Source organism: Amblyomma maculatum, chromosome 10 (assembly GCF_055883805.1).
Source record: "Amblyomma maculatum isolate TAMU_Amacu chromosome 10, ASM5588380v1, whole genome shotgun sequence".
Lineage (NCBI taxonomy): Eukaryota > Metazoa > Arthropoda > Arachnida > Ixodida > Ixodidae > Amblyomma > Amblyomma maculatum.
This window is the reverse complement of record NC_139353.1, coordinates 65953706-66025794: the sequence shown is the minus strand read 5'-3', so window position 1 is coordinate 66025794 and position 72089 is coordinate 65953706. Positions and strand designations below refer to the sequence as shown.

The window sequence follows — 72089 nt, the reverse complement described above, 5'->3', positions numbered from 1 at the left end:
CCCAAGCTGAAAATTACAAGCAAAGTTTCCCTTCAGAAATATATCATGCGCTCTCAAGAACTTATTAATGCAATCTGCGTGTGTGTCTGAAAAAAAAATATTAAACACTGATCAATATGAAACGTAATGATTTGATTCCGCGGATATATATTTCGCGAAAATTTCTGGCATATTCTAAAGGTTCTGGCTATTACAAGATGAGCAGTAGATCACACTTTTAGCATAGAGATAAATGACTGCTTAATCGATGCAGCTGCTTTCTTCCTAAAATACTCATGACACGGTCGCAAGATGAACTATATTTGTAATGGTACATATGCACTGTTTACCCTTTCCAATGATAACTATACACATAAGACCAAGACGTATTCGCCTATGAGAGGTACCTCATTGTTTGAAATGTGGCTCTAGGTAATTACTAGGGAAAGGGCACTTTTTCCTCTAAGCAAAGGCTGCAACAAACTAGCCTAAATAGGTAGGCGAGTAAATGGAACGTTAGTCGGATAGCAAATATTGACAAAGTTAAAGCTACAAAAATGTTAATCCAATTTTAAGGGTACTATTGCGTGCCCTGTGACAAGATTACGGTGAAATTCACATCAGTTGCATGAGAGAGGATTGTTACAACCTTCAGCAAGGAGCTACTAAGAAACGCGAAAACATTGCTGCGGCTGCATCAGATTACACAGGCTTGCGAAGTATTTCTATGCCTAAGCTGAGCGCATCAGTGGAATATGGTGAAGCAGTTGCTATAGAATACCTGATAAAAAGTCATGCAGGACCACCGAGGGAAATGAGAAATGATATTTATAGGAGAAATTTACATTCCGCAAATCGCAAATCTATGCTCATTTATCCCAAACTCAGGAATGCAAACACAAACGCAATAAAGTTGCATGCTTACAGGTAAAAGTGAAGGCTTGTAAAAAAATTCGTTCTTATTTCAGACAATGCTAAAAGTGTTGGCTCTGTGTTAAAGGTCACAAAAAGCCACAGATGCCTCGCATCACGGATTCTTGCAGGGCGTACGAGGAAACAACGAGTGAAGTCACAACACGTTTGATCACGCACAAGAAAACCATAGTGGCCAAGGAGGCAGGTAAAACGTGAACAAAATAAAGGAAACACTGGAAAGAAGCTGATTAACAAAGAAATTGAAAGGGTCGGAATGTAGAAGACAACAATGTTTAGCACGATGCAGTAGACAGCCGCACGGATCGGTTTCTGGGTGACTCTCCTATCAGAACCTAGGTAAGATAAGCAATCGATGTCACTTGGACAAGCAGGCATGAGTGACCCAGCAGAGCGCAGGAGAGCTGCTGAAGAGCTGCGGAACTACCAGTTAGAATATAAAATCTTTGCATGATATTGTACCAGAAGCTTTTTTCAGGTACACAGCACCTTTGTCGTGGTTATTTGGCTAAGCGAAGCGCACAATGTGACCGCCAAAGTTACAGCCCACAATCCCTGCTCTCGACCACCCAAGTAGACGATGTGGCTCGTCTTAAGCGCTGCCTGCGTCGTACAACCTGACCTGCTCGAAGACTCGGTTCGTCTGTAACACGAGATGGTGAGAGCAATCATCGGCTCTCACCATCTGTGAATAAAGGCACCCTATTGGGAACAATGTCATCAAACAAATACGGAAGCCTTGGGTAAATCCTGCGCTCTAAAAGTAAATACAGTATAAAAATAAAATTTACCGATCATTTGTAAAAATCCGCGATATAAATGAACTTGTCCAATATGAAAAATATCGATATCAAGTTAGCACTGAAATAAAAAAGGCGCAACTTCTTTACTATGAGTAGCTATTTAAACGGGTTTCTAACGACCCAAGGAAAATGTGGAACGAAGTTAGAAGCCTAACGGGAAAGAATATGCAAGCAACAACTTTGACTGTTACATCAAATGAGTGTAGTCTCGGTCTTACGGAATCAGTTGTTGCATTTAATGACCATTTTATAATTTGTTGAATTTGTTCCTGTAGTGATTATCAAGGCACATCTGCACATTTTTTTTAAATATTACTAACGTCGTCAACTCTATAATATTGTCCCAAAATTCACCAGATAAAGTAAAGATAACAATAAATAAACTGAAACAAAATGCGCCGTTGGATTTCACGATAGTAAAGCTGTTCCCGTAAAGCATATATCCGACATTATTTCACTAGATTTAGCTCAGATTATCAATCTTATGGTTGAATCAGGAGTGTTTCCTGATAAACTTGAAATCGCCAGAGTGCGTCCAATCAATAAATGAGAAAGTGATAATTCTCTAAATAACTGCAGATCTATATCTGTGCTTCCAATGTTTTCGAAAGTGTTTGAAACTGTTATAAATGAATGGATCACCAATTTTGTTGATAAATTTATTATTTATTTATTTATTGATTTAGAATACACCTCAAAGGCCCCAGGTGTGAGGCATTACATGAAGGATAGCGGCATAGGATCAAAGTTATACATTAGTTATCAAACAAAAATATTTTCTCTAAAAACTTTTTAAAAGATTGCGGATTAGAGAGGAGCACGGCTTGAGGGGGAAGATGATTCCAGTCTTTCACAGTCTGGATGAAAAACGAAAAAAAAAAGGTTCGCAGTGGTGCGGACAGATGGCGGGTAAACACTTTTGTTGTGGCTGACACGTTGCGAAGTCCGGTGCGAGGGCAGCATGACGGACTTGGATAGCTGTGAAAGATAAAATTTATGAAAAAGGCAAAGTAGAAAAAGTTTACGTCTGTGAACGAGAAGTGGTAGGGTAGCTTGAGCCTTCAGATTGAATACACTAGTGAAGTAGCAGTAGTTAGAATAATTAAAGGAGATGACAACATTTTGTACTGATTCGAGACTATTAGCAAGGTATTATTGGTGCAGGTTTCAAATAGCGAATGCGTATTCTAATTTTGGTCGAATAATGAATGCTACTCAGTGTGGATTTCGAAAAACAAATAGTCTGAGCATGCACTTCTCATTACCAAACATGAAATATTACAAAATATTGAAAAGCGTTTATATTGTTACGTGGCGGCAAGCAATAACAACAAGAGATCAGAGGACAGAAAGAAGATGCTCGATGGTCGTGAGATGACGTTTAATGAATCTGTGTGCGGGCCTAGCATGCACGCTCCTGCCCGCGCCACTGCCCTCTTCTTCCTCCTTCGTCCGTAACAATATACAATAGGTCTATGTATAGATGTGAGGAAAGCTTTCGACTGCGTTGTTCATGACATCCTTCTTTCTAAGCTTTACAGCTATGGAATGCGTGGAAATGCCCACAACCTCTTAAAGAATTATGTGAATAATAGACATCAGTATGTATCTTATAATAATCAGTCATCGCCAAGATTAAAAATAGTAAACGGTGCTCCACAAGGATCAATATTGGAACTTTTAATATTTACCCTTTCTTTTATTTAATCTTCCCTCTATACTTTCTAGACCCCAAATCATTATGTATGCAGACGATACAAACATATTCTTCTCAAGTACATCATTATCAGTCTTAAAAGAAGACATCAACGATTATCAAACCGATCTCTCTCATTGGTTACACACAAATAGGCTTCGCTGCAAAAGATTACAGTGCTAAAAGAGCAAAAATTCTTAAGCGTTTGGTTTCGAAAGGACATGTCATAGAACGCACATGTCCACAAACTAGCTGGAGAATTAAGTAGAGCTGTCAGATGCATATATAGAATTAGTGAACTTATTCCTCTATGTTTGAAGAAAACATTGTATAACATATTTGTCCTTTCTAAACTGTAATACTGTGCACTAGCATGAGGAACAACTACTGCGAGCAATTATAAACTGTTGTTACTATTACAAAAAAAAGATATTAAGAATAATTGAGAACTGTCATGGTAAGCCATGCAATCTTCCTACTGAGCATCTATTTATTAAACATTCAAAACGTCCAGCCACACAGATATACTATCAAAATTATTGCATCTCATAAAGAACAGGAAGCTATACCTTACCACTTCAGGTCAAGCTGCGTCTAAGTACTCACTGCGTAAAGAGCAAAAAAAGAATACCAGTAACTAGAATTAACTATGACCGACATGCCCTAAATTTTAGATGCGAATTTATTAAATATCGTGTCAGGTAAATTCAATTTTCAACACCCCGGATTTAAACATAATGCCAAATTATATTTGATAAACCACCCCATCTTTTTTTCCTTAAACGTGCCATCCGCCATGAGTGTAATGAATTATGTATACCTATATGTATATTTAATATTTTCGGTGCAACATGCGATATCATGCTGTTTATTTTTATATGTATGTACGTATACATATAGATGTTTATTTACTTATTTAATATTTTTGTATGCCATATGTACTTTTGAATGTCTGTGAGCAATATACATGGATCTGTATTTCGATAATTGATCATCCTATACGCAAATTATATGAAAAACGAGCATTTCTAATCCAAGTTCGTACACATTTACTGTAAATGCCCATATTGTAATTTATCATTACTTCGATGATGTATTTAATGCTGAAATTGCTACCTGGGGCCGGAGCATCTGACAGCCTCTGTCAGCTACGTCTCTACTTTCACTGTAGAAAGGAATCGAATAATAAAAGAAACAATCCAAGCAACTTGAACGTAAACGCTTGCGTGCGGTATGTGCTGAAGTGGTTTGCAAGACTGGCATTATGATTAGTTTAGCTTCGAAGAAGCGTATGCTCTGCATTTTCACGCTATTTTTTATCTTTAATGCTTTAAGCCCCTGATGTCTATGCATTGGTGCGGGCTTAGTACAGTTGACAATAGTAATTTTGTGTAAAAGTCATTTTTGGTTAAGGCACCGCAGAAACTTATATCAAAGGCTTCCGACAAGAACTGTTTAAAGCAAATTCGCAAAGGCACGGGTTAAAGGATGGAAAACAATCGGAAGACCCACTATTAGCATGCCGTGTTTGCAATGCGTTCTTGTAAAGGATGTGAATTTCAACATATTTTTTGTGCACTGTACTAATCGTCATTGCTTCTGCCAACGATAAGCACCGCCGTCTTGGTGCACCAGAAGATGAAGTTGGCCACTGCCTTGGTGGTTGGCTACGTCTAGAACTCCTTTGCAGGATTCTCCTGTGCAGCTGAATCCATCTGATCACCTCGAATGAACGCACGACTACAGTTTGTGCAGGTCTCGGGTGCGTTCCAATCAACACTGGAACTGCGAAGCTATACACTGTCCCTGTGTCCGCCATTCAAGACAATACCACTTCGGCATTGCTGCCCATTCAACCCACATTCTTTTGTTCTGGCGTTTTGCGGCCGCGCAAAGCTGGCCTTTAGGGGCATGGCCGATTACGATACCGACGACTGGCTATCGTGATATGAAAGTGTAACCAGTGTAACAAATGGGATGACTCTTAGAAGGTTGGTAACACCACGTTTTATCTTATGGACGTGGCGAATCTTTTGTTTCGCAACACTGAGCCTAACCTGTCGTCTTGGCGTGGATGTAAGAATTTCGTGGAAGTATTCGGCCGCCCGGCAGTGCCGAAGCTTCGTGCCAAACACGCATACGCGATCGTGCCAAGCGTGCCATCAAATCCTGTTAAGCATCGGTGGCGACGCATTTTAGGTGTTGCTAGCGAACATATCTACCATCGTGAATGAACTTGTAAAGCTTTACCACAGCTACGACCAGCTCGATGAGATCCAATCCGCACTGGCGCTGGGCAGTTCTACAGCTTCTGAAGACTGTTGAATAAACACATCGACACTTTTGCTCACGAAGAGGTGCACAACAACTGTCACTTACTCTCCAGTTTCAAGGCTCAGGCAGCTTCGTTTCTCGACTGGCTCCATATTCGGCCGCTATCTTACGCCGCGTCATGCAAGAGCATGCCACTGAGGCCTTGCAGTCAAACTCCGTGATTCCGTCTGTGGCCGAACCTCTTAGGCACATACACAGGTAACCACCAGGCCGCCAGTCTTATCTACAGCTGGTCCCTACATGCATGTCCTGGCCTTCCATGCTCCACCGTAGGCTGATTATTTATTGCAAGCCCGTTCCTCAAGGGTTGGTCGACAGTCTACAAAACCGTTTCATACTGCCGAAAACCATTATATTTGTTATGGCTGTCTTCCACCGGGCCATGTTGCACACCTTTGCCACCACCGCCACCCTTCTTCTTGGCCTGATATGCGATCATGCCCGTATGATACAGATCTACGCTCGCAGAGTGAGCGGGTTAGTGCATAAACTTTATTAAATGCCTAAGCGGGTTTATCTTCGCCTCTTCAGCCGATGACTCCGCCTGGTACTCATTCTGTCCCAAAATCATCACTCCTACCCCACTTGCCGATAACAGTCTCCTAGTTGCCGATCGCCTTCGCATATGCTTCGCCTTCGCCATTAAGAGAAACTGACAGTCGCCGTTCCGGGGCAAGAACTGGTCTTGTTTGGAATTCAAAAGTCCCTTGATTCGTCCCGGTAATGTTACCTAAACGATTGTAAAAGGTGCTACCTTTCTCGTTCTTATTGATGCGGGCGCAGCAGTTTCTGTTATCAGTGAAGCTGCTGGCATTTCAAGGTGACTCACTCCGCTTTCCAGCTTTTCACTCCGCAACGCTACATCTGATCACCTTCAAACCATTGCCTGACTAGACATTTTAACCATACACTTAGTACCATCTGGCCACATATGGGCACGCCAAAAGTTTGAACCGGGGCCCGGGTCTTTCCTTCGTAACCTATGCATATAAACCGCGACGCAAACCACCACTGCATTTTCTCCCTCCTTTCTCCTTTACAAGCGTGAGTCAACCTGCACTATGGACACAGTTATTCCCCACCGGCCTGATGTTTCCTATTCGACGCCACTCCGCGACATCGCCACATGCGAAGAGGTTTTTCAGCTCACTTGCTCGCTTACAATGAAAAAACAGTGGCAACAATAACATCGCCGTGATACCGGCGGGGCTTCGTCATCTCTCCCCAATACTAGTGTAGACTTGGCGCTCCATACCTTCACTTTCAAAGAAACTGCTTGCTCGGTATCACGGTCCATGCTGGATTCCTGAGCAAATATCTTCCATCAATTACCTAGTTGAACCCGTTGCGTCCTCTGGGGCCTTGCGTCACCGTGGCCGCGAAACAGTCAATGTCAACCGACAAATGCCCTACTATGACTCCTCTGTGCATTGCGGTCTTAGTCGCCAGGGTGGTTCCTTTTCTACTAGAGGACCAACTGTTCCGGGTTAACCGTCATCAATTCAGCCAACAACATGCACCAGCGTATTGGTGTGTCCGAAAAAAATGAAGTTCGCTGCTATTTCGGTTTTGGCCATGCATAGCTCTCCGCTTGATGATTCTACTGAGCTCACCAGTTCATCTGATCTCGCTGAATAAACGCAGTACTACACGTGCCAGCTTATGAATCCTAGCTGCGTTTAGATCGGAATAACTTCGTTCTTACTTATAACTGTTGATTCATCTACAGTCGCCCCATAGATCTGACAGCTCACCGTGCTGGTTAATTCAGTTGGAGAAGGATCTATGTCGGAGAGGCGACATGCGGCTTTTAAGATCATATCACTGCAAAGTATTTTATTATGAATTCTCCGTGTAAGCTGTATAGGTTTTGTTCTCATCTACCGGGGTATGATTAGATAGATAACTGAAGGTAAATTAAGTTTTAGAAATTTGTTCCACCTAGAGGCAATATAGCCAGCATTTGATGAACACAGCTGTCGTTTCAAATAAGAAATGAACAGACTCTAGACAAAAGGTGTGACTTACTGCCTGCCCCAATAATCGGACACCTTCGAGAATTTCTACAAGAAAATTCTTGAACTTTACTTTACCTCATCTCATATGAAAGAATAAGATACTATCTTTCTTTGGACGTCTTCCAGTGTTTCGTCAGCTTATTTGCAGAAACATACGCAACTGATTGCGCAAACAATTTTTTTAGAGAACACATAGCAAATTTTAAAGTGGAATTGTACTAGTAACCGGAAACTGAGGCGAATCAATAAATAGGTTCACAGAGGTATTAAAAATATTCGAAACATTCCTTCCGTTTGCACTAAAATGAAGCAGAATGTTTTTTTTTTCTGTTGCATTTTCAATTATATGACGAGAGCTCAGGTAAAACTTTACAGCAGACTCCTGCTGCTCATTCAGAGCTAATATCATTATTAATAATGGGCTCACTACAGTATATTCACTTTGCATATTTCCTGAAAGATATAAAAGGTGAGACAAACAAGACTAGCAGGCCCAGTTGCTGGGCCAACTTGCATGAAATGTGGGGTTTCTGTGATCAAACTCCGTATCAACAGAACATATTAAAAGCTAGAAACATGAAATGCTGGGTTTCTGTGATCGAACTCCGTATCAAGAGAACATGTTAAAAGTTAGAAAACTTGTGAAAAATACGAAACCTTCCCTTTAAACTAAATCGAAGTGGTTGGTAGATATTGAGAATAGTTACTAGTTTGCCTGTTATCAAAAGGGGAATATGATCTATGATGCAAATTTTGAAATGCAAAAACTGTTCTTTTTCTAGACTCAATGAATACTTGTAGCAGTCATAATTGTTGTAGAGTATAATTGATTTTGAATATATTTTTGCCGGATGTTATCTAAGACAGTCACAAGGAAGCTGTCGTTTCATTTCCATTACACCCTGCAGTCATTAGGTGGCTCAAAAGCAAACTGATTGGAGCGTCGCTGCAAAGACACGAACCCGACATTAGAACATTACGGAGGAGTGACAATTCTCAGTAATATCGTGTCGGCTCATACCTATAAAGCGCTGAAAAACGATGAGCTTTTTATTCCCTTAAAGGCCATCACCCAGAAAATATGTGGTAGGCGATATTCTTTTAATAGATTGTGGTTGCCGCATCAAAGATCGGGCACTCAGCAACTATGGGGGCCGATTCGCATCCCTGCCTGGGCCGCAGAATTTTGGCAGAGACGAAAAACTAGGCTTCATACCGAGTGCTCTGCGATATCAATACAGGTTAATGAACCCAATGTGATGAAAATCTCCGCAGACCTCTAGAACCGCGGACTTCGTAGCCTGAGTCACTTAGGCACATTAACAGACATATATCAAACCCCTTTTGAAGCGTTGCATCCGCTAGCTTGTACATCTGAAAGAATTCCTGGTTTTTCAATGCCCCCGAGTTATATTTATCTGATGAAATAATAATCAGATGACCTGCAAGATTCATTTGCAGCTTTAGCTTTTCTGAGCTTTTAACTATTTTTATCCATGTGTTCTCAGCATAATACAATGAAAGACTCGACAGAAATATCCCGGGAAGTTAGGAGTGTGAAGCCCTTTATTTTCTTCTTCAGTTGTCAGAACGTGCCTATGGAGTCAGCATCCGAATAGCTGTCATACACATAAAAGCTTCTACCCTTTCTCCTGTACTGAAGAAAAATAAAAATTAATTCCAAGTCGTTTTGCGCTGCTTCTGAATCTTCTGGTGCAACGCGCATTATTCGAGAACTTGTCACTTTATTTTTAACCACCATGTCGAAAATACAACACCATACCTTTGTACTTAGTGGAATCTGTGTATGCACGGCGTGTTCGCTATTTAATGGAGTGTTTAAATACGATAGCTGAAAGCCCTTCAAAACTGGTCTCTCGAAGAACCACAATGGCTGCTTTTGCATGGCTGATTTTGTTCGCACATGCAATCAGTGCGTTTGGAGCAGAAACTGCCTCTACCTGCATCAAAAAAGAAACGGCTGCTGACTACATAAATGGCTACGAGGCAGCGGTTTTCAGGCTGCATGTGCAACACTGTTTGCACGCATATCATTGGCAGCCCTTATTATTTCGCACACATTTTACTTAGCATTTCACGTTGACAATTCGCCGTGCTCGCGTCTACATAAAGGTTACTTTTAAAAACGACTACAGTAGTTTACACTATATGCCATCAACTGTAAATAACATTCACCGTTTACGTGTAATCTAATAAATTTGTAGACATTATATTTATCTCGCAGATCAAGTAATAATTGTGGCAGGGCTATAGTCCCTACTGCACCGAGCGCCCTAAAAACTGCGGCAAATTGCCAGGCCTATACCTCCACTATTAGCGGTACGAATAAGTTATGTTACTACTGTACGCAAATAAGAAGGGTAGGTTAGCGAGCTAAAATTCGAAAAATAACAGCAATTTCGTTACTCTGGAACGGTTCTGTACATATTAGAAGCCCTGAAGAAACAAGATGAAATCTCATGTCTTTGCACTTTCATAGCCTATGTTGTTTTTGTACTTGAAACACCACACTCAATATCAGTGTTGTGTATAAAAGCTTCCTCTCTCACCCATACAACAAATACAAAATGGGGGAAGCCTGAACAAGAACTTGAGGCATGTTTGATTCGAGACGCATCGCCACCAACAATGGCGTTGAATGGGGAAGTGCGCGGTCCAGGGTATCCATGTGGAATTGCTCACCGAAGTCTCGAACTGTTCGTTCACCCTGCAACTCAATTGTAGGCAAATTATTTTTACTGCCGATTTTAAATTCCCTATGTCAGGATCGAAGACAAAGCCCACATATTATGTAGAAAGTATAAAGTAGTGACCTTCCAGTCCCTTTCATCTCTTCCAGTGCAGTCTACTTCGCAAACGCAAATAAATGTTATAAGCAATGATTAGTGCGGTATTGATCTCCTAATGTTTGTTTGTTAAATTACGCTTGATTCTGTATGTGTGAAAGATCACGCATCACCATTATCGCATGGACTATAGCCGATGCTGGCCGAAGGAAGTTTCCATTTTCCTTCAGTTATCCTGTCTTATCCTAGCTGCATCCACTTGAACTCTGTGAACAATTACAACCTCATCCAGTTCAGTTCAGTCGTTCAGTCGTGTCCGACTCTTGGTGACCCTATTGACCATGTCACGCCACGCTTTCCGGTCTCTCGCTATCTTTCTAACATCACATAACTTCATCTGCAGTGCCTCGAGGATGCCATCTAACCATCGCTCTCGCTGCCTACCCCTTCTCCGGCGACCCTCAACCTTTCCCAACATCAAATCTTTCTCCAGCGACTCCTCTCTTCTCATCAGATGACCAAAGTAGCTGAGCTTTACCATTAGAAGTCGACCCTAAAATGAGCAGTCAGGGTTTATGGTCGACAATATTGACTGATTTGATCTTCTGGCAGTCCAAGGAACTCTAAAGAGTCTTCGCCAGCACCACAATTCAAACGCGTCAATTCTTCGGCGGTCAGCCTTTTTCACAGTCCAACTCTCGCATCCATACATCACAACTGGAAAGACCATAGCACGAGTTATACGGATCTTGGTTGGCAGACTAATGTCTCTGCTCTTTACTAGGCGGTCAAGGCTAACCATTGCTCTCTTTCCCAGAAGCAGGCGTCTCCTAATTTCATGGCTACAGTCTCCTTCCGAGGTAATCTTGGAGCCCAAGAAGAAAAAATCTGTCACAGCTTCCACTTCGTGCCCTTTGATGCTCCAGGACTTGATAGGGCAAGACGCCATGATCCTTGTCTTTTTAATGTTCAGTTTAAGCCCAAACTTCTCACTCTCTTCTTGTACGCGCATCAGACGTCTCTTGAGTTCTACTTCACTTTCTGCCATTAAAGTGGTATCATCCGCATATCTAAGGTTGTTGATACGTTTTCCAGCAATCTTCACTCCAGCTGAAGACTCGTCCAGACCGGCCTTCCTCATGGTGCACTTCGCATATAGGTTAAATCGGCAGGGCGACAGTATGCAGCCTTGCCTCACTCCTATCTCAATCGGAAACCAATCAGTAAGACCATACCCAGTTCTGACTGTGGCCTCTTGTCCTTCATACAGGTTCCTGAGGAGACAGATGAGGTGAATTGGAACTCCCATATCTTGGAGAGCTTGCCACAATCTGCTGTGATCTACGCAGTCAAACGCTTTCGCATAATCAATAAAGCAGAAGTAGATGGATTTCTGAAACTCTCTTGCTTTTGCCATGATCCAGCAAAGGTTGGCAACTTGGTCTCTAGTTCCTCTGCCCTTGCGAAACCCAGCTTGCACGTCCGGAAGCTACCGATCCACATACTGCTGCAGCATACCTTGGAGGATTTTCAACATCACCTTGCTAGCATGCGAAATAAGCGCGATCGTGCGGTAGTTGGAACAATCTTTGGCACTGCCTTTCTTTGGAATGGGGATGTAAACTGACCTCCTCCAATCCTGTGGCCACTGCAGGTTTGTCGAAATCTTCTGACATAATGTATGCAGAATGTTAACAGCGTCATGGTTGAGGTTTTGAAGCAACTCAGCTGAAATGCCATCAATTCCGCTAGCTTTGTTCTTAGCAAGGCTGGCTAAGGCCCATTCAACTTCACCCTTCAGGATGCCCGGCTCGACATCAGTGGTCACAACCGTCTTATGTTGGGTTTGCACATTCAGGTCCTTCTTGTACAGTTCTTCTGTGTATTCCTGCCACCTCTTCTTTATCTCTGCGGCTTCAGTGAGGTCCTTGCCTCGTTTGTCCTTTATCATGCCCAGCTTAGCACAGAAGCTTCCTTTGATATCTTTGATTGTCTTATATGAGCTCTTGTGTTCCTTAATTGGCTGTTGTCCTCAACTGCTTGGCACTGTATGTTCAGGAAGGCATTCTTATCTCTCCTTGCTATTTTCTGAAAATCCGCATTGAGAACCTTGTATCTTTCTCTTTCCCCTATAACTTTTGCCATCCTCCTTTCCTCAGCCATTTGCAAAGCCTCTTCAGATAACCAGTTTGCTTTCTGGCATTTCTTTTGCTTTGGAGCTACCTTAGCAGCAACTTCTTGTATTATATCACGAACATCAGTTCACATCTCTTCGGGCTCCTTGTCTTCTAGATCTAATTCTTGAAATCGATTCCTCACTTCCACAGCATATTCTATTGGAACTTGATCCAGATTATACTTGAAAGGCCTTCTAGTTTTCTGCGTTTTCCTCAATCGAAGCTTAATCTTGGCAACAAGAAACTGATGATCGGTGCCACAATCGGCCCCAGGCCTTGTTTTTACTGCTTGTAAAGAGCTTCTCCATCTCTGCCGGCAAATAATATAATCAATCTGATTCCTGTACAGACCGTCCGGTGAAGTCCATGTGTACAGGCGCCTCTTGTGCTGTTGAAAATGAGTATTCGCTATGGTCAGGTTGTTTTCTTGACAAAACTCTACTAGCCTCTGCCCAGCTTCATTTGGCTCACCAAGACCGAACTTGCCTCTAATTCCGGATATTTCTTCACTCCCTACCTTAGCATTCCAGTCACCTATGAGAAAAACGACGTCTGATGATGGGGTGCGCTCTAAAAGGCATTGTAGGTCCGCATAAAATCTCTCAACGTCAGCTTCTTCAGCAGTAGTGGTCGGTGCATAGACTTGGATAACTGTTATGTTGAAAGGGTGACCTTGGATCCGAAGTGAAATCATTCGGTCGTTTTTGGGGTTGTACCCTAGCACTGCTTTGCCCATTCTTGTGTTTACTATGAGAGCTACCCCATTCCTTCTCTTGGATTCGTGCCCACAATAAAAGACATATTGGTCGCCAGAGTTAAATTCTCCCATTCCGGTCCACTTGAGCTCGCTGATACCCAAGATATCAATGTTCAATCTGTCCATTTCTCGCTTGAAGATATTCAGTTTACCTTGCGTCATAGGTCTTACATTCCATGTTGCTATGTGATACATCTCCTTGCAACATCGGACTTTCCGGTCGCTTCCCGACACATCCACAACTGAGCGTCCTTTTGGCTTTAGCCCAGCCGCTTCATTCGTCCTGGAGCTACTAGGAATCGCCCTTTGTTCATCCCCAGTAACATGTGGGACGCCGTCGAACCTTGGGGGCTCATCTTCCGGTGTCATATCATTCATGGTATTGTGACTGGCCATAGGGTTTTCTTGGCAGGAAATACTGGTGTGGGTTGCAATTACCTTCTCCAGTGAATCACGTTTTGTCAGACCTCTCTGCCGTGACCTGTCTATCTTGGGTGGCCCTACACAGCAGAGCTCACGACTTCATCGAGTTTCGCAAGCACCTCCGCCACGACAAGGCAGTGATCCATGAAGGGGACAACCTCATCCATCCACCTAATTTTCTGCTACCCCCTTACGCTTTCATTCCTCTGGAATCCAATTGGTGACACTAAGGGATATCAGTTATCCTCTATTTGCACCACATGTCTTGCCATGTCCATTCCTTCTTGATGTCGACGAAAATATCAGTACGCGAGTTATTTCCCTCATCCATTGTGCATGCTTCCAATATCGCAACATTACACCAAGCATTTTCCGTTCCATAGCGCTCGGCTTTGTCCTCAACTTGTATAGATCCCTTTTCGTTTGCCTCCATATTTCAGCTCCCTAGCAATACCGGTATACTGGTAGTCAGTACATACAAATATGTTTCAAATGCGCTCCAGCCCATTGATATTCTCCTAATTATTTATCTTTTGTTGTCCGGACCTCCGGTTACTGCTTTTCATTAATTTTTAATTGCACATTTCTCCTTTGCCTGCTAGGTCATAAACAATTATTTGCAAATATTCCCCTGATTTACTTAACGAGACATTGACATCAACTAATCACACATTACTGTGATATTCTCTATCAGCCCTTGTCCCTGACTGCCCCAATCCCCGTCTAGGGATGCATCTTCTAAGCTAGCTGTACGCAGCACTGGGGTGATTGTGTCTGCTTCTTAACATCTTTCTTAATTTGATTTTCAATAATTATTAATGCATACATGGTTGCTGTATCCCCGTTGTAGATACATTCTAGTACATTCGCATACGGCTAAACTACACCCTGATTTCCCAATGCCTGCATGACTGTTGAGGTTTCCACTAAGTCAAATGCATTCTCATAGTCAGTGAATGCTATCTGTAGTGACTGGTTACATTCGGAATACTTTTTTATCCCCTCGTTGATAACATGGATACAATACATAATCAGTCGCTGATCAATGAATGTCATTCGTCAATAACATTCATTGGTGAATATCATGCGGGCACTGCGTTTAGGCCAGCGAACGCCAGTAGCACACAAAGCACTCCATCCAGTTAAAACTGCTTTAGAATAGAAGGCATCATAGCTTTGCCCGAACATCTTTTGTCAAGATAGACGAGTAAACTTTTATTTTTCAAAGGATTTGTCGTGGACTACAGTCGCGAATTTCAGATATTTGGAAATATGTTTACAAATATCCCTTCCTCACTTTTGTTATCTTTGAACCAAATCTACAAAGCTTTTACTAACATCCGGTTATGAGGCATTTGATCGCAAAACACAGCAGCACCAGAAAGGTCACTGATTTACATTCCACATGAACTTTGTGGGCCTCAGCCCTCACTCAGGGGGGTTCGTGAGCCGCCACCCATGCGACAAACGACCGGCAACAACGTGAACAAAAGAAACCGCTTTTATTTGAGCAGTCAAAAATAAACTCTATGATGAAAGGCATGGTGTAACGCATGGTGAATGAAAACAATCTTGCGAGTTGCTGCACAGCACCGTACAAGGAAGCGAGCATCGATAACACGCCACACAACCAGGTGGAAACACAAGAGCCAAGCCGCATGTGGCGAGGCCGGAATGCGCCTACGTTGCCGGACAAAAACACGACGCTTCGAAAACGCACACACTCACGTAGAGCCCCCGGCGAACGCCGCTGCCCGGGCCGTCCAGCGGGAAAAAGGCCCCCAGCGGCTGTTTGCTCGTCGCTTATCTAGACGCTCGGCGAGTCACGTGCAATGTTACGCTTCAGGGTCCAGGGTGCCTGACATGCGCAGTAGCGTCGGCGCCGGCCGAGTGCGGCCGGCTGCGTTGTTGCATTGATATGCTCCAAAACAGAGGGGCCAAGGGCCCCACACTCCCCCCCTCACAAGACGGTACCCCTCCCTGGGGTTAAAAAGAGAACTGTAATATTGTTCATAATTGACAGGGTAACGTTCATGAGATTCAAAAGGCACTGCATGGGTGTTCACGACAAATTAGACATCGTCTAAGTCCAAGGGGTTGTCAGCTGCCACCGCGTCTTGAACTGCAGGTGCTTGGGGCAGGCTTTGGCTGTGGATTAGAGCTGCGGCGAACTCTGTGAGCAGGCGGCGCCTGGCGTCATTTGGAGCACCCGGTTGCAGAGCCTGGCGCAATGTGTCGTGCAGCCGCTGCTGCTCCTGGTGTAGCGCGCTGAGGGAGTGCGCCTCTTGAAAGATTATGCATGTATCGCATAGTGAGCACCAGCCTACGTTCGCTTCCTCGGGGAGGGGCCGGATGGCTTCTCTACGGCGATGCTCCTCCACGGTATGGCCGGTGAATGGCGGCGGTGCCGGTAGACTGCCTCTCTCCGGCCGTACCTGCGTCTCCCAGGCGGAGGCCGATGCAAAGCACGCCACCGTGCCGTTGCCGATGTGGCACCAAGTTCCCACGTGCCGCCAGCGCCCGGGAACCTCGTCCCTTGCGTGCCGACGCCGTGGGGGAGCAAGATAGGCGGGTCGACTGTACGGAGTCTGGACCGTCCTGTGATGACTGCGGCTGCGGTAGGCCGCGGAGCTGCCATCATACCTGGGAAGGCTCTTTTCGTTGCGGTGATCACGTGGCATCCTGTAGAGCAACGGAAAAGGATGGGGACAACAAGGATCGGTCTGCGTAAGGACGCTCCAATTCGGAGTGCAGCGACAACGAGAAAGTGTTGTAAAGTCCAAGACACTGTTACTAGTAGTTTAGACGCTCGTAGTAAGGTCTTAGATCATTAATGTTAACGGGGCCAATTGTCCGACCACCATGTATGTTTCGGACAAGGTAGGCTAGACTGCTGACGCGTTTTATTATTAAGAAAGGGCCCTCCCATCGCGGCACGAGGGAGGCTGCAAACCCCTTTGCAGCATCGCTGAGTGGGTGTGTGCGGCGGAGGACCTTGTCGCCAGCAGTGAATTCCCCGTGTCGCCTCCCTTGTTGTACTGACTGGATTGCTCCAGGCGGGCGATGTCCAGGCTTTCTCTGGCCTCCTTCAGAGTCCCGGCAAGGCGGCTCGATAGATCCTGGGTGAACCTGGAGTAATTGGATGGTGGTAATTCAGAGTTGGAAGCAACGTCGTGCTCGATAGGAAACCGGAGTTCGCGACCAAGAAGAATAGCTGCTGGCGTAAAACCTGTGGATCGGTTCACCGGGGTTCTTGTGGGGAAGGCCATCTCCTGGACTCGAGCGTCCCAGTCCTTGTGGCGTTCTGTAAAAGCCACCAGCATTGTCTTTAGGGTTCTGTTGACCCGCTCTGTAATGTTCGCTTGAGGGTGGTAGGGTGTCGTTTTTTTGTGCTGTACTCCGAGAGCTTTACAAGAGTCAGTAAATGTCCTGCTCGTGAAATAACTTGTGTTGTCAGTTATAAGCTGCGCTGGGAAGCCAAAACGGGTGAACGTTTCTAGCAGCTTATCCCAAATTAGCTTAGAGTCGAGCTTTCGCAGTGCGTATAGTTCTACCCATTTTGAGAAGTGATCATGAGCACTAACAAATAGCGATTCCCTCTCACCGATCGGGGCTAGGGACCCATTACGTCACAGGGCACGATTTCCCATGGGTATCGACTCTCTACGGGTTGCATGAAGCCCGGTGGTTTCCCTCCCCTCGGCTTCGCGATCTGGCAAGTGTGACAAGCGCGAACATACTTGAGGACGTCCTTTCTCATCTGAGGCCATGTCACAATACGACAAAACTTGTCAAACGTTTTCCTACCATCGCTACGACCCGCGAGGCATGTGTCATGGTAGTACTCGAGGAAGGCTTTGCGAACTCTCCTAGGGACAACGACCCGAAAGGGGAACTCACCGCCGTCCGCATCAGCAGTCGGTATATACCGCAAGAGTAGGCCGTCAGCGGCTTCCAGATAGCTGTCGTAGTTGCCGGCTGGTACTGTGCTGGGCCTGCTCAGACACTGGCGTATCTGGATGCACTGGTCATCAGTGTTCTGGGCGTTCAGGAGCTGTTGCCTAGAGACTAACGTTCCCCTGGCGTCTGCGGGCGCTGCTACAGCCAGGACTGCAGGTGTTGGCCCCCTTCTCCTGGAAGTGGAGCTCTGGACAGGGCGTCTGCTACCTTATTGAAGGTTCCCTTGCGGTATTCCACCCTGTAATGGTAATTTTGAAGGGCGAGAGCCCAGCGGGCCAGGCGGCCAGCTGGGTTTTGCAACTTTGAGAGCCATGACAATGCCTGGTGATCTGTTTGAATGGTGAACTCTGCTCCATCCAAATACATGTAAAATTTCTTTAGTGCGAAAACTATCGCGAGACACTCCTTCTCTGTCACGCTATAGTTGCGTTCTGGCCCAGTAAGGGCCAAATGCAACTCGCAAATGCCAAAGGGCAAAGCTTCCCTTGATGCTCCTGAAGCAATACCGCACCTATGCCGTACTCACTTGCGTCTGTTTTCACCGTGATTGGCAGGTTGAGGTCGGGAAGCCGTAGGCGTGCCGTATCCGTGATCGCTGCAGACAACGCTCGAAATGATTCCTCCTCAGTGTCCGTCCAGGACCAACGGGCACCTTTCCGAAGTAGCTGATGGAGGGGTCGTGCTAGGTCGGCGCAGTTCGGAATGAAGTGCCGGTAGAATCTTACCATGCCCAAAAAGCGCTGGAGGCTCTTGACGTCGGTCGGCGGTGGGAACTTCAGTATGGCCTGGAGTTTTTCTTCATCTGGGAGGACTGTGCCTTGCTCCACTACGAAACCAATGAGGTTTATTCTATTTGCCGCCAACTGGAACTTGCTGGGATTAATGGTGATACCTGAATTCTGCATTCGCTGAAGAACGTTGGTTAGGTGATTGAGGTGTTCTTCCAGACTCTCCGAGAACACTACTACATCATCCATGTAGGCCGTAGCGTAGTTAAACTTAGCGTCTCCGAGCACAATATCCATTACTCGCTGAAAGTGGCAGCTGAATTACACAAACCGATGGGTAGCCGTACAAACTCGAACAGTCCTCGATAGCAAGTAAAGGCAGTTTTTTCAATGTCATACTGTCAATCGGGATCTGCAGAAAACCTCTGCTACAGTCAAGAGTAGTAAAAAACTTTGCGAATCCAAGTGAATACATGACCGATTCGACAGATGGAAAGGGGTAGGAATCTCGAACTGATACAGCATTCAGCCGCCGATAATCAACGCACAACCGTGCTGTGCCGTCTTTCTTAGGCGCGAGAACAACAGGGAATCCCCAAGGACTTTTTGAGGGTCTCACCGCACCAGTGGCCAGCATTTCGTTGAGTGCACCATCCAACAGTGCTCGCTTGTGAACGCTCAAGGGCCTTGGACTGAACCGGATCGGATGAGCACTGCTGGTGTCGATTCTGTGAGTCAGAACGTTGACCTTCCCAGGGGCCTCCGTGAACATTGCTGCGAAGGGCCTCAGTGTCCTCTTGATTCTGCATCTTTCGGCTGGTGATCCCCTGAAAGACTTCAAAGCCGTGAGAATACCACTTCCAGTGACGGTGTCCGAATGGCTGTTTGTGGCCAGTAACTGTGAATGCAAAGCACCAGGTTGTGCTGTGAACTTAAATGCCGCAGTATTCATGCCGTACTGGTAAGTTTGGTTTCGAAGGTCTATCACGATTCCCGCCTTGGCTATGAAGTTACGACCCAATATCACTGGACAGGAAAGGCCGGGAAGGTGTAGGAAGCGCTGTCTAATCTTTCGCCCATTGATAGTGACTGTTAAACGGGCTGCCGAGGTGGCAGATGCTACGTGAGTAGACGCCATACGCAGGTTGGTGCTTACACTCCGTAACCGGAGGTGTTTCGCATCACAGGCGTTTTTAACTCTATCGCCGAAAACTGAAACTGTAGAGCCTGTGTCTAAAAGCGCAGGCACTTCTATTCCGGCCACATTCACCGCAACCAGCGGCATATTTTCAAGGTGGGTCTCATTACAACGAGATGCTGACGGAACAGAGCTCACCGTTTGTTCCTGAAGCTTTTTGGGTAATGCCGGAGGCTCCCACGTTGATCTGGGCCGGGTGAGCGGTTCTCGTCTCTGTTTCACCGGCGGTCGTTCGCGGTTGTATTTTGTGGCAGCAGGATGGTGCGACGACCAAAATATCCTGCATCGTGGTGTGGTTCTGGTCCCCCGAACTCCGTCAGCAGGAGGGGGCGAACGACGACTTGCACCCACAACTCCGTCAGCAGGAGGGGGCGAACGACGACTTGCACCCACAACTCCGTCAGCAGGAGGGGGCGAACGACGACTTGCACCCACAACTCCGTCAGCAGGAGGGGCGAACGACGACTTGCACCCACAACTCCGTCAGCAGGAGGGGGGGAACGACGACTTGCACCCACAACTCCGTCAGCAGGAGGGGGCGAACGACGACTTCCACCCACAACTCCGTCTGCAGGAGGGGGCGAACGACGACTTGCATCTGACACCGCGGGGCAGTCGGCAGGTGCTGCAGGTTGTGTACACGGCACGCCTACCGGCACTTCATGGCAGGCTCCAAGGAGGCTGGGCGGCCGCAAGGAGGCGCTCGGGACCGGTAGGTTGCGGGCCGGCAAGTGTTCATAACTGCTTACCACCGCCGGCCGTCGTCGTTTCCCTGCTTACGAGAGCCGCGGGGACTTGGGCACTGGCTTCTGTAGTGGCCTCGACCACCACACTGGAAACAGACCGGAAAGTCAGTGTTTGTGTCGTCCATACCTTGCCGCGTGCTTGGATCCGCAGACCGGCGACGGCCCTGGGTACGCCGTGGGGGTGCTCCCGGGTTCCGGCCTCGGAGTGGGAAGGGACCCGGTGATCCAAGAGCTTAGTAGCTGAACGGGTCCACCGAGCGAGGCAGGGGCGGAGGCAAACGAGGTCCCCCATTTGCAGTGAGCGCACCAGGCCACGCGCATGAGGGCTCCAGGGCGGTTTCTGGAGGGGGCGGAGGCCGATAGGTCAATTCGGTTAATATGGCGGCCTGGACATCAGAAGCCGCTTTTGCGAGATCGTCCAGTGACGAAAAGCTACGCCCCCGCAAATAATCCTGAAAGCGTGGGTGGGCTTGGCGTATCGCTCGTGTGACCTTCTCTGTTTCTGGTGCAGAGGGGTCGGCACGCTCATAAAGTTCCTGAAATGAGCGTATATATTCCAAAAGGCTTTCCTCCTCTGCCTGTGTGCGAGTGTACAATTCATCTTTAATGCGGACGGCATAGTCGGGGGGAAGGAACTCTGCCCTTAGCAACTGCTCGAAATGAGTCCAGTTTTGAAACGTCTGTCGACGCCGCCAGCGTGCGGCGGAGCCTTTCAGGGCCACTGGCAAAACGCGTTGTAAAATAATGTCGTCTGGTAGGGCTTCCGCGTTACGATAGTCAAGCATTTCTTGTAGGAAGTCTGCTACAGATTTTTTGTCCGTGTGCCCTTCATATGTCGGCACTGCGAGCTGCAAACGGAAGGTGGGTGGTTCAGTTTGTGCCTGTCGCTCAAGCAGCGTAGTTATCCGGCTCAAAACGTCGGTCATATCTGCCGCGGCCGCCCCTTTTTCCTCGTTGTCAGACATTCTGTCAGTCGGGTGGTTGGTTGGCTCGTTACGATTAGTAAGTTTACCTGAGCGTAGAAGCATTAGAAATAGAACTGTCCGAGGAGAAATGTTTGGCCCACAGCTTACGTTCCTTGACGCAGTTGTATCCGGCAAGTTACTGGGGCTGGCTCCGGACGGGGGTGGATCTCTTGCATTGGCGGTCCTCGCGGCACGGGTGCGTGCTCAAAGTGGCGGGTAACAACTCCCTGAAAGCTCAGAAAAAATACCGTTGGGCGCCAAATATGGGCCTCAGCCCTCACTCGGGGGGATCGTGAGCCGCCACCCATGCGACAAACGACCGGCAACAACGTGAACAAAAGAAACCGCTTTAATTTGAGCAGTCAAAAATAAACTTTATGATGAAAGGCATGGTGAAACGCATGGTGAAAGAAAACAATCTTGCGAGTTGCTGCACAGCACCGTACAAGGAAGCGAGCATCGATAACACGCCACACAACCAGATGGAAACACTAGATCCAAGCCGCATGTGGCGAGGCCGGAATGCGCCTACGCTGCCGGACAAAAACACGACGCTTCGAAAACGCACACACTCACGTAGAGCCCCCGGCGAACGCCACTGCCCGGGCCGTCCAGCGGGAAAAAAGCTCCCAGCGGCTGTTTGCTCGTCGCTTATCTAGACGCTCGGCGAGTCACGTGCAACGTTACGCGTCAGGGTCCAGGCTGCCTGACATGCGCAGTAGCGTCGGCGCCGGCCGAGTGCGGCCGGCTGCGTTGTTGCATTGATATGCTCCAAAACAGAGGGGCCAAGAGCCCCACAACTTATATATATGCTTCATTTGGTTCTCGCTAACAGCGAGAATCAGTATGTGTTTTTGACACTGAAAAGCTTGGACCTCACATGTCGCTGTGTAAGTGGCGTTATAAAGCCGCTTTGACATCGAAAGGGTGCGTGATTTTATCGCCATCACTTTCCCACCACACCATGTTAGGAAGTGTTACGATGAGTATTAGGGCAAGAAAGCTTGTGTCCGTCGCCTCTGACCACGGCCTTCACTGTTTTAACACTGGAACTCCAACTTATATACGTAGAGTGACTTATGACAGCTGCTTGGATTTTAAATTCGTTTCCGAATTCTTTATCAGCAGCGTCCAGTTGTTTTGGGATATATTTGCCGACTACTTCCAGTACTTCACTACCTAATGTAAACTGCTGTTTCTTCCCGAGGCTGTTGAACATTACCTTACTTAGGACAGGTAGTAACCGCAGATCCGGACCATGAAAAGGAAATAACAAGAAGAATAAGATTGGGATGGAGCGCATTTGGCAAGCACTCGAAGATTATGACTAGTAGCTTGGCAGTATCGCTCAAGAAGAAAGTATACAACAGTTGCATCTTACCTGTACTCCACCTATGGGGCTGAAACATGGAGGCAAACCAAGAGAGTTCTACTTGAGTTGAGGACAACCCAGAGGGCTATAGAACGAAAATTGGTAGGGGTAACATTAAGAGATAGGACTCATACAGAGTGGGTCAGAGAAATAACTCAAGTTACCGGCATTCTAGCGGTAATTAGGAAAACGAAATGGGCGTAGGCAGGACATTTATTGCGAAGAGAGGATAACCGATGGTCGCTTATGGTAACAAACTCGATTCCAAGGGAAGCAAAGCGTAGCAGGGGGCGGCAGAAAGTGAGGTGGGCGGATGAGGTTAAGAAGTTCGCAGGGGTCAAGTGGATGCAGCTAGCACAGAACCGGATTAGGTGGAGAAATAGGGGAGAGGCCTTCGCCCTGCAGTGGGTATAGTCAGGCTGATGATGATGATATCGGCCACTTTGCGCTTATTGATTAGCTTTGATGTCTCTGCCAATTCTATCTGGTCTGTTGGATTCGAAGCTTTCATACTTTGGCGTTTCTTAATCAAATCTTTCGTCTCCTTAGACAGCTTACCGTTATTCTCAATTATCCTACCGCCTACTTCTACAGCGCTCTCAGTAATGATATCTCTGAAATTATTGTTTATTGCTTCTAGGGTAATGCCGCCATTCTCCGTTAGAGCAGAGTATCTAATCTGTAGCGAGATACCGAACTCTTGTGCCCTCCCCCTCAACACTTATTCGTTGATGGACTACTTTCTTACTAACCTGTTGCGTTCCTTCTTCAGATTTAGACTAATTCGGGACCTCATCATCCTGTGGTCACTGCATCGCACTTTCCCAACTACCTCTACATCTTGCATAAGGCGGGGGTTGAACACAGTATGAAGTCAATTTCATTTTTAGTCTCCGCGTTAGGACTTTTCCATGTCCATTTCCGGTTCTTCCGTTTGCTGAAGAAGGTATTCATGATTATTAAGTTATTGCGCTCTGCAAACTCAACTAGTAACTCCCCTCTGCTATTTCTAGAACCAATGCCACAATTACCTACTGTCTGGTCTCCTGCCTGTTTTTCCCTACCTTGGCATTCAAGTGACTCATTAGTACAATATACTGCGTTTTTACTCTCCGCATTGCCGATTCTACATCTTCGTAGAAGCTTTCAATTGCCTGGTCATCATAACTACATTTAGGTGCATAGGCCTGTACAACCTTCAGTATATACCGCTTATAAAACTTCATTACGATACCTGTCCCCTCTCATTGATACTATAGAATCCATCTATATTACCTGCTATATAGTTATTGACAAGGAATCCTAGTCCTAGTTCTCGCCTCTCCGGTAAACCTCGATAGCACAGTACATACCCATCCTTCATTACAATATATGCCTCATTTGGCCTCCTAACCTCACGTAGCCCTATGACATCCCATTTCATGCCCTCTAGTTCCTCCAACAGCAGTGCTAAACTAGCTTGACTAGCTAGGGTTCTAGCGTTAAACGTAGCCAAGGTCTGTTTCCAATGGCGACCTGTCCAGCTGAGCCAGGAATACAAAGCTGTAGCACTTTACGGAATGTAGCTGTTCAAGTGTCTTCTTCAGTATTCATAGAACATTTTAGAAGTTGGATGCTTATATTAGAGAAAAAAATTACCAGAATGACACGTTGCACAAAACGAAAATAAATTGCGAAGTTTTCCGCAACCTTTTAGAGTCGAAGAACACTGCCCCAATTATTTCTTATTCCTTTAAGCTTTTAGAAAATGGAACCACATTCCGTTTGGCGAAGACAACCTTCGCAGATCTCAGTAGCACTACCCTTCGTTGTGTGACTGCAACAACAATTGATAAACATGACAGCAGTCTACAGCTTACCGAAACATGAAATGTGGGGTTTCTGTGATAGAACTCCGTATCAAGAGAACATATTAAAGGTTAGAAAATTTGTGAAAAATAAGAAACCTTCCTTTCAAACTAAATCGGAAGTGCTTGATGGATATTGAGAATAGTTACTAGTTTACCTGTTATCAAAATGGGAGTAAGATCTTGTTGCAAATTTTGAAATGCAAAAACTGTTCTTTTCCTAGACTCAATGAATGCTTGTAGCAGTCCAAATTATTGTAGAGTAGAATTGATTTTGAATATAGTTTTTGTCGGAAGAAATCTAAGAGAGTCACAAGGAAGCTGTCGTGTCATTTCCATTACACCCTGCAGTCATTAGATGGCTCAAACGCAAACTGCTTGGAGCGCCGCTGCAAGAACACGAACCCGACATTTGAACATTACGGAGGAGAGGCAATGCTCAGTAATATCTTGCCGGCTCATACTTATAAAGCGCTGAAAAATGACGAGCTTTCTATTCCCTTAAAGGGCATACCTGAAAATATGTGGTAGGCGATATTCTTTTAATGAATTGTGCTTGCCGCGTCAACGATTGGGCACTCAACAACTATGCGGGCAGATTCGGATCCCTGCCGCGGCCGCAGAATTTCGGCGGAGACGAAAAACTAGGCTTCATACCGAGTGCTCTGCGATATCAATGCAGGTTAATGAACCGAATGTAATGAAAATCTCCGCAGACCTCTAGTACCGCGACCTTCGTAGCCTGAGTCACTTAGGCACAATAACAGACATATATCAAACCCCTTTTGTAGCTTTGCATCCGCTGACATGTACATCTGAAAGCATTCCTGGTTTTTCAATGCTCCCGATTTATATTCATCTGATGAAATAATAATCAGATGGCCTGCAAGATTCGTTCGCAGTTTTAGCTGTTCTGAGCTTTTAACTATTTTTATCCATATGTTCTCAGCACGTTGCAATGAAAGACTCGACAGAAATATCCCGGGAAGTTAGAAGTTTGAATTCCTGTATCTTCTTCTGCTTCATTTGTCAGAACGTGCCTGCGGAGTCAGTAGCCGAATAGCTGTCATACACATAAATGCTTGTACCCTTTTTTTCTGTACTGAAGAAAAATAAATAATAATTCCCTGAAGTCGTCTTGCGCTGCTTCTGAATCTCATGGTGCAACGCGCATTATTCGAAAGCTTGTCATTTTATTTTAACCACCATGTCGAAAATACAACACCATACCTTTGTACTTGCTGGAATCTGTGTATGCGTGGCGTGTTCGCTATTTAAAGGAGTGTTTAAACACGAATGTCGAAAGCCCTTCAAAACCGGTCTCTCGAAGAACCACGATGGCTACTTTTGCATGGCTGATTTTGTTCGCTCATGCAATCAGTGCGTTTGGAGCAGAAACTGCCTCTACCTGCATCAAAAAAGAAACGGCTGCTGACTACATAAATGGCTACAAGGTAAGCGGTTTTCAGCCTGCATGTGTACCACTTTTTGCACGCATATCATTGGTAGCCTTTATTATTTCGCACACATATTACTTAGCATTTGAAGTTGACAATTTTCCGCGCTCGCGTCTACATAAAGGTTACTTTTAAAAATGACTACAGTAGTTTACACTATATGCCATTAACTGTAAATAACATTCACAGTTTACATGTGATCTAATAAATTTGGAGACATTATACTTATCTCGCAGATCAAATAATAATTGTGGCAGGGTTATAGTCCCTACTGCACAGAGCGAGCTAACTACTGCGGCAAATTGGCAGGGCTATACCTCCACTATTAGCGGTACGAATAAGTTATGTTACTACTGTACGCAAATAAGAAGGGCAGGTTAGCGGGCTAAAATTCGGAAAATAACAGCAGTTTCGCAACTCTGGAACCGTTATGTTTATATTAGAAGCACTGAAGAAACAAGATGAAATCTCATGTCTTTGCACCTTTAGAGCCAATGTTGTTTTTGTGCTTGAAAAACCACACTCAATATCAGTGTTGTGCATAAAAGCTTCATCTCTCACCCATACAACAAATACAAAAACAAGAACAAGAACTCGAGGCATGTTTGGTTGGATACGCATCGCCACCGACAATGGCACTGAATAGTGAAGTGCGCGGTCCAGGATGTCCCTGTGGAATCCCTCACCGAAGTCTCAAACTGTTCGTTCACCCCGCAACTCAATTGTAGGCAAATTATTTTTACTGCTGATTTTAAATTCCATATGGCCGGATCCAAGACAAAGCCCACATATTATGTAGAAAGTATAAAGTAGTGACCTTCCATTCCCTTTCATCTCGTCTAGTGTAGTCTCCCCTTCATGGATCACTGCCTTGTCGTGGCGGAGGGGCTTGCGAAACTCGATGAAGTCGTGAGCTCTGCTGTGTAGGGCCACCCAAGATAGACAGGTCACGGCAGAGAGTTCTGACAAAATGTGATTCACTGGAGAAGGTAATGGCAACCCACTCCAGTATTTCCTGCCAAGAAAACCCTATGGCCAGTCACAATACCATTATCGATATGGCGCCGGAAGATGAGCCCCCCAGGTTGGAAGGCGTCCCACATGTTACTGGGGATGAACAAAGGGCGATTCCTAGAAGCTCCAGGACGAATGAAGCGGCTGGGCTAAAGCCAAAAGGACGCTCAGGTGTGGATGTGTCGGGAAGCGACCGGAAAGTCCGATGTTGCAAGGAGATATATCACATAGCAACATGGAATGTAAGATCTATGACGCAAGGTAAACTGGATATCATCAAACGAGAAATGGACAGATTGAACATTGATATCTTGGGTATCAGCGAGCTCAAGTGGACCCGAATGGGAGAATTTAACTCCGGCGACCATTATGTCTTTTATTGTGGGCACGAATCCAAGAGAAGGAATGGGGTCGCTCTCATAGTAAACAGAAGAATGGGCAAAGCAGTGCTAGGGTACAACCCCAAAAACGACCGAATGATTTCACTTCGGATCCAAGGTCCCCCTTTCAACATAACAGTTTTCCAAGTCTATGCACCGACCACTGCTGCTGAAGAAGCTGACGTTGAGAGATTTTATGCGGACCTACAATGCCTTTTAGACCGCACCCCATCATCAGACGTCATTTTATTCATAGGAGACTGGAATGCTAAGGTCGGGAGTGAAGAAATATCCGGAACTACAGGCAAGTTCGGTCTTGGTGAGCCAAATGAAGCTGGGCAGAGGCTAGTAGAGTTCTGTCAAGAAAACAACTTGGCAATAGCGAATTCTCATTTTCAACAGCACAAGAGGCGCCTGTACACATGGAGTTCACCGGACGGTCTGTACAGGAATCAGATCGGTTATATTATTTGCCGGCAGAGATGGAGAAGCGCTATACAAGCAGTAAAAACAAGGCCTGGGGCCGATTGTGGCACCGATCATCGGCTTCTTGTTGCCAAAATTAAGCTTCGATTGAGGAAAACGCAGAAAACTAGAAGGCCTTTCAGGTATGATCTGGATCAGATTCCATTAGAATATGCTGTGGAAGTGAGGAATCGATTTCAAGAATTAGATCTAGAAGACAAAGAGCCCGAAGAGATGTGGACTGATGTTCGTGATATAATACAAGAAGTTGCTACTGAGGTAGTTCCAAAGCAAAAGAAATGCAAAAAAGCAAACTGGTTATCTGAAGAGGCTTTGCCAATAGCTGAGGAAAGGAGGATGGCAAAAGGTATGGGGGAAAGAGAAAGATACAAGGTTCTCAATGCGGATTTTCAGAAAATAGCAAGGAGAGATAAGAATGCCTTCCTGAACATACAGTGTCAAGCAGTTGAGGACAACAGCCAATTAAGGAACACAAGAGCTCTGTATAAGACAATCAAAGATATCAAAGGAAGCTTCTGTGCTAAGCTGGGCGTGATAAAGGACAAACGAGGCAAGGACCTCACTGAAGCCTCAGAGATAAAGAAGAGGTGGCAGGAATACACCGAAGAACTGTACAAGAAGGACCCGGATGTGCAAACCCAACATAGGACGGTTGTGATTACTGATCTCGAGCCGGGCATCCTGAAGAGTGAAGTTGAATGGGCCTTAGCCAGCCTTGCTAAGAACAAAGCTAGCGGAATTGATGGTATTCCAGCTGAGTTGCTTCAAAACCTCAACCACGACGCTGTTAACACACTGCATACACTATGTCAAAAGATTTGGACAACCCTGCAGTGGCCACAGGATTGGAGGAGGTCAGTTTACATCCCCATTCCAAAGAAAGGCAGTGCCAAAGATTGTTCCAACTACCGCACGATCGCGCTTATTTCGCATGCTGGCAAGGTGATGTTAAAAATCCTGCAAGGTAGGCTGCAGCAGTATGTGGATCGGGGGCTTCCGGACGTGCAAGCTGGGTTTCGTAAGGGCAGAGGAACTAGAGACCAAATTGCCAACCTTCGCTGGATCATGGAAAAGGCAAGAGAGTTCCAGAAACCCATTTACTTCTGCTTTATTGATTATGCGAAAGCGTTTGACTGCGTACATCACAGCAGATTGTCGCAAGCTCTCCAAGAGATGGGAGTTCCAATTCACCTCATCTGTCTCCTCAGGAACCTTTATGAAGGGCAAGAGGCCACAGTCAGAACTGAGCATGGTCTTACTGATTGGTTTCCGATTGAGAAAGGGGTGAGGCAAGGCTGCATACTGTCGCCCTGCCTATTTAACCTATATGCAGAGTGCATCATGAGAAAGGCCGGTCTGGACGAGTCTTCAGCTAGAGTGAAGATTGCTGGAAAACGTATCAACAACCTTAGATATGCGGATGATACCACTTTAATGGCAGAAAGTGAAGTGGAACTCAGGAGACTTCTGATGCGCGTACAAGAAGAGAGTAAGAACTTTGGGCTTAAACTGAACATTAAAGAGACGAAGATCATGGCGTCTTGCCCTATCAAGTCCTGGAGCATCAATGGACAAGAAGTGGAAGCTGTGACAGATTTTCTGTTCTTGGGCGCCAAGATTACCTCGGAAGGAGACTGCAGCCATGAAATTAGAAGAAGCCTGCTTCTGGGAAAGAGAGCAATGGTTAACCTTGACCGCCTAGTAAAGAGCAGAGACATTAGTCTGCCAACCATGATCCGTATAACCCGTGCTATGGTCTTTCCAGTTGTGATGTATGGATGCAAGAGTTGGACTGTGAAAAAGGCTGACCGCCGAATAATTGACGCGTTTGAATTGTGGTGCTGGCGAAGACTTTAGAGTTCCTTGGACTGCCAGAAGATCAAATCAGTCGATATTGTCGACCATAAACCCTGACTGCTCATTGGAGGGTCAAATTCTAAAGTTAAAGCTCAGCTACTTTGGTCATCTGATGAGAAGAGAGGAGTCGCTGGAGAAGGATTTGATGTTGGGAAAGGTTGAGGGTCGCCGGAGAAGGGGTAGGCAGCGAACGCGATGGTTAGATGGCATTCTCGAGGCATTGCAGATGAAGCTATGTGATGTTAAGAAGATAGTGAGAGACCGAAGAGCGTGGCGTGACATGGTCCATAGGGTCACGAAGAGTCGGACACGACTGAACGCCTGAACTGAACTGAGTGTAGTCTACTTCGCAAATCCAAATGCATGTTATAAGCAATGATTACTGCGTGATGTATCTCATAATGTTTGTTCGTAAAATTACGCTTGATTCTGAATGTGTGAAAGATCACGCATCACCATTATCGCACGGAATATAGCCTATGCTGGCCGAAGGAATTTTCCATTTTCCTCCAATAATCCTTTCCTATCCTAGCTGCATCGACTTGAACTCTGTGAACATCTACAACCTCATCCATCCACCTAATGTTCTGCCACCCCCTTTTACGCTTTCATTACTCTGGAATCCAATTGATGACACTTAGGGATATCCGTTATCCTCTCTTTGCACCACATGTCTTGCCATGTCCATTCCTTCTTGATGTCGACTAAAATATGAGTACGGGAGTTATTTGCCTCATCCATTGTGCATGCTTCCAACCTCGCAAGATTACACCAAGAATTTTCCGTACCATAGCGCTCGGCTTTGTCCTCAACTTAAGTAGAAGCCCTTTTGTTTGCCTCCATGTTTCAGCCCCCTAGGTTAGTACCGATGTGATGCAACTGTTACATCATTTCGTATTGAGCAGTACCAGTATACGGGTAGTCAATATATATAAATACGTTTCAAATGCGCTCCAGCCCGTTGATATTCCCCTAATTATTTATTTTTCGTTGTCCGGACCTTCGGTTACTGCTGCTTATTAATTTTAATTGCACCTTTCTCCTTTGCCTGCTAGGTCATAAATCATTTTTTGCAATTAATCCCCTGATTTTCTTAACAAAACATTGACATCAACTAATCACAGATTACTGCGATATTCTCTATCAGCCCTTGTCCCTGACTGCCCCAATCCACGTCTAGTGATTCATCTTATAAGCTAGCTGTATGCAGCACTGGGAGATTGTGTCTGCTTCTTAACATCTTTCTTAATTTGACTTTCATTAATTCTTAATGCAGACATGGTTGCTGCATCGCCGTTGTAGGTACATTCTAGTACATTCGCATACGTCTAAACTACACCCTGATTTCCGAATTCCTGCATGACTGTTGAGGTTTCCACTGAGTCAAACGCGTTCTCATAGTCAGTGAATGCTATATGTAGTGACTGGTTGCATTTGGAATATTTTTTATCCCCTCGTTGATAACCTGGATACATTAGATGGCAACCATAATGAGTAGCTGATCAATGAATGTCGTTCGTCAATGACATTCATTGATGAATGTCATGCGTGTACTGCTTTTAGGCCTGCCAACGCCAGCAGCACACAAAGTACTCCATCCAGTTCTTGCGGCTTTAGAATAGAAGGCATCATAGCTTTCCCGTAAATATCTTTTGTAAAAATAGACGAGCAAACCTTTATTTTTCAAATAATTTTTCGTGGACTCCAGTGCGAATTTGAGATATTTGGCAATATGTTTACAAATATCACTTCCTCATTTTTGTTATCTTTGAACCAAATCTAGAAAGCTTTTGCTAACATCCAGTTGTGAGGCATTTCATCGCCAAAATACAGTAGCACCAAAAAGGTCACTGTTTACATCCACGTGAACTTATATATATGCTTCATTTGGTTCCTGCTAACAGCGAAAATCAGTATGTTTTTCTGACAGTGAAAAGCTTGGACCTCACATTTACGCTTGTGGCTGTGTAATTGGCGTCGTAAAGCCGCTTTGACATCGAAAGGGCGCGTGATTTTATCGCCGTCACTTCCCCGCCACACCATGAAGGGAAGTGTTACGATGAATATTAGGTGAAGAAAGCTTGTGTCCTTCGCCTATGACCACGGCCTTCACTGTTTTAACAATGGAACTCCAACTTATATACGTCGAGTGACTTGTGGCAGCTCCTTGGATTTTAAATTCTTTTCCGAATTCTTTATCAGCAGCGTCCAGTTGTTTTGAGACATATTCACCTACTACTTCCAGTAATGCGCTACCTAATGTAAACTGCTGTTCCTTCCTGAGGTTGTTGAACATTACCTTACTTAGGACAGGTATTTACCCCCTACTTCTACAGCACACTCAGTAATGACATCTCTGAAATTATTGCTTATTGCTTCTAGGGTAATGCCGCCATCCTCGGTTAGAGAAGATTTTCTAATCTGTAGCGAGATACCACACTCTTCTGCCGTCTCCTCACCGCTAATTCGTTGATAGACTTCTTTCTTACTAATTTGTTGCGTTCCATCTTCAGATTTAGACTAATGCGGGACCTCATCATCCTGTGGTCACTGCATTGCACTTTCCCAACTACTTCTACATCTTGCATACTGGCGGGGGTGAACACAGCATGAAGTAAATTTCATTTTTAGTCTCCCCGTTTGGACATTTTCTTGTCAATTTCCGGTTCTTCCGTTTGCTGAAGAAGGTATTCATGATTTTTAAGTTATTGCGCTCTGCGAACTCAACAAATACCTCCACCCTGCTATTTCTAGAGCCAATGCCACAATCACGTACTGCCTGGTCTCCTGCCTGCTTTTTCCCTACAGTAAAAATCAGGTTCTTCTCGTTCTTCTTTAAATCTTCCACGCCTCTGCAAGGTGCTTCTCGATTCGGCAGGCGACGTGCAGTTCACACGCAAACACACTGAGACGAAGGCCGACGAGCTTGCAGTAACAAAACGAGAGTTAACTTTATATAACAAGAACACGAAGCACAGGGTACAGAAAACTTATTCACACCAGACAGAGAGGCAACACACTTTACAAAGGAGAGATAGAATAACTAACGGCAAAACGAGCGCATCACTCTTTTTACGACTTCTCAGTCGGGGCCTGCCTGCTACGCTATCTCCATCAATGACTAGTCTCAGCACAAGAACCAGAACCGTCGATGGCTGCGCGGCGCGCTCTTATATAGTCAGCGCCGAACTTTCTAGACGCGGAGGAGGAACGGAAAACAGCTTAGCGCTGCCAAAGCTATGCCTTCCCCCCCCCCCCCCCCCCCCCCCCCTGGCCTTCTGGAGAGGCCTCGAACTTTCTCGAACATGGTTAACACGCGCGGCCCTCCCGCGCGAAGCGAGGAGGAGGGCCGGGACCGTGCGGGGGAATGCACGCTTGTCTCTGCGCATGGCGACGAGGGCGAGGAGGCGCAGCGTGGTGGCCGAGATGACGTAATCGGTCGCGTTGATTTCCGGTAGCTTGGAGAAACTTCCATCGCCGTTTTCTGCGGCGCGCGCGCAGAAACATTAAAGAAAGGGCCACCGCGGCCTTACACGCCCCACCATAGGAGGATTGCTGGGCTTTTTTGCCCAACCAAACCGAAGATATACAAAAGGCCGCGGCCCTTCGTCCGCTGGCACACGGTCTACATGCACACTTTCTGTTCATAGTCGCTTCGCGGCATGCATGATGTTCAAAGAAAGTCGCAGTTCCTGGCGCACAAAGTTCAAAAGCACTCTCTCGCGCACAGTCACTGCACAGCATGGAAAACGTTCACGGCCAGTCCCAGATCCTGGAGTTCCGCGCACATCACATGTGGTCAAGTCCGGCAAGTGTTCTTTGCAGGCTTCGCTTGCCACTCCATGCTCGAGCGCGCACACACTTTCGTGCACAGGCGAGCAGGACCGCTCACGCTCGCCGGCGTAACGCTGTTCAGGCTCAAGTGGAGAATTTCTTTCATCTCGACCCTCTTTAGAGCTAGGGAGGGGCGCGGCATCATGCGGCTCGTGTACGTCTGCAAAAATGCAGCATGCCAAACACTCGCCTTCGAATGGGGGACTCGTCGCTTTACTGAGCGTCTCGGGTTCACGAGTGCTAGTGGCGGCCACTTCCGCGACTGTAGCGGTGCTGACTGATGTTCGCGACAGCTGCTGGGACTTCTGCCCTACAAACAGCATCTGTTGCGGTCAACGCATGATCGCGGATCTCGCCGATCGTATCGCTCGTGACCGCTGTCACTGAACCAACTGTGGCGCCCTGTTCTTGGTAAGCGCTCGCGCCTGTTGTCGCTGTTTTACCCGCATTTGCTGCATTTAACGCGTCAGAATCAGTTTGTAAACACGCGGCAGCTTTACGCTGTTCGATTACCTTGCCTATAGCGTGTTTTAGTTCGGTCTTCTGCTGCCACGCGCCTTCCAGTGCACCTGACGGGACGCTGACGCCCTCGGTAATTTGATCGCACGCGGGCACTTCTATTGGGAAGACTACAGCCGATGTTTTGGCGTTGTTTATTTCGCTGGCCGGCAACGCACCGCCCCCGCCGACAGCATCGCTCGCTCCGGCGAAGGTTGTCTCCGCCGGCGTAGGGCTCGCGGCAGTGTCGGCCGGCAAGGCCGCTTCGTCACCTGACACGCTCCCTACAAGTACTATTCGGGGCCGCTATTTCGAAGGGTTCTTTTTAGTTTCTTCTACTTTACTTGCTTCAATTTGGAAACCACGAGGCATTCGTCTTCTTTCCAATAATTTGACCTCTGCTCATACCTTGCGAGCTTCTGCCTCCGCTATCACTATTTGAGTTTCTAGTTCCTACTTTCTCAATTCTGTCTCCATCTTTCTCAATTCTAACTCCATCTTCCTAATTTCTAATTCAGTCTCTGCTTTCGCCTCTGTCTCTCGACGCTTCGCTAGGTCCTTACTATTCGTCTTTGTTACGCAATTCTTCCGTCTCAGTGAGGCTATGGGGACTCTTACGAACACTCTGGTCCATCCGGAAAACACTGACTTTCTGGTGTTCATGTTTGCTAACCTAACTAACTACACGTCGACACAGCGCACCTCCCGCTCCTTAAGCCTGAGCCACGCACACCAACGGACGCAAGAAATCCGACTCACCTGAGCAATGGTTCCGCCTTTCTCGCCGCGTCGCTCCTCGCTGTGGGGCATTTCCGATCGTCGCTGCCTCTGACCGTCACCGCTGGGGGTCCCAAGGTCCTTGCACGCGTCGATGAAGTTCCTACCCTGAACGACCGGGAGATCTCAGCACCTCAGCAACGGTTGTTCCTTCCTTGCGGCGCCGCTCCTCTCTGGTGGGCACTCCTATTCGCCGCTGCCTCTGACCGTCTCCTCTTGGGGTCCCTAGGTCCTTGCACGCGGAGAAGCTCTTCCACCTTGAACGGCGGGCAGACTTCGGTGAGCGCCGATAACGTTGCGACGGCTCGAGTAACGGGCTGGGCTTGCGGAGTGCTGCAGTTGCCGAATCGTACTGTCGGCTGCGCCAGTAAAACGTCAAAAAGTCTCGTTTTTCTTCAAATCTTTCACACCTCTCCAAGGTGCTGCTCGATTCGGCAGGCGACGTGCAGTTCACATGCAAACACACTGCGACGAAGGCCGACGAGCTTGCAGTAACACAACGAGAATTAACTTTATATAACAAGAACACGAAGCACAGGGTACAGAAAACTTATTCACACCAGACAGAGAGGCGACACACTTTACAAAAGTGACATAGAATAACTAACGGCAAAACGAGCGCATCACTCTTTTTACGACTTCTCAGTCGGGGCCTGCCTGCTACGCTATCTCCATCAACGACTGGCCTCAGCACAAGAACCAGAACCGTCGATGGCTGTGCGGCGCGCTCTTAGTCAGCGCCGAACTTTCTAGACGCGGAGGAGGAACGGAAAACACCTTAGGGCTGCCAAAACTATGCCTCCCCCCCCTGGCCTTCTGGAGAGGCCTCGAACTTTCTCGAACATGGGTAACGCGCGCGGCCCTCCCGCGCGTAGCGAGGAGGAGGGCCGGGACCGTGCGGGGGAATGCACGCTTGTCTCTGCGCATGGCGACGAGGGCGACGAGGCGCAGCGCGGTGGCCGTAATGACGTAATCGGTCGCGTCGATTTCCTGTAGCTTGGAGAACCTTCCATCGCCGTTTTCTGCGGCGCGCGCGCCGAAACATTAAAGGAAGGGCCACCGTGGCCTTACACCTACATTGGCATTCAAGTCACCCATTAGTACAGTATACTGCGTTTTTACTTTCCACATTGCCGATTATACATCTTTGTAGAAGCTTTCAATTGCCTGGTCGTCATAACTACATGTAGGTGCATAGGCCTCTACAACCTTCAGTTTATACTGCTTATTAGGCTTAATTACGGCATCTGCCACCCTCTCATTAATACTATAAAATTTATCTATATTACCTGCTATATACTTATTCACAAGGAATCCTACTCCTAGTTCTCGCCTCTCCGGTAAACCTCGATAACACAGTACGTACCCATCCTTCATTACAATGTATGCCTCATTTGGCCTCCTAACCTCACGTAGCCCTATGACATCTCATTTCATGCCCTCTAGTTCCTCTAACAGCACTGCTAAACTAGCTTCACTAGCTACTATTCTAGCGTTAAACGTTGCCAAGGTCAGTTTTCAATGGCGGCCTGTGCAGCGGAGCCAGGATTACAATGCTGTAGCACATTACGGAATGTAGCTGTTCAAGTGTCTTCTTCAGTTTTCGTAGAACATTTTAGAAGATGAAGGCTTTTATTACATAAAAAATCACCAGAATGACTTGTTGCACAAAACGAACAAAAATTGTTAAGTTTTCCAAAACCTATTCGCGTTGAGCAACACAGCTTCAATTATTTTTTATTCCTTTAAGCTTTTAGAAAATGGAACCACATTCCGTTTGGCGAAGACAACCTTCTCAGATCTCAGTAACACTGCCCTTCGTTGTGTGACTGCCACAACAGTTGAGAAAGATGACAGCACTCTACAGCTTACCGAAGAGGTGCATTACCAGGTGCTGCCAGCCAATGAATGGTAAGTTGGCCTGCAAATATATTTTTCTTAATAAGCGCTTTAATGTAGAGCATTTTTGTTAAACAAATGGAACTGCAGCGCAATTATTTGACAAGGATTGCATTCGCTCCCTGATTTACCGGATGCATGCAAACACAGCATCACTACACTCTGTTATTCTTGATAGCATTGTCTTCATGCTTAGTTGCATATTTGAATGACACGTTAAAATGCAGCAGCAGAAGAAAGAAGCGAGGAGGAGTTATCGTTCCTGATTTCAGGTTTTTCCACAACACACCCTGTCAAGCAGTCTCAATCTAATTTTCTTAATAAAGAAATTTTCTCTAAATGTATCGGCTATAAAAGATAAGAAAAAAGTTTTAAGCTCCACAAACAGTTTAGTAGAAAAAATAGTGTAGCAAAAAAAAAAATTCCAAGCATATAATAAAAGCGAGATCCCCTTTGCCTATAGCCGCTTGGCTTTGCGTTATTCTACCCTGCACTGAGCCATGTCTTCTTACCTGATCGTGTTGTAACCAAAGATGCCAACTCATTTGCCAAGTACGCTCAATGGCCCTTTATTCACACGCCTTTTTCTAGCGAATTCGTACTATACTCTTTAGTACTTGGTTACTAGGGGACGAGATGGAAAGGAATGAAACCTAAATCTAGGTGTCAGTCAGCCAGATAACACGGCCGAACCGGCTCAGACGAAAAAGCTCGACAAATACATCCTCGCCCTTCTTCCATGAGTCATCGATGTATGGCGAAATATAGATGTCATTTGTCTATTTGTTCAATTTTCGGTTGCCCACAGAGAACCGCAGGGTGCCGTCGTTCTTTGTAAGGACAACTGGGGGAGACCCCAAAATTTGGGAAAGTTACACAACACTATCATCAAGTATCTCCGGAACTTGCCTTTGGATTACTTTCTGTTTGATAGACAAGATAAGATATCTGTCCGATACAACGAGCGTCATGATAGGTGAGGATACGATCTTGGTAATGAGCGTTTGATGAACCTTCTATGAAGCATCAAATTAGTATTCGAAATCTAAAACATTTCTTCTCAGGCTTGCTGCTTTTGCTGAGAGACGTGGCAGTGGCTGTTAACGTTGCCAAGTGTTGGTACATAAGTTTCAACTGACGCAGATGCCAAACAGACGGGACAGCTGGCTACAGCGTCAGTAGAAGTAGTAGCAGCTCCTAGGAACAAGTTCTGGTGGTCATTAGAAAAGCTGTGAAGAAGGAGTACAGCCCTGCTGTTGTGAGGCTGCAGCAAGCAGTAAACTATATTGACCTAGCAGAAGTTAATGCTGCCCTTCTACTTCTGCGTAGCCGGCGCGCAAGTCATCACAGGTAACTGCAGCTGGGACACTACTTCCTGATGCAAAAAGACCGTCTTCACAGAAACGGTGAATGCGGCATTGCGGAAAGTGCTGGTTCAAGGTCGCCCGATAGTGTACAGTACGCCAGAAGAAAATCAATCCCGAGGACAAGATCATGAAAATAGTCACCCAGAAACACGCAACTGACACCGAAAATGTATTTGTCCTGCGTGCGAACTATGCTCATCCTCTTTGTGGTAATTCGATTACTGCCGGAGGTTCAGAGTTGAACGCAGCTTCAAGCAGTAGGCAGGGCTCTTAGTAGCCATACGGCCACTGAAACTCGAAAACAGGGCGCTGTGTCCTCTAATTCACTGATGGTGGTGTTACGGTCTACAATAACATGGATTTCTAAAAACGCGGTTGCCTTTCCTAAACGACAGTACCAGCAGTTGTTGATCGGATACTATGGCGGTGACGATGGGAGGTTTTCAACGCAGTGACGACCGGCGGCCTCACCTCACATCACGCTTGTGTTTAGTCTTCACGGCAGTGGCTAGACAAACAGCCCTTCTACGCTCCCGAGGATCCTTGAGAGATGACGAAAGGCGCCTTGGCTAATGGGATTGGCACAGAAACTCAGAAGGAGAGGAGAAAGCTTCTTCTTCAGATACATTTCAATAACTCGGGTTGTAGGCCAGACAGCGGGGGAGAGCAGTCGATGCAGGAGCCCCGAAGAAAGATGTGTTCACTCGAGTGATTACTGTAAAGATGGCTAATGGTGACATAGTTTTACACAGCGTAATTACAGAAAACGGTGGTCAGGGCAGTGCCAAACATCGCATTTGAATCTGGATTTGAAGCTTTCGTAATACTGCACTTATTGCACCGAGGTCACCAGGAATATTAGCGGCGGACAAATAGGCGGCGGTAAAGGAAGCGACGGATGCTGCAGAACTTACACATATATGGGATGGCTATAGGCTTTCGGCAGCGGTGATCGGTGCACGTCGACTGGCGAAAAAGGGTTTATGAAGATCACCTGTTGCAACTCACCTCACAAGCATTAGTATACGTAGAAGCTGGAGGCAGCTGCGATGGGGCTGCAAGAGCGTGCTAAGTTCTTAACGCACTATATGCAGCTAATCACCTGATGCGAACAGTCAGCATGCCACTCGAAATACGAATATGATCGATTGGTGAAAAGGTATGTTGTGAATCATGGCCCGTTGTTGCAGTGCCCTTTCCTCTTAGAGTCCTCGGCAAGCTATCCAAATTCCTCCCAAAATTCTCACAAGCATCTGGCAAATGAAAACGCTGGGATGCGCACAAGGTTGACGGACAGCTACCCTTTCAGGCCGGTTTCTGCGTTGGGGTATACCTCGAGTAGTGAAAAACGAAATTTTCATCATCATTATGTGGAAATTTACTCGCGGTTCTCAAACTATGTACGAGTGACATACTTGAGACTTGAGACGCAAGAAGTCGCAGGGCGCCGAAGCTCTGGACCAGGATGAGAGGGTGATGTTGAAGTCCCCCTAACCTCCACCTCGTGTTACGAAGCAGCAAGCGGATGAAAACAGGAGACCAGAGGACAGAAAGAAGATGTTTGATGACCGTGAGATGACGTTTAATGATTATATTAGAAGGGCCTAGCGTGCGCGCTCCTGCCCGCGCCACTGCCTGTGCTTCTTCCTTGCTCGTCCGTAACAATATAATCACCTAGAGAAGAATGGTTAAGTGGAAAGGGATTTTTCGGTGACATCACAAAGTCGAAGTTCTTGTTGCGCAATGTATAGTCTAAACAGCGGCCATACAGTTTGTCGGAAGATACTACGGTAAACCTGGCAGAGCGCGCATAGCAAAGTGATGCGGTAATGGTGTGAAATGCAGTTGTCACGTCATATTCTTCATTACGACCTAGATATCACGTGAATTATAAAAAAAACTGCCATATCTTTCTTGTGATGTGCAGAACAAAAATGTAATGATGCGTATGCATGGGATAAAATATTCTAAAGAATAATGCTGCCGCCTTAAGAACGAACAGTGTATTCATCACACACATGAGCCTTACCCAGATTTTTGTCTTCTGGCGCAGCTACCAAATTCGAAATAAGGTACTATTTCACATGAACAGCGCGCACAGCAAAGTAGGTGCGTAAGGTCTTTACAATAGATCCGAAGAGAGGAGGAAGAGCAATAAAATAGCAGAGAACAATTTCTTGCATAAAGTCTCTGCGCGTTTTATTTTCAGAACTGCTGCACTTCGGATTCTGTTCGGCAAATAATACTGGCTTCGATGTTATCTGCGAGGTGCTACTAAGCGCCATTTTATCGTCTCCAGTGTTCAGAATAATTCGCCATGCCTGAAACGTTATCCAGCTGTACCAAATACTTGCATATGCTGCCCGAAGAAATTCTTGATTTCTACAATCGACACTTTTGTAAGATTGCAAATGGTCTTGGTTATAAACACCACCCAATTAATGACCTGAGGGCGAATAGCCTTTGTTATAGCAACAAAATTACTGAAAAGAGAATTTTGAACATTGCTTTAGTGCAACGAGAAAATCGAAAATAATATATATACGATGCCTTACAAATGCCCAGTATACCTGAAAATTCGAAGAGACAACTTTGCTCAAAAATATTTGTCCCCGTGTTTTATGTCAATTTATAAAAACAGAAATATGAAAAGAGTGCCTATTACAAGCCACAGGAGCAAATTATCTGACAGAACAACTGCTGGGCGCTCAACGACTGCCACAGCTAATGGCGTAGAGGGTAGATACAAAATTCAAAAAACCGTTCCAAGATTTTTACCGGGGACCGGTAACGCGAGTGAGATGTGCCGAGTGCGTCGTTTCCATGAAGAGAATTAAGAGGAGCCCATGGTAGACGGCTCCTGGTCAATGTCGACACGGTGGCTTTGTTTCGCACGCAATGACTCTACATCAAGCGCGGCCATACTACGCATTACGACCCATCACTGAATAGGCGTTCCGTTATACGCGACATCATCGTCATGATGGTCACATCGCCACTCACCACTGACTGCCTGTGAATTCCTTATTCGGCTAAAAATGTCTACTAGTATAAATAGTAGTGGCGGGTATATAAGGCATCTGCTTTGCGGTTAGTCGGCTACTAAGATAAATCAGCTGAATGCATTCATTGCAATCTAAATTTACTTAATTATATTTTAACTATGTTTCGTGAGGCGATAGCACGCAGCAGTAAACTGTGGGATTCTGTACCTCTTCTAGGCATTCATTTCGACAAAGCTTCCAATTTTCCTGTGGAAGTGAGGGATACGACACAATGACCAGCATTGGAAACAGTAGTAAGAACACATATTTTATTTTGTTTCATGCTTCTGTCCTCACATAGTAAATACAAATGGGTAGAACAACAGAGAACGTCTAAACTACACTGTTTTTGTACCCTGCCTTATTTTCTGCTTCCATAGAGCTGCACCTTCACCTATTTCCGCTCTCTGTTTTAAAGTGGCGTTTACACTTATCCATAGCTATAAGTTGTTTTCTTTCACCAAATGGCCGCATATTGTGCACGAATAAATAAGCAGTAAATTAACTGTAAAAAAAGGAACCAAAGTGATATCAGTTGCTCATGCTGCATATGCACATGCAACAATCCTCCGTCTTTGCATTTCATTTTAGCTGCACGCCTATTTTACAGCTAGTGACATGGTCATATATGGGAGCACCATGTGTGCCGACTCAAATGCAAATGTTAGCAATGATATACAGTAAAGTACACACAATACTTTCTTCCTCAACGCGTTTGTAAAAGAAGAACTGTCTTGGACAGAACAGCGAAACAGTGTGGTAAAGAGAATCGGTTAAATAACAAAAAGTTTATATTTTTAAAGAACGATACTGGAAGATAAAAAAGCGAAAATACTTCTGTCAATGTTCTTGGTTTGCTCTCGCCCACATTGGTGAGAACGAATAGATATACTCTCACTCTCGTCGACTTCGGCACCCGGTTTGCCGATGCCGTGGTTCTGCCTAAGATATATTCATCAATCGTGGCAGAAGCCTTGGCGAATATTTTGAAGGGTAGCTTTGGTTTTGTTCCTAAGGCTCGGCGCACCGAAGCGTTTCAGGCTAGAGAGAAGCCTTATTATAGGACTCCAAAAATTTGCACTCCTGGGATTTTTAACACTCACTGACATCGCACAGCACATGGGCGCCAAGCTTTTTTAGCCTGCATCGAAAAGCGCCTGCCGGGGCCGGGATTTGATCCCGCTTCTTAGTGAAAAGTAGTACAGTGCCGTGACCACTCCGCCACCCCGGCGGGACTGTTTTGATAGATAGGGTTTTTGAGTGAAATGATCTAATGATCTCCTGGAAGTGAAACAACTCAACACGACTCCTTACCACTCCACGTACAATGGGTTGGTGGAGAAGTTTGACGGCACATTCAAGCAGATGCCGTAGAAGCTTAATAAGGAGAAACCCAAACCTTCAATCTATAAATCGCTCCCCTGCTGTTCGTCTACAGGAAGGTACCGTGTGAGAGTTTTGGGTTTTCTTCATTTCAGTTAATTTGTGGCCGACACGTGCGAAAACTGCTCGCAGTCCTCAGATAGCTCTGAACAAGACAAGATCTGTGAAAGGATGCGAAGACAGTATATGGTAGCGTGCTCGACCAAAGAGAGCGTGTGCATGCAGCACATCATGTCTGGTGCGTGCTCAATAGTCTAAGAAGATATTAGGAAAGGAGCTGTAAGAAACAGCATTTGCATGTAGGTGATCGAGCCCTTATTCTTTTACCGAGTAGGCATAATAAAGTCCTATTGCAGTTGAAATGTCTTTTTATGGTTTGTGGAGAAGAACGAGATAGATTATTGTATCGACTTGGGCCACGCTAAGAAACTGTTTCATAGTAATATGCCTTAAAGATACGAAGAGCGTCCACCCCAAAATTATGTGGCAGTCGCCATAATCATCATAACTGAATAAGGGTACTAGGAAGAATATTAGCCTGCTCTTTCAATGGATCAAGCTAAAGGTATTGAAGCAGTACTGGTCTAAACTTTATCAATCTCGAGAAGCAGACAGATACGTAGAAAGCGGTCAAAAAACTTAGGCGCTGACAGCAGGAGTCGTTTGTAAAATGCTGTAGGATGATGCCCAAACAGCTCTGCTCTCCGGCGTTTACAATCATTACCTCTACAATAGTAGTGTGGTGGTTTTCCTTATTGTTTTTTGCTGTCATAAAGGGTTATTGTAGCGTGTAAAATTTGATCTTTGTAGTAAAAATTCGTGTGCATCTATTGTTGCTCTGGTTGAAGGTTTTTCAAAAAAGTTTAGTCAAGCTGAATATTCAGTTGGGCCAACGGATCATGCTGAAGCGGATTTCTTGCCTAATGCACTTGTGCCTTATGGGTGCATCTCATTTTTCTCACCTTTACTTCACATTGTGATGTGAATCTCATGTGCGGCATCGAACGTTTTTTCTTCCCTTGTAAAGTATGGTGTGATAGGCAAGACGTTAGGATGTTTTAAAGAAAAAGCTTTTCTGAAGGGGGGTCATATGTGAGGTATTGCATGGTATTGCATGGTGAAACGCTGGCTTTATTATTACACCAATAATGGACTGATAGACGCGTCGGACCGTTGTTGCGTGAGCGCACGAGCGAGTTTCGAGGATGACGAAGAGCGTGAAGGGAATGAGGAGCGGAGAGATGAACGTCGAGAAACCGATCCATCAAGAAAGAGAGGAATGAAAGAAGTGGCATTCAAGCATACAGGTTAGCAGACGACTGATGTCTGGTTCGTGCTGGTACACGGTCTGTCTGGGATCACTACTGCAAATCTGCATGATTAAGACGCAGTGCTGACGGGACGTCATCAGCAGGTCGGTCGCTGGTCTCGGAAATCGGCTACTCTACAGCTTCCAACTTCCTGGGACTCTCGACGCGAGTCATCTGACGTCTCCGTTTGGTCCCTTATGCTCCTGCGATACCGTTAAGCTGCTAGTCATAATCTGTGAGTGCTTGCCAAATTCGCTCGATTTCCATATTATTATTCTTGTAATTTTCTTTTCGTGGTCCGGATCTGCGGGTACTACCTGTCCTAAGTAGACATAGTCGCCTAGTACTTCCAGTGTGTCGCTACCTAACCTAAACTGTTCTTCATTCCCCAGGCTGTTGAACATTACCTCACTCTTTTGCTTATTGAATTTCAAGCCTACATTTCTACTTTTCCTGTCAAGATACTCAATCATTATTTGCCTGAGTCGCTTTGAGACGTTAAACCCCACAAACCAAACCAAACCCATCAATATTTGCGGTTCATCCTCCGAGTTACTTAGCAAGGCAATGTCATCAGTAAAGCGCAGATTACTGAGGTAATTCACCATCTACCCTTATCCCTAACTGCACCCATTCCAAGTCTCTGAATACTTCCTCTAAGCAAGCTGTGAATAGTACTGGGGAGATTGTGCCTCCTTGCCTAACTACTTTCTTTAGAGAAATTTTGTTACTTTCTTTATGCAGAACTAAGGTTGCTGTGGCATATATATATCTTCCAGCACTTTCACATATGGCTCGTCTAGCCACTGATTTAGCAATCCCTGCATCACCGCTGAGGTTTCTACTGAGTCAAATGCTTTTTCGTAATCAATGAATGCTATTTATAAGGGCCGGTTATATTCCGAGCATTTTTCTATCACCTGATTGATGGTATGGATATGATCGATAGTAGAGTACCGATTCCTAAAACCTGCTTGATTCTTTGCTTGATTGCAGTCTAAGGTTGTCCTAATTCTATCAGCGATTACCTTAGTAAATACCTTATACGTAGCTGACAGTAAGCTGATTGGTCTGTAATTTGTAGGGTCCTTAGCGTCCCCTTTCTTATGAAGGGGGGTAATGTTTGCATTCTTCCATGGTTCCGGTACCTTCGATGACACCAGGCACTGCGTATACAAAGTGGCCAGCTTTTTCTAGCACGATATCTCCCCACTCCTTCAACAAATCTGTAGTTATCTGATTCTCTCCAGCTGCGTTCCCCCTTTTCATAGTTTTTTATTGCTTTCTTGACATCCTCCTACGTCACAGGTGGAACGTCTGACTTTTTTCCCCTACCGCCAATCTCATTACGGCACTGACTGTTTTGGCTACTGTAGAGATCTGTATAGAACTGTTCGGATACTTTGAATATCTTCTCCATATTCGTCCATATATAGGAAGACATGAAGGGTTCTAAATTAACATAGAGTTTAGAGAATTCGTGCCTGTTCCAGACACTGCGCCAATGGCATGTTCCAAAACTGAAACAATGGGCATGTCCTGAAACTGCATCATGACACTTGAAACAGTTCCGAAGGAAAGGTAAGGTCTCGAGAATTATCTCTAAAAATGCTGCGTCGCAATGCTTCTTCTGCAAAGAAAGAATCTGCATTGGTATTTCATTGACCCTAATTTGACAAACATGTTTTTACCCTGCATTGACAAGCGCATCAGTGCGCAGAAAATTAGGACGCCTGTCAGAGGGTTTTTTGCATTGTTGATCACTATATTGTTGGTTTCGATTGCACCAAACCTTGAAACTTTGAAGAAGCGATTGCTGATGTTTAATAATATTTAAAGGTAATTATCTATCAACAACTTACCTTCACTTCGGAACAGCCTCAAGGGGGTAAGGTGCAGGTTCTGGACTTTCTGCCCGACTACTCTGGTAAAGCTCCTGTTTGCTGGGTGCACAAAAGCAGATCCAGAAAAAGTTTCATGCCTGTCCAAGAGCGGCCATTTCAGACTGAGGAAAAACAAAATGTCGCCATGGCTTTCCTTAGCGACTGTCTGTCAAAATCCTTCAAACACCGGTTGCAGGAGGCGTTAACCTCCAGATTCAGAGACTGGGCAGTGGTTGCTACTTGTGCTTCTATTTAACTGATATTTCCGAATCTTCACGCAAAAAAGTAAGCTCAATTTTAACGGTTAGCAGCCACGTGAGCTGAAAACATGCACAAATTAGCGAACAACATCAAGAAGAGAGGTGATAATTTGGTGTGAATGTGGTGTTTGCAGCGACATGAGCTGCTAAAGATTTTCTCCATGATGACCAGAAGGCTCTTGAAATATGCTATTAACAATGCGTTTCAGTTTACCGACAGCCAGTCTGAAATATTATTTAGACTGACCAATGCTTCAAAGACAGAGCGAGTAAGCACAAACGGCCAATAAAACAATGAACAGAGGAACCTCTCAGGTCACTTCAGAGAATGCAAAGGCAGCAAGCCTGTCCTGGAAGGGGCAATATTTATCGACAAAGAGAAAGAGCGAGTGAAAGAGGATACACGGGGCCTATAATATACAGAAAGTTTGGCAAACATGCTTAATAAGCACATCGTCGCAAAACAATTGGGCTCTTTAGAATGTCACGTGTAGATATTGCGAAGGGTATTTTATCGCTTTTTTGGTTACCATGTTGTGGCTTTCATGGTCATGTGCAGCTGTTTACAATGAACCATATTTACGTGCATTTCCTTTTTATGCCTGGTTTGTCTGCGATATGGATGTCCTTTAGATCATATTGACGCTGGTTTTTGTTGCAACATTCTAAAATTGTTTCAATGTTTTATATCTGTTTTTATCTGGTATACAGTGGTGTATGAAAGTTGTAACTTCCGCAATAAACTCTGTTGGTAATAGGTACTCTTTCTGTCCCTCTTTGTTCCTTTTGTCATGTCCTTTCACCATTCCGTTGTTTAGCATAAAGCAATTAGCCCAGCAGCAAGTACTTCTACAATGGATTAAAATAATAGTATGAATTGGCTGTTGACGCTAATATAGAGGACAGGCCACATCTCCTGAGCTCCTGAGCACAGTAATTTAGGTTTGGTACCTGCTGCTGAATCCCTAGTTATCGCAAAACAAAACAAAATATTTATAATGAGGTCACATAAGTACAGCTATCTGAGCTTACTGCCAGCTCGTTGTGAAACGGGGTTTGCCGTTACGGTTCACGTGGAGAGCAAGAACAACCTCCACCCCAAAAAGTACATTTATCGTGGTCATATACTTCACCGCCAGGGGCTGTACTTTTGTCGTGTTTTTATTTGGGTTGTTTCCCTTTTGTTACTTACATGATGTATGCACGTATACAGCAAGTCAGGAAACATTTCAAATTCAGAAGTTCAGTTTTAGTACGGCGTAGTATTGGGGGGAATACGTTCACCGATCATCGTGTTGACTTAGAAAACAAATTCCCCACTTCTCGATTCCCAGCTGTGCCTCCGGCAAGTTATAGATTTCTGTGGGCGGAGGCCAACTGCACTGTCATTACATACCTTGAAGTTGACGATGCCAAGAAAGGTAAGTCATTAAACATTACAAGTTTTTTAAATGCAATCTTTAATTATTGTGCACATGATTAGCGCATCCCTGGCACAGATGGATTTGGGTAAATTCAATGCTTCGAAAATGACAGCAAGATGATCGTAATTCTTAGGTGTAGCACTTGCATGAAATTTAACAATAATAAGGGTTCTGTAGAACATATATTAACATCATAATTTTCCCGACGAAACGAAATTAGTTTATTTTCGACCTAGAAATTTCCGAGTATATGGAACTTGCTATAAATATCTGCCCTTAGAGACCTTGGCGGGACCAACAGCACCCATTTTGAAAAAGCGACAGCATACATTGCAAGCGCACTAACACATATTCGAAGCATAGGTCAATATAGCGTTACAATATAGCGTTACAATAGACTAATGTTGATCATAATCGAGAACTTGAAGAGAGAGCAATCATACCTAAACGACATTGTAAGGCTAATAGAAAACACACAAAAAACGCTAACACTAATTGTAGAACATTATAAGCTCACCAATAAAATAGATATACAGTTGTATTACACTCATGGATATATTACAGTACTCCTGGAGTCTGCATGTATCAAAGCTAAACGTATTAGATATATGTTCGTAGAGAGCACGAAGCTCCTTGTATGTAGAGGAAAATAGGTCAAATATGTACCATACATTCACATTTAGCAAAGATGGACAGAAATAACAAAGCCCTTCTTTTGCCACAATTAGGCGAGGAGCATACACTAACCAGGTGCTTGAGATTCCTGCAAGAATCTGCACGAAGAATGATGAGGAGGAAGACGAGGTCTTGGGATGAGAACGCGCGGTAGAGTCGCGGCGCCATGTTGCGACCACTGACAGCTAGGCTTTCAACGCAATCAAAGGCAGCCTCGTGTCTGTCCTCCTTCTTCTATGAAACCCGGAGGGTAATGCGAGCTCCTCCATCGATCACTCCTGAAATTTGCAAGAAGCCAACGACCCTCCAGGAAGAAACCAGGAGCTTCACCAGCTAACCCCTCCGGTGAGAGATGAAGAGGACTTCAGCATCACACCCGAATGTTCCATGAGGCCTGCAAACTGCTTGCATCGAACATTGGAAAAGTATTCATTATTTTGAAACGCTGCTATTTCTAAACAAAATCAAAGAAAAACATAACTGTCCATGCTCCTCCGTGAAGATTTCCACACTAACTAAACTTCAATCCTGTAACGCACCAAAGCTTTAGTTTAGCATGGCCTCTTATCGATAAGAGAGGAAGAGTCAGTTCTCATAAATCCCCATGTAGTTAACTGTTATTCTGTATATCATGATTTCAATGTAGTGTTCTATAAGTAAATTATTACTTGTAAAGAAAAACTAAAGTGAAGGAGACGCGCGTTGACGGAATACACAACACATTTTGCTGTCGCAGAGACATCACCATCACTGACATATATATTAAAGACCTGTTTTCATGAAAATCCAGTATTTGCTTTCTAGCAGAGAAATGACGAGTATCGCATTGCAGTGGAAGTTCGAAGTTTACGTAACCGGGCACATATTGTTGGGCGGATCAGGTGACGTCGCGAAACCAAATTATATGCTTGAGTGTCCTGAAGCTATGAGCTCGGCCAGCCCCTTTAATCTAGGAATGTGAGATGTGGATTACGCAATCCAGAACAGTTCATCTTCGTGCCGACATACTATTTCTAAGCCCCCAATCCATCTCCTTATGGCTTCGGGTAGACGGGGCTGAATAGGTTGCCAACCGAAAGAACATACGACTTGCCTTGGACAAAGCATCGGCCAACAACACAAACTTGTGAAGAACCATAGAGCGTTAGAATCCAGAGCCCAAACTACATGCTTATAAACACAAAGCAACGGGAAAAATACAAGCGAGTAGACGGGAAAAGCACTGCACCACACATGTTTCACATAGACAATTGTTTTTCGCTCTGCTTCACTATGATTATCTACAGCACCAACCCCCGGTCAAGTGAACACCATCGTGATATTAAACTGGGCAAATATTGGTTTCACGTTTGTCAGTAAGGCATCCACGGGGTGACCACAGTGGTGCCTCAGATGATGACGGTGGCTCGAAGCAGCACAGTGTGTGCGCCGAAATAGAGTTTCTTATAGACCATAAAATGATAATTCGGCAGCCATTGCCGATAGCAGGTACAACTTAAAAATGAGATAAGTCGACTGGGGCTGTCGTATTAGTATTGTAATGAGGTCTACTGTGGAACTGGTCAGGTTTGTGTCATTTGATTGGGTGTTTGACGTGGCAGTAACTGCTATCATAATCAAAATCGTGAAGCAGGATGCCATCCTAAGGAGGAAATCAGCAACATCGGAAGTACAGCTGGACTGGTTAGCTCGCGTTATAGCGTACCGCGTTGTGTAATTATTGGCGACCGCAATCCTACTGTTTGAGGACGTCGATGTCGAAAAAGGCATTTGAGGTCAAGACCAATGAGTGAAATAGGGTCAGAAGAAATTTTAATTTGCTGAAGATGATCCATAGGCTAAAGCTGCGGCTTTGTTAGATTCTGGCACAGGTCAGAAGCTGCAACGTAGAGGCGAACAGAGCAAAAAAAAAGCGAGGCCTAGACACAAACGATTGTTTCCTGTGAAGAAATAAATATTATTAAAGTAGCCTAAACAGAGGGCTTTAAATCCGGACCACCGCCTTCCCATCTACGGGGTCTGCGAAATAAGTAAGACATAACCGTGAGCATATAAGATTGTAGAGCTACATCAAATCGATCGCTAACGAAAATGGTGTCATATTTTTTCGAAAATCCTTTTTTCCTTAGGTTTGAAAACCTGTATAGTGTTATTGTGTAGCCACTCAGCTGGGGTAGGATGGATGTTATTCTGTATTACGAATATTTCCTAATATAAAAATCCTACACCCACCTACATGTCTCCTTTTAATAGGAAATATCTCCTAAATTCCCCACAGTGATTTAAATCGAGGAAGAATCGCCTTTACAGTGTGTACAGCTTACTCGTGCATAGCGAGTGCGACTACTGTCTACTGCTATCCCCTTTGGTTATGTCTCGTGATCCAATAAAATCGCGTTTGTCTAAGCATGGGAACTCTCGTGCCATGTCGCAGAAATATTGGGCGGTAAAATAGAGAAGTTATGTGGTAGTGAAGTTTCTTTTTCGCAACTCTCTAAAATCAGATATTTTATTATTACAATATTTTTAATCCGAGCATCGACCCCTTGTCTTTCAGAAGAACCTGGGCCTCAAGCACGAGACTCCGATCCAGTCAGCCCAAAAATTAGGCATGACTGTATGCTTTGGGTGAAAGGTGCCTCGAACACACCAAGTGAAGATTGTGAACTGCATTTCAATCAACTTTGCAATGAGGGCACAAGAATAAGCTTCAGCACTATAGAATGCACCCCGCCAACTCCTATTGAGGAAAATTGCCCAACTTTGAAAAACGTTAAGCTACCAACGGAGGAAAACTTGAAAGTCGGAGCTAATTGAGGTTACTATGTTATTAAGGCGCGCAAGCTTCATGACTATTCTATTTCTGCGAAATAAAAATGCGTGTGTTTCGAAATAAAATTTTGTTTGAAAAATTTTATGTTACAAAATGTGATGAAACCTTTAGGAATATCAGCATTAACCAGGAAGAGCTGGCCGACAACTTCCATGACCACTTCCCTCCCGACTTGTGGCCTCTTAGTTATCCAGATTAAAATTCACTATATGATTATGTCTAGAGCGTCGTTGAGAGAGAGGGCAACAAAAAGCCACATAATACAAAACACTCTGTGAAGGGTGCCATTGCTGACGCCACGGCCAGCATCTCTGAGGACCACCTGATTCGTACATGCAGCCGTTTTTGAAGCCGAATTGTATTCGAAGCCGAATTGATGCAGGTGGCAGATTCCTAGAGTAATTGTGAAAATAAGCAGAAAGATAAGTATTTCGCAAAGTTCGCGGCATTACTCTCCCTTTAAAAGAAATAGTCTCGATGCTTACAAAATAAACGCAGAAAAGTAAACAAAATACGAGAAAAATTACTCAACTAGAGCATTTAGACCACGCAATAAGATATTAGGCGCACAATAAAGACGATTTCTGACAGCGCTCGCCGTCGCTAGGATTATGTCGTGACGTCGGGACTGACCTCGGTGTCAAGATGTACGATGCGTTGTAGGACTTTGTATGGTCCGACGTATCACCGCAAGAGCATTTCAAGCAGTCAACGGGGGCGTATCGCCGTCCAAACCCACACTTCGTGTTTCTGCCTGTACACTGAATAATGTCATCGCAAGTTCTAGCGTAGGGTATCAGTGCGTTGTTGGTCTTTTCGGCGCCGCGGGGCAAGCCAGCGGGCTTACTCGGCACACTGAGGTAGCCGTCAATGTTCAGGTTCTCCTGGTCGGTTACGTGTGGCAAGATTGCGTCTAGCGTCATTGTGTACTCCCTGCCGTACACAAGCTGAACGGAGTCGCTCTGTTTGTCTCCTGGGCGGCCGTCCTATATGCGAAGATCACGTAAGGCAGAATGGCATCCCAAGCCTTGTTTTCAGCATCGGTAGACATAGCAATCATGTCGCAATCGTTTTGCTTAGACGCTCCCTAAAACCATTTGTCGCGGGATGTTACGTCGTTGTACTTGGTGGTTTTGTATGACTATAGGTGAAAATGATTTGCGTCAGCTTTCCCGTAAAAGCAACTCCCCTGTCCATGATAAGCACATCGGGGGTGCTATGTTAGAGGAGACTTTGTTGGACAAAAAACTTGGAGACCTCTGCTGCGGAACCGTTAGGCAGGGCGTTTTCTTTGACGGAGTGGGTCATGTAGTCAGTGGCCACGATGATCCACTTGTTTCCCATCGATGAAGTTGGGAATGCTCCAAGGAGGCACGTTCCTATATCCTGAAATAGGAATGAGCCGGACCATCCGACCACAAAAGAAGGGGGAGCGGCCTTCCCTTTAAGTAATCATCTAGGTCTTCCCTTTCAGGGTCTGATTAGTGCTGTTCTGCGAAACTGCTGTCGCTTACTGGTACCAAAAGGGCGGCTTGCCTTCTTCCTAGAGAGCGTCGACAGGAGCTTGGGATAAGCAGTTTGCTTCAGGATGCTTGCCACCAGACTTGCTTTTATAGTCACATTAAATTACTGAAGACATAGGCTCCATCGAGCAACCCAGCCGGAGGCCTCTTCTAAATTTTCCAGCAAGCAGAGCTCGTGGTGATCACTTACCTCCTTGAATTATTGACCGTACATGTTATGGCTGAAACGTGGAGGCTTACGGAATGGGTTCTATTTAAGATGAGGATAACGCTGAGGGCTATGGAACGAAAATTGTAGTGCTATTATTAACAGATAGGAAGCATGCAGAGCGGATCAGAGAAATAATTCAAGCCACTGAAATTGTAGTAGAAATTAAGAATTGTGCATGGGCAGGACATGTAGTGCGAAGGAAAGATAACCGATAGTCTTAGCCTCAAGAATTGGGCATGGGCAGGACTGGTAGTGCAAAGGAAAGATAACTGATTGAAAGAACTACTCAGCAACCCCGGGCGCGTTTTCTTGTCCGAAGTTCTTGAAACCTTGCTGAAAGAATGGCGCATCATTCATCGCACCGCTACTTCTTACCACTCTAAGACGAATGGTCTGACAGAACGCTTCAACTGTACTCGGAGTAACAAGCTGGTCATGTACATAAACGACGCTAGTTCCAACTGAGACCAGGTTGTTCCCTTTGCAACCTACGTGTACAACAATCCAACACAGAGCGTCCTTGATTCCCTCCCTTCTTCCTTACGGCCGCGAGCCAACCTACACAAGGGAGATGCTTCTTCCCTACCACCCAGATGTTTCTGAATTGACGCCCCTCTCGTACGCCACCCAATACGTAGTGAATTCCAGCCGTTCGCCTGTTCGCTCACAACAGAAACCCAGTGACACAGACAAGGCTTCTTCATAAGTCCCTATCTGCCTTGTGTAGCTCTTGGCCTATGCCACAACTCCCGGCCCTTCAAGAAAGCTTCTTGCTTGGTATCACGGTCCATGCCAAGTGTTTCAACAAACGTCTCCTGGCACCTACGTAGTTGAGCCCGTTACGCCTTCTGCGGACTTGCGTCGCCATGGACTCAAAAGAGTTCATGTAAACTGAATCAAGCCCTACTACGATCCATCTCTCTTTCGGCTTCATCAAGCGCCAGGATAGCTCCTTCTCTCCCTGGGGGAAATGCAGTGCGCTGATCTTCGTGGTTATAGCCACTGGCATCCATCGCGTGCTCTCCCACCCGAGGACGAAGAAGTTGGTCGCTGTCGTCCTGATCCGCTACGCCTGAAGCTCGCTGCGAGTTCATCCTGCTCACCTGGATCCATCTGGGTCGACTAAATAAACTACGCAACTATGGACCCGTTAATTTTATTGCAGTTGCATCTTAGACGCTCGAAGCTTTGTGCAAATATATATCCTTCAAGTACCTTTGCCGCTGGAAAGCGTTGCACTGACGTATGCTCGCGGAATGTTCCAATTCAACAGACCAGATCGAATCGGCTGAGATATCATAGCTAATCAATAAGCGCAAGGTGGCCGATATAAGAAAGTATAACATGGAGAAAATTAAGCATACTGTAAAGAACAGGGGAAGCCTTAAAACGGTACAGAAGAAATTTGGCATAGGCAAAAACCAGGTGTATGCGATAAAGGACAAGACGGGAAACATCATCACGAATTTGGACAAAATAGTAAAAGTAGCCGAGGAGTTCTATACAGATCTCTACAGTAGCCAAAGTAGTCAGGACCGTAAAGAGATTAGCGACAGGGAACAACAGTCAGACGTTCCACTAGTGACAAAGGACGAGGTGAAGAAAACATTAGAAACTATGAAAAGGAGGAAATCGGCTGGAGAGGATCAGATACTACAGATTTGCTAAAGGATGAGGGGGATATCGGGCTAGAAAAACTGGACACCTTGTATACGCAGTGCCTGGTGTCATCGACGGTACCGGAATCATGGAAGACTAAAAACATTATCCTCATTCATAAGGAAGGGGACTCTAAGGACCTCAAATATTACAAACCAATCAGCCTACTGTCTGTTACGAATAAGGTATTTACTAAGGTAATCGCTAATAGAAACCGGACAACCTTAGACTGCAATCAAGCAAAAGATCAAACAGGTTTTCGGAAACGGTACTTTACTATCGATCATATCCATACCATCAATCAGGTAATAGAAATATGCTGGGAATATAACCAGCCCCTATACATAGCATTCATTGATTACGAAAAAGCATTTGACTCTGTTGAAACATCGGCGATGATGCAGGCATTGCGGAATCAAGGGGTAGACGAGCCGTACGTGAAAGTGCTGGAAGATATATATAGTGGCTGCACAACAACCACAGTTCTCCATAAAGAAAGTAACAAAATTTCCATAAAGAAAGGTGTTAGGCAAGGAGACACAATCTCTTCAGTACTATTCACAGCTTGCCTAGAGGAAGTATTCAGAGACTTGGAATGGGAACAGTTAGGGATGAGGGTAGATGGAGAATACCTTAGTAATCTGCGATCTGCTGATGACATTGCCTTGCTAAGCAACTAGGGGGATGAACTGCAAATAATGATTGATGACCTAGACAGGAAAATTAGAAAGGTAGGATTGAAAATCAATATGAAGAAGACTATGGTAATGTTCAACAGCCACGGGAAGGAACAGTAGTTTACATTAGGTAGCGAAGTACTGGAAGTAGTAGGCGAATATGTCTACTTAGGACAGGTAGTAACCGCAGATGCGGACCATGAAAAGGAAATAACAAGACGAATAAGATTGGGATGGAGCGAATTTGGCAAGCACTCGCAGATTATGACTAGCAGCCTACCGGTATCGCTCAAGAGGAAAGTATACAACAGTTGCATCTTGCCTGTACTCACCAATGGGGCTGAAACGTGGGGCTAACCAAGAGAGTTCTACTTAAGTTGAGGACAACCCAGAGGGCTATGGAACGAAAATTGGTAGGGGTAACATTAAGAGATAGGAAGCGTGCAAAGTGGGTCAGAGAAATAAGTCTAGTTACCGACATTCTAGTGGAAATTAAGAAGAGGAAATGGGCATGGGCAGGACATGTAGGGCGAAGAGAGGATAACCGATGGTCGCTTAGGGTAGCAAACTGGATTCCAAGGGAAAGAAAGCGTAGCAGGGAGCGGCAGAAAGTTCGGTGGGCGGATGAGGTTAAGAAGTTCGCAGGTGTCAAGTGGATGCAGCTAGCACAGAACCGGGTTATGTGGAGATATACGTTAGAGGCATTCGCCCTACAGTGGGCATAGTCACGCTAATGATGATGATGATGATGCTCGCGGACCCAGACAGCCCTGCGACGCCGAGAACAAAACATTGTTCGTCCGCCGCAGCCAGGGTCTCATGCCTCGAGGCTAGGTTACCGAATGCAGGGCTGCACCCTTACATTCGTTTGTTGTCGACGCGCAAGCGTTCACCCTGTATCTGGAAATTTGACATATTCACGCATAAGGGTTTTTGAGTGAATAATTGTCGCTGTCAGTTCGTACGATTCGGGGTCCCGACTCACACCCTCGTGTGCTTCGCATTATTCTAAATATTTGTATCCTAGTAAATAATGCTTTATATTTTCATACCATGTTCTCGGATGTGCATGATTGCTACGTAATAAACGGCAGAATTACAGGCATTATTTCTCTCGTTACGTTACGTCTCTCGTTTTCCCCCAGTTAACCCGGTCTGGTGCTGACTGTATTCACTTTCTCCTGGAAACTTCTTGCCCTCATCTGCACACTTTTCTGCCGCCCCCTGCCACGCTTTCTTTCCTTTGGTATCCAAACTCTCGCACATAGCGACCATCGGTTATCTTCTCGTCTCAAATCATGCCCTGCCTACACCCAGATATTTTTATAGACACAAATAATTGTCTTTTGCTTGTCATATGCGATGCATCGGCATGCATTAAAGCCAAGAAAGTGTAACAGAACACTGAAAAAATTTAACTAAGATTTGTTCAGCTAATTTTATTAGTATGGCATGCAGCTGTGATCCTTAATGGTCCCTACCTCAAGTAACAAAGATGTGAAACAATCGTGGGGACATGCGCTGTGCTTCAACAGATACTATGGTATTGGCAAAAAGAAATATCAAAAGAAAAGCATGCCTTAATGATTACAAGGCTCTATTCAAAGCTCATTGCATTGTTAACAGAAACCGAGACGCTTATGAACATTGCAGCTTAATATGCCGATGCCTCAAGGTTCGAGAAAATGTGAAACTGTAGCCAATAGTTACTTTCAAAAAAAAAAAAATATTGATGTAGTCGAATATATTGTATTTGGCATTTGCAGGTGCACTAAATCGTCAACCCGTACAGGCGATGGATTATTTTATGCCCAAATCCCTTCGTTAAGATTGATAACGAGGATTTGGTTTTGAGATGAAAACTCGATGGCAGCAGAATTATGCAGCATGACAGTATTGACTATGCTTCAGCTTCTTTAGGAGTAAATGCGGGATATCCTTCGCTAAAGATTAGGACAAAATAATATATCCAGTAATGTAACCTAGTTGGCAGTATCGCCACCTACAATGCGAGACTGACTCCATCTTCACAGCCATTTAGCGAAAGCGTTCTTACAGCTGTCATTACAGGTCATCAAGGGCTTCACGGAGGGAGTCAGCAATGTTGTTAGCGGCGACTTTACAGTTTTCTCAAATCACATACTTGCGAAATGACGGTTACTAATTATTAGGCAGTATGTTTGACAATGACATCAAGTGTCACCAAAACATTCAATTTTTGAAAAGACAGTATTTAGAGTAATATAAGTACAACAGACTTTAGTTACAAAAACACCATCCCTATATGTCTTGATGGAAGCATCCCTCCGAGCTCTTTGTTATTTCGAAGACATGCTGCAATGTTCATATTAGCATACGGATACCCTAGTGGATAACGCTATGTGTAACAATAACCTCGCACAGATTTTCTCATAATAACCTCATAAAATCCTGATGTAATCTCATTGATTTCTCATACTTTGAGTGATATCTGTATAAGTTGTATGTTATTTCCACAAGGTTAATAACAAACCACGTGACATTTGTAGAAGTAATGAATAAGAAATCATGTGAGGTTTTGAAATCTCAGATTTTTCGGTGAAGTATAAACGAATTGTCATAAATTTTCATTAAGAAATACTAGGCAATAATAATAATGCTCATTTCAAGGAAAGAATGCGGCTCATTATAATGACTATAAGCATAGCTCGGCCCTGTTAATGCGAACCAGATAGTAATATTATGGGTAATTCTTATTTAAGGGGCGTTTCTAACATTGCTAATTAACGTACTTGGATAGACTACTAGGTAATGTTGCTTCGATGGTCGTAGGCAGAGCAAGACGTCGTATATACGTTCGTTTTATTATATGCAAGGAAGAGCCATGGGGGAATGTCTCGAGCACACAGTAAATCTACAAAAATGATGAAAAAAGAAATGAACAAGTGCTTTCTAGCCACACCGTCTCGTAAATGAATAAAGCTGCGTAAGTTTAATAAACTAGCATTATTTGTATTTGATGAAGCTAGTATAGGGAACTGAGGGTCCTTTTTCACTAGTGACATGTAATTCCAGGCTATCCCTATTCATTACAGTTATTTTGCCCACGTAGTTCAGAAAACGCGAGAGATACGATTGAGCTTTGCTTTTTGGAAAATATTAGCAACAATGTAAAAGTCATACATCGTAAAAAACTAATTGCTTCATTGCGCTAGAAGCATATCTGTATAAAAAATGTTCAACCCGAGATGTCCGCACAGGATCTGTGGGAACTGACAAATATCGTCAAATATACCTCGCAAAAATGATGTATAGTGCCGCTTTTTAAATTTAATTTATTTTGCTCTCCGCAACTCTCCGGGTGAAGCGGAGATTAGGGTTTTAACAGTTAACGCTTGATGAGCGAGAGAGCGCTGATGTCCCGCTTGCTATGTAATACACGTAAAGAGAACCAGGTGAATACCTTTAATAATTTGGTAAGAAATTGATTCCTTGTCTGTGGGCATTCCCAGTTTTCTAGCCGGGGAAAAATCCTAAAATTTAGCAATAATACCGTCAATTATCCAGCAGAAAAAGGGCGCGAGAGGGGTGGATCTATTGGAAGCTTTGACTGCTCCACAGCTCAATGCGCAACAATCTTGGAGTCTGTATAACATTTTTATCAATAATTGTCATTATCGTCCTTTGATATCAACAATTTTTTTGACACTGCATATTTCAGACGAATGCTCTGTTGACTTTTAACAACGGAACTTACTAAATGCACCGAAAGTTTAAAACACAGCTATTAGTGAAATTTTAAAGTGAAGGTCCATCAAATTTAGAGCAAAATATTTAATAGTTCCATAAGCGGAAATCCGGTCGTCTGCTTGTACACTCGATGGCACCCCATAACGACTTCAGGTGTCCAAAGACACACGTGTGACATATACTGGGCCTTTGCCTTCCTGTGACTGAATTATTAAGGAGAAAGCCTGAACAATATGCAGAACAAAAGCTATACGCCGGCTGCGCCTCATGGTGTACCAGATAGGTGAGCTTGTGAGGCGCATTGTCACCAGTCGCAGGGGTATGAGAGAAGCCGACCTGTGCAGGATAACGCAAGTCTTAATAATAAGTAGAATCACGTACGCCTTGCCGTACTATCATCTCATCTGCATCACAGGGACGAAGATGCACTTAATAGCATAATTTCCACACCATATAAAGCGGCTCTTAGCTTGTCGGTGTACGCCAGCTCAGTTCGACAACTGAAGTTGGGAATTTTGTTGCGAAAGCAACATTACGCCAGGTTTCAGCTCATCGCGTATGCCGTGGCCGCAGCTACGAATGACCTTCAACAGCGGCGCCTAGCAACCGCTTAGCCGAGCTCCGCAAATGACGCCGTAGGCAGTGTCACGGAGGAAAAGTGACGCTTCGCGGATATCAGCGCGCTTCGCCTGGGTAATTCCTCCCGAACCGTAGCGGCGAGAGCTCGTTCCCCCACGACTCGGTGGGCCTGATCTCACGTCAGTCCCCTTTCAGCGCTCGGCGATAGGTGGTGCGCGCGGCTCTCGGTCTTGAAAGCAGATATACAGGCTAAAAACAGAGATAACGTCGCTATAAAAATTAATCAGAGAGCCGTCGGATGATTAGCACTCGGTGCCCACGGCAAAGCCTTAAATGAGGCGATACAGGCAGATATGAGCTGGGCATCTTTGCAAGTTTACCAGCATGGATTTAGGAGGGGGATGTCAACTGTTATCCAACCTTTATCTGTAGTGCACGAATTTTCAAGAGTGTTGGATGCTTCTGGACAAACAGACGTCTTATTGTTTGACTTCAGTATGATATTTGACAAGGTTTCTCACGGAAAATTATGTTTGAACTAGAAGCGATTGGACTTTTCTCCTTTATAATTCAATGGGTGCGCGTCTATCTTACAGATAGGCAGCAATTTGTGTTGATCCAGGACTGTTGTTCGGACATGCTGCATGTGACTTCAGGGGTTCCTCATGGCAGTGTCTTGGGACCGCTGCTGTTTTTGGTCTATGTGAACGACCATGTGGATATTGTTGAAAAGAATGTAGTGGTGAGGTTGTTTGCCGACGACAGTGTTGTTTTCAAAAAGATAGTAATTGATTCTGGCCACTTGTCCCTACAACAAAGTGTAGTGGTAATTGCAGACTGGTGTGGGTGCTGGGGTGTGGATATCAACCAAGACAAAGCCGTATTATTAGGAATCACAAGGAAAAAAGTGCCCAGGCATCACAGTTATATACTTCAAAACTTTCCCATTTTAGAAGTAGAGAGATATAAGTACCTCAGAGTAACCCTCACTAGCAAGCTTACTTGGTCCTCTTATATACGTCTGCCGCCGTCTGCCATCACCAGTAAAAAAGTTATGGTTTAATAAAAGAAGGACCAAAATCACTGCATACAAAGCATGTGTTAGGTCCCGGTTTTAATATGCGGCAGCAGTGTGGGACCCGCATATCAAGAAAGACATTGCTTAACTGGAACGTGTCCAGCGAAAAGCAGTTTGTTTTATTCACGCCCAATATAGAAGGCCATACTCTCCAACTTGCTGCCCTGAGCAAGGTCTGCGGACGCACGCTGCCTCACCCGTTCACACCGCTGTCGACCACACCACGCAGAGTATCCCACTCTTTCATCAACCTTTGGACTACCGTTTGGCCTTACGGCCACGTTATGTTCAGCCATATTATGTTCAGCCATTCGGCCATGTTATGGTTATGTTCAGCTTATATATATATATATATATATATATTGGACCTCTGCATATACTTTCTATAACACTTAGAAAAGATGTATAATATAACGTATTTAAGAATTTCAAGCAAAGAGACGGTTCCGGTCATCAACACATATGTGCAATGCAGATGTTCTAGAAGATTTGTGCAATGACACGTTATAAGAGCGTGTGCGCCCGACACTTCGCTGTATCGAATGTTGTTCGCTTGAAGAATTTCAATCGATGAAGTAATAAAACTAACCGTTGGTGTGTTATAATTTTAGGTGCGTTTTGTCCCTCTTATGCTCCTCAACACGTTTTATGTTTGACGCCGAAGCGTTGAGGATATCGTAGCCCAATCTGGTAGTGTCCGGCTCCCGTAGGAAACAAAGGTTGAAGCCGCCTTTGATTCGGCAGTGTGGGCTGGGCACAGTTATTTTGCTTTCTTTTTATTTATTTAGCGCGCTATCTTTAACTAGGCGAGCAGGTTTGTGTTATGTTAGCACAAGATTGTTTGAAGCGATGTGGTGCAATCGCCGGTGTTTAGAGAATATGCGCTTGAAATTCATTAGTCTTTAATGTATGTCCAGAAAGGCTGGGTTGTCCCACCTAAAGCTTTTCTTCGCTGCCTTATAGCGGTAATCGCCATCCAATACAGGGATATTTTAGGGTCGCGAGAGCTTTTCGGCTCCTGGTCAACCTGGCAAGCGGCCGAGCATGGGCCGCCAAATGTCCTAGCAACCATTGCCAGAAAGGTCTTGGTTTCAAGCTGGGGCCATAGATGCTGGCCACCTTCTGCCCAATTGCGTACGTGGCGGACCAAGGGTCGCCCAGTGGCCGAATTGGTCGTTGTTCAGTCGGGAGCCTGAGCTTGGGCCTTAGTCGGTGGATGACTTAAGCTCAACCTGGTACATGGCCTACCATGGGCCGTCACTTTGAGCGAGCACCCGATGCCAGCCAGGTTAGCTGCCGACCAGCAGCCTGTGATCAGCCATAGTTCAGAAGTCGGAAAATGCTGCCTGGTTATGTATATCGCATATGAACACGAGAACTAGGATACCATGCATTTATAACGTTTGGCTTTAACACTGCAATACATAAAACGACTGGCTACTGTTTGTTCTTTCTTCTCTTTTCTCGTGCCCCTCGGTATTCTCTGCACAACATTCTTCGTTATTTCGTCTATGACGAATTAAAAGCTCGCCGCTCGCTCATTTGCGAATTCTCCCTTCTCAAAAGCATTGCAAAGCTCGGTACGACAGCCGAAATCGCCATGTGTCTTACTCCCCTGGAGGTTTTGTGGCTTTGGCGACCACACCAGAAGCGTAGTTTAGCCCAAAACGTGTTGCGGATTACACTGTTCGCGTGCATTGCCATTGACTGTGTCAGTGAGCTGAACTACCGAAGACTAAGAAAGACAGGAAATGGTCATCGCTCAGACACAACGGCAGTCGCCAGTTAGGCATGTATAAAGCCATGTCATTCCCGTGGGAACGACTAAGGACCTATCCCGGGGGGCTTCAGTAGTCCAGGGGGAAATGCAGCAATCCTGAAGAAGTTGAAGAGGATAACAGGATGCAAGGAAGAATTTACTGGGATAATAAGCGCTTGTACCGGATACGCAGCCGTTGACTAGCTGAGCATTTTGCCTTCTGAATCTGTTCGGCGCTCCGGTAACCAACCCCCTTCGTAACGATGCCATAAAAATGATTGTAAAGAGATATATTTTGACAAAACCTTATTTCCACACATGCAAAATCCAAGTTTACTCCAGACGATGCTTCCTGAATAACTAACATTAGTAGCCGCGTATGTTCTAAAGGGTCACTCGTGTCACCTGCTATAACATTGCTGCAACATCAAAAACACGAAGTGAGTTACAGAAAGTTTTCATATCCCCATAAGGAACAGCAAGTATTTGAAAAAAACTTGACGATATATTTTCTGGCTTTGAATCATTTTACGGGTGGCAAATGTGTTTTGCAGTCGTCACTGTAAACAACTTCGCCTTTTCGCGGGAGTTTGTTAAAATAATTTACGCATGGCAAGTCAGGCTTCCCGGTGTTATTGATGTCTTTAAAACGAAGTTTATTCTAAGTATCCTCACCTGAAAAAGATCAAAATAACAGTGGTTATCATTGCCATCCCAGTTATATTGCGAAAGCAGGGAAAGCGGCTCTTAAACTATACATGTGGTGCCTTGTGATATCCATCCGTAAAATGGCAGTGGCTCAACGTGGCCTTGCAAATTACAATTGTCTCAATGGTGCTGTGGTTGCGGAGGCTATGAATTTGTGTGCCATCTGGGAACCATGGCATGAAATCAATTGTTTTATTTTACTCACACCTTTCTGAACGTAGCCATAGCACGTGCCATGGTAGCATACGGTTTAAAGCACTCGGCTGCTGATTACAAGTACCCGGGTTTCAGCCGGATCGATTCTACTCATGTTTGATGACTTTGTTTTGGTGCGAATGCGCTAAAGTGCTCACGGTGAGTAATTACGCGGACATAAGCTTCATTAGCCTTTCTGTTGGCTGGTGAACTTCAAAATCTAGTTTGGGACACTCGCGGGCTGGAACAGCTATCTGGCGGTTTGGTTTACCGACGAGATAGCCACATGATAGTGACCTTATGAAACGGCATAGTGAGTTAAGAGCAATGACATAAACAAGATCATAAATGAATATTGGTTGGTGTGAGTGACCGCGAGTGCTTTAGTTTCAATATATCTTGTGTTACCGATCATATCAACCGACAGTAATAAGGGCTTATTGAAGGTGTTAACCCACCCGTTATGGGAGCTATCAAATTGGACGTTGCTTTTCCGGCAGAAATTTATAGTACCGTCGTTACATACTGCACAGCAGAATCATACAGGCTATGCCTTGGCCGTGCAAACATATTTTGTACAGCGCCACTAAAGCGGGGTCCTCATATGCAAATCAGATATTTCCGATTCTTTACTAGATTTCGGCTATATGCAGTTAAGTATGGGCGCCAAGAAATTCAAGTGAAAGAAAAGGGTTGAAAGTATAAATCCATGTTTTCTTCTTCGATCTTGTTTCGCAATTATTTTCACTTTAATTTTTAGACCATATAAGCTCTAGAACCTCAAATCATATTGCCACCTGACGGTTCGAGATAGCGCTTGAAAGACGAAGACTCTCGCGCGCTTCGTCTTGCTAGGACTGTGGACTCTTGAGCTTGTGCCTTTGTGTTACTGTTTCCCGGGAACCTCTGTCTTGACGGTGTGTATCTGCCCCTGTTGCCGATTCCCATAAATCCCTGTCTTCGTGACAGTTTTGGTGGAGGTGCTGGGTGATTGTCCTCTCAATGTCGCACACTCCTCCGCGAACCAACGACACCGAGCTTTTGCCTGTGGACACGCCAGTTCATCGCGTCAGTCGGAGGAACCTGGGCCTTCCTCCCGAACACTGGCCCTTGGATTCCACTTCAACAACCAGCCTCCGGCCAGCCACGCAAAGCACTAAGTTGGTCATGTAAGGTGCTCCTCCTTACTTTCAAAACCCCCGAGTGCCAAAATCGTTCAATGGCACTGCGCATGAAGACGTTGAGGATTGGCTAACTCAGTTCGAACGAGTCGCATCCTTTAATCAGTGGGACGATAACTTAAAGCTACGGAACACCATTTTCTGCCTGGAAGATCATGCTTTCACATAGTATGAGAACCGAGAAGGCACATTAACATCATGGCCTCAGTTCCGCCCTCTTATCATAGAGGCGTATGTCAGCCTGGATAGGCGCGAACGAGCAGAGCGTGCTCTACAATCTCGGAAACAGATGCCAAACGAGTCCGTCATGATGTATGTTGAGGACATGACGAAACTATTTCGACGTGCGCATCCCAAGATGTCTGAAGACAGAAAGCTGCGCCACCTGATGCATTGGGTTAAAGAACAGCTTTTTGCTGGTCTTGTACGTAGCCCGCCAACTACAGTTACATCATTTTTAACAGAGACGGTCACCATGGAAAAGATCCTACACCAGCGCCGCTCGGTGGTCTACGACAGCCCAATCCTCGCTACTACTGCTGCCGAGCCTCTTAAAGCTGCTGTAAGCAACATTGAACACCTCCGAGATCTTATTCGAGCAATTCTACGCGAGGAACTGCAGAAGGTTTGTGGCACGTTCCAACCCAGGGGTGATTCTCTCGCACATATGATCCGCGAAGAGATTCAGCAAGTCACGCAGCCATCTCTGCATGTTGCTGAAGCTCAAAGTACCCCTGTTTCTGATTATTTTCGTCCGACTTACGCTGAAATTCTCCGACGCCCAGTTCTCGTCCAAGCTCCGTTGTCTACGTTACCACCAACCCAGTGCATGCCCGTCCAGCAGCCAACGCAATACATTCCTGCACAGCTGGCTACGCGGTACGTGCGGCCACCGCAGTCAAACATTCGAGGAACGGACGTCTTGCGAGCCCCTCGGAGCCGCCGCCTTTGCTACCACTGTGGGGAACCTGGTCACATTTTTCGGTGGTGCCTTTATCGGGAACTCGGACCGGAGGGTTTTTACACCAACGCACCTAGATGCACGTTCGGTGAACCACCTCGTGACATTGGAGACAACCTCGCACAAGAGAGCCTCCGGATGGCGCACCGACAATCCAGGTCTCCATCCCCACGTCGGCAATCCCCTTCAACAACTGGTGGCTTCCCGCGAGCACCACCTTGTCGCTCGCCAAGCCCCTACCGGGATAACTGAGTAGAGCGACCTCCGGGGGCGGGGCTGCTAAATGTCAGCACAAAGAGGTCCCCCCAATGAGAACAGATATGGATTTTGGAGCAGAAACGACAGCATTTGCTTCACGAGACCGGCTATCGCTGGACATCCCTGTGTGCATCGATGGTCGTAACGTCAGCGCTTTAGTGGATACCGGAGCAGACTTTTCGATTTTAAGCGGGAAACTGGCAGCGCACCTTAGGAAGGTTATGACACCATGGTGTAGCACGCAGATACGCACTGCTGGGGGCCATGTAATTACTCCTATTGGACAGTGCACGGCTAGAATCCAGATTCGTACGTCAACGTTTGTTGTCAGCTGCGGCGTTCTCCGGGAATGTTCTCGTGATTTGATTCTCGGTGTGGATTTCTTGCCGGAATATGGCGCCACCATCGATCTCCGACAGAGAATGGTCTCGTTCTCAACGGAGACAGCGGCTGCCAGCCCAGCGATGGCCAACGTACGTGCGCTTTACGAGTTTCAGCCGAGTCTGTTTCAGTGCCTCCCCGCTCCAGCGTGTTTGTGAGTGTTGTGTGCGACGGGCTTCGTGACGGGCCGATAATAGCTGAAGGCAACCGTTCGCTTTTATTTTCTCATGGCAAATGTGCAGATCGATGCTTAATTATTCTCAGCAATGGTCACTCTGAGCTTCTCGTCACGAACTTCATGAATGAATCTCGCCACCTCTATCGCTCTACTGTCATCGCTTTCGGCGAACTGTTAAAGGAAGTTTCTGAAGGTTTTTGCGTCTGACATTATTGATACTCCTAGTGTTCTAGACCACATCGATGTTAGCAGGGATCTTTCTGTCTGTCAACAACGCGATCTGCGTCCCTTACTGCTGGAATACGCCCCGTGCTTTCCCTCATCATCGAAAGTTCGGCAAACTTCTATCACCAAGCATCGCATCTTAAAGTCTGACGATGCCCGACATACTCGACAGCAGCCGTACCATATTTCGGCCAAAGAACGTGAGGCAATTCGGAAATAAGTCCAGGAAATGCTTAATGATGATGTAATTCAGCCGTCTAAAAGTTCGTGGTTGTCGCCAGTCGTGTTGGTTAAGAAAAAAGATGGCACGCTGCTTTTTTGCGTTGATTACAGAAAACTGAATGACATCACAAAAAAAGATGTATGTCCGTTGCCCCGTATCGTCGATTCACTCGATCGACTTCGCAACGCCAAGTTCGTTTCCTCCATTGATTTAAAAAGTGGTTATTGGCAGATAGAAGTGGATGAGCGTGATCGGGAAAAGACTGCCTTTGTGACACCCGATGGCTTATATGAATTTAAAGTATTGCCTTTCGGTCTGTGTTCAGCGCCAGCGACGTTCCAGAGAATGATAGACACCGTGCTTGCTGGTCTTAAATGGCAAACCTGTTTGGTTTATTTGGACGACGTCATCGTGTTTTCAGAAACATTTTCCAACATCTTAAGCGGCTGCGAACGGTTTTGGACGCTCTTCGCTCGGCCGATTTGACACTCAAACCGGAAAAATGTCACTTTGGATATCAGCAGTAGAAATTTCTCGGTCATGTGGTAAGCGCTGACGGTATCCGGTCTGATCCTGATAAAACAGCCGCTGTAGCCAATTTTCGCAACCCTACCACGAAGAAAGCAGTCTGACGTTTCTTGGGCCTGTGCGCGTACTATCGCCGTTTCATTGCCGATTTTACCAAGATTGCAGAACCTTTGACGCGCCTGACACGTGATGACGTCCCGTATGTCTGGTCTTCCGAGCAGCAGGAGGCATTCACCGAGCTGCGCCAACGGCTGCACAACCCTCCCGTTCTTGCACACCTCGATGAGGATGCTGCCACCGAAATTCACACCGACGCCAGCAACGTCGGTCTGGGTGCTGTTTTGGTCCAGCACCAGAAAGGCGAGAAAAAAGTGGTCGCTTATGCCAGCCGCAGACTTTCTCGGGCAGAATTAAACTATTCAACTTAACTTCCGAAAAGGAGTGTTTCGCTGTCGTTTGGGCCACAATGAAGTTCCGACCTTACCTCTACGGCCGTAAATTTAAAGTTGTGACAGACCATCATGCTTTGTGTTGGCTGGCTAGTCTACGAGATCCATCAGGACGTCTTGCACGGTGGAGCCTTCGTATGTAGGAATTTGATTACTCTATCGTTTATAAATCCGGACGTAAACATGAAGATGCTGACACACTGTCTCGATCACCCGTGGAGTTGGCCCATGACAGTATGGATGAAGACGCCCATTTTCTTGGCATTATCAGTTCCTCTGATTTAAAGACCCGGCAACGGGCTGATCCAGACCTCAAAACTGTGATCGATCATCTGGAGGGTTTCGATTCTACAGTATCTTGACTGTTTGCTAAGAACTTGTCATCCTTCTGTACGCGCGACGGAATCCTCTACAAGAAAAGCGCCGGCAACAGTGACCGAGCCTATCTTCTAGTCATCCCTGCAGATCTCCGCAATGAAATCCTTCATGCTTGCCATGATGATGAACCCACCGCTGGACACTTGGGCTTTGCACGCGCTCTTGCCAGAGTGCGCCAGGCCTGCTACTGGCACAAACTTACGCCACCGTTCATCAATATGTTAGAGGTTGCCGCGAGTGCCAGTTACGCAAGACACCGCCATTTGAAGCCAGCGGGTTTCCTGCAGCCTATTCCCCCACCGCTACTGCCATTCGACGAAATTGGTGTGGACTTTCTCGGCCCTTTTCCTCTATCGTCAACTGGCAATAAGTGGATTATCGTGGCTACAGATTATCTGACACGTTACGCGGAAACTACGGCGGTGCCGCGTGCAACATCCTCCGAAGTGGCACAATTTTTTATGACGCAGATTGTCGTCCGCCATGGCGCCCCTTCATACGTCATCACTGATCGTGGCAAGGAATATACAGCGCGTCTTCTTGAAGAAGTTTTCCAACTAAGCCAGACACATCACCGAAAGACTACTGCTTACCATCCTCAGTCTAATGGCCTTACTGAGCGACTAAACAACACAATAGCGGACATGCTCGCCATGTATGTGGATGTACGGCATAAAACATGGGACGAGATACTGCCTTATGTCACATTTGCATATAACACGGCCGTCCAAGAAACAACTCGATTCACTCCGTTTCGCCTAGTATACGGACGCGATGTACAGACTATGCTCGATGCTATGCTGCCATGTGCGGCTGACGACCAGCTGCTTACCGCCGACGCAGAAGAATTCACCAACTACGCTGAGGAAGCTCGCCAACTCGCCCGTAATCACATTACAAAACAGCAAGCAACAGATGCACGCCGATATAACGACCGCCATCGCTATGTCGTGTTCCAGCCTGGTGACAAAGTCTGGGTGTGGACACCTGTCCGGCGCCCAGGTCTGTCAGAAAAACTTCTCAACCGTTACTTCGGACCCTATAGAATGTTGCGTCCCTTCTCAGAAGTTACGTACGAGGTTATTCCAGAGGGAACTGTACCGAGTTCTAGTCGTCAGTGCTCGGCTGACCTAGTGCATGTGCTTCGCATGAAGCCGTATTTTTCCCACTGAAAGTCGTATTTGCCATCTGCATCAGTGTTTTTTTTTCGAGGGGGGGGGAATTGCCACCTGACGGTTCGAGGTAGCGCTTGAAAGACGAAGAAGTTGGAGACTCTCGCGCACTTCGGCTAGCTAGGACTGTGAACTCTTGAGCTTGTGCCTTTGTGTTACCGTTTGCCGGGAACCTCTGTCTTGACTGTGTGTATCTGCCCCTGATTCCGATTCCCATAAATCCATGTCTTCGTGACAATATACACAGAAACGAGTTTTTATGTATGTATGTATGTATGTATGTATGTATGTATGTATGTATGTATGTATGTATGTATGTATGTATGTATGTATGTATGTATGTATGTATGTATGTATGTATGTATGTATGTATGTATGTATGTATGTATGTATGTATGTATGTATGTATGTATGTATGTATGTATGTATGTATGTATGTATGTATGCATGCATCTACATATGTATGTATGTATGTATGTATGTATGTATGTATGTATGTATGTATGTATGTATGTATGTATGTATGTATGTATGTATGTATGTATGTATGTATGTATGTATGTATGTATGTATGTATGTATGTATGTATGTATGTATGTCTTCATAAATATAACTCCAGCATATCGTAGTCAGATAGAGACATGGCTGGCACGAATTTGGGGGCGCCTTTATTGGCACCACGATTGCACATATCATGGCCAAATTAGCAGCTGGTACCAAATTGGGCAGCACTTTGAGATCGGAATAATTCTGATATAGCTATTGGATCTCGCGTCAGATCCGCTACTCATGGAGCCACGTTCGGACATCTTGAACAAATCATGGTATTGTACTAATATCTGGTACTAATTTACATTATATTGCGATTTATGACTATTCGCTATCAAGTATAAATGAGCTGCTGGGCAGGACGTGGAAGTAACTGACAAAGTTCAATGCAGTGACCGCAAGATTATTATGTCTCAAATCAGAGTAGATTTGAAGTGAAATAGGATGAACCTGAGGAGAAAATGCTCGCCACACGAATCTTGTAGTGGCTTGAACATCCCGGTTTCTACCACCCGGCCCAGATTGGCTTTCGACCATCTATAGGCACAGAAGACGGATTGGCTGTCTTGGCGTCCTCAGTATTATCATCAACACGCAGCCACAATGTACGCACCGTCCTCGCCATGGATGTAGAAAAGGCTTACGAAAATATCAGTCACGCTGCCATTCTGGATTCAATTGACATGCTCCATTTACCACTTAGAGTACGCAGTTTTGTAAAATTTTTCCTTGAAAGTAGACAATTTGCAACACGCCTCAGTAGCGAGGCCATAGGATTATTTCTCCCTCTTCGCGGCGTACCCCAGGGATCTGTGTTGTCACCAACCTTATTTAATATTGCGTTTATCTCACTTGCATGGCATTTACATGAAATTTCTGATGTTAAATTCTTAATATACGCTGATGACATCACGGTGTGGAGCACACACAACGACCTACTGACTCAATCATCGGCCCTGCAATCAGCCTTAGATATTACGTGCGCATATGCATCTTCCATTGGCCTTGAACTTTCCGCCAGTAAAGCTACGTTCATATCAGTCGCCAATCGCTGGGGCCGCCGTAAACTATCGGCAACACCTATTCGTCTACACCTATCCGGAACCCCACTTCAGGAAAGATCAACAGTAAAAATATTGGGCTTAACAATTCATGAGTCAGGAACTGGAACTACATGGCTGTCTGGCGCTGTAAAACAGGCGTTACAGACACTGGGTCTGATTAGACGCATTGCTCCAAAAATGGGCGGCGCTCACTCAGATGTCGCGAGACAGTTGGTGTGGGCAGTTGTGCGACCGCGCCTTGTTTATCAAGCCCAATTTCAGCATTTGACAAGGGCACAATGGGATCGACTTGAGGCTATAAATCGAGAGGCAATGAGGGTCATCACCTGCCTCCCTCGCATTACACCAATCGTGGCGCTCCAAGAAAACGCACAACACACTAGATGAACTGGTGCAGCAACGACGTGATGCACGCAAGCTTAAGATCCCACTCTCTCACGCAACGTGCGCTCTGAAGGCTTATGCTTCGACACATTCACTACTACCACCGCCACTGCAAGTTCTTCCTCCTTGGCGTTTTGTACAGCTGAGCGATAACAAGCCAACTGATTTACGCCGATCAAGAACACAGGAAACGGCGCCGTCACTTCGCGACCGAATTATGGAACAAGACGCCCGCTTGCCACATGGTTAAGTCATAATTTACGTGGACGCAAGCATCAAAGCCTGTGAAGTGATAACAGCAGTTTACTGTCCTAGCAAATCTTCATTGAACAAGACGTCAACATCCTCCATCTTTTTGTGCGGAACTGCTTGCGGTGCAAGAGGCGCTTCGCTCTGTGACCGCCATTCCCATGCTTCCAACGGCCCGTATTATCATACGTACAGATGCCCTCCAGGTGACAAAGCTACTTAGACGCGTTAGTAGTAGCCCGGAAATCTGCCAGAACATACACAGTCTAGCGGCTCGCATAGCAAATCCGATTCGTATTGAATGGACTCCGCGTGACCTTTAAGTGCTCAAAGTCAAGTGGATTCTGCGACTCGCCTTTCAAACTCAACCTCGACATCGCCAACCCTCATAAAATTGGACAATGCCACCCTGCTTTTAACAAGAAAGGAGCACCCCCGATGCCTTACACGTGCTCTTATACCTCCGTGTACGGTAAGCCTCCCCCGCGGTCTAACCCGTGCAGAGGAGGTGGCGCTTCGGATTATTAGAGTTGGGGTGGCCCTAACACCAGCAGTGATCCGAAAGTGGCCACAATTTCGGCATTTATATCCACACCCTGGGTGCCCCATCTGCAAGTCTAGAAATATAGAAGCTGACATCCATCACCTACTGTGGGATTGTCCAGCG

General features: G+C 45.5%; 1 protein-coding gene and 1 pseudogene across 2 annotated transcripts; one reads left to right on the top strand and one right to left on the bottom strand.

Annotated features, from left to right (window-relative positions):
• Window positions 1–20424: 20424 nt before the first annotated feature.
• LOC146176718 (uncharacterized) lies at window positions 20425–21606 on the bottom strand (annotated as a pseudogene).
• Window positions 21607–26045: 4439 nt separating this feature from the next.
• LOC146176717 (uncharacterized) lies at window positions 26046–51261 on the top strand. Of its 2 annotated transcripts, none has more exons than XM_084581033.1 (5): window positions 26046–26197; window positions 36797–36957; window positions 41534–41610; window positions 47527–47613; window positions 50852–51261. In XM_084581033.1, the coding sequence occupies exons 1-5, from the start codon at window positions 26081–26083 to the stop codon at window positions 51106–51108; spliced, it is 699 nt and encodes a 232-aa protein (XP_084437159.1). In that variant the 5' UTR covers window positions 26046–26080; the 3' UTR covers window positions 51109–51261. The 2 variants fall into 2 exon arrangements, with proteins under 2 accessions (XP_084437159.1, XP_084437158.1); XM_084581032.1 differs by having other exon boundaries at window positions 50849–51251.
• The last annotated feature ends 20828 nt before the right edge of the window (window positions 51262–72089 follow it).

Coding starts and splice junctions, on each gene's coding strand:
- LOC146176717 (XM_084581032.1), top strand. CDS start 26,081: ATGGCTACTTTTGCATGGCTGATTTTGTTCGCTCATGCAATCAGTGCG. Junction 36,958..41,533: donor GTGCTGCCAGCCAATGAATG/GTAAGTTGGCCT, acceptor TACCTCTTCTAG/GCATTCATTTCGACAAAGCT. Junction 41,611..47,526: donor GACCAGCATTGGAAACAGTA/GTAAGAACACAT, acceptor CTCGATTCCCAG/CTGTGCCTCCGGCAAGTTAT.